We start from the raw sequence: 71,915 nt of genomic DNA on the forward strand, positions 1-71,915 counted from the left end.
CCTTCCCCACCCCCCCACCCCCGTTACTAACACCTTGCATTAGTGTGATATATTTGTGACACATGATGAATCAGTTATTATTATTATTAACTACAGTCCCTAGTGTACACTAAGATTCACTCCTGGTGTACCTTCTGTGGGTTCTGACAAATGTAGAAGGACACGTATCCACCAATACAGTATCCCACAGACTAGTTCCACTGCCCTCAAATTCCTCTGCGCTCTGCCCATTCGTCCCTCCTCCTCTCTAGTCCCCTACTGCTCACCTCCTGTGCCAACCCCTAGGAACCGCTGATCTTTTTACTGTCTCCATCATTTTTACCTTTTCTAAAATGCCACATAGTTGGAATTACACAATATGTAGCCTTTTCAGATTGGCTTCTTTCACTTAGTAATATGCATTTAAGGTTCCTCTCAGTCTTTTCGTGGCTACTTAGCTCATTTCTTTTTATTGCTGAATACTATTCCACTGTTTGGATGTATCACAGTGTATCCATTCACCTGTTGAAGGACATCTTGGCTGCTTCCAGATTTGGGCAATTATGAATACAGCTGCTATAAACATCCCTGTGCCGGTTTTTGTATGAAAGTTAAGTTTGCAAGGAGCGCAATTGCTAGATTGTATGGCAAGAGTATGTTTAGTTTTGTAAGTAATACTTTAAACTTAATTTTACTTTGGATGTTTTGTGTTTTAATGTGAGTGCTTACGTGGTTCTGAGGATTTGCAGCTCTCCCAATAAAAGCAAGAGACCTCCAGAATGCAAAGATCTAACAGTCTAGCCTTACCTCCTCTCCCCTAGCATCTCTATCCTTTCCCACTTGGGGAAAGGGGGTGGGCACAGGACAGATCTGCTCTCAAACCCACCAAGCTAAAATTTAGTGCAAAAGGCCTGGTTCACACCTTCTCCAGGGCAGGAAAGTGATTGTATGGCTTTTTACAGCTAGTTAAAATTCAGTTCCTTCTGAGTGTACACAAAGATGTCATTCACGTCTAGCTAAATAGATTAGAATGTCGACAGAATTTAAAAGTAAAATTGTGGAATAATTCTGGAATATAATCAAATTCATTGTCCACACATTATTAGATTCTTATATTTTAATATATTTCATTTCTTTCTCTCCCTGAATGCTCTTTTTCTTATTGAATTGCTCCTTCCTCTTCTTGATATACATACCTCTGCTTTGGAAAATCACATTCCTTTTTTATTAGCTCAACAGGGCAGGAGGCAGGCCTTCTTTCTCTTTGTAACCCCTAAGTAAATATTTATTGAATGAATACTTTGGAGAAAAGTATCTTGTTTTTTTCCCTCCAGTTTGAAAATGTCTTTTCCACTGAGTCAATCTTCACAGATGAATACCCAAGAGCCCTGTTGGAATGTCATTAACATAGTGATTTAATACGTATTCAAATGTACTGTTCACTTCCCAGGGTCATAGAGTCTTGGAGGAGATAATGAAGGGCTGGAGTTCAACCTCAAGGGCGTGTCAAGGGCGTGTCACTGGAGCTCGTATACCGGTCTCTCAGGCCTTCGTCCTGAGGTCCTAGATCAACCTCTTGCTGCTGCTGTCGGGGTCCTTTACACACTGTCCCTTGAGGCCTCATTGAGGCGGCTGCTCCTGATCCCACTGAGGGTCTCTGCATTCACACTCACCAGTGGTGCCTTCCCAGGACCAATTTACCGAGGAACCCCTGGTGCCTGGGGCCACGAGAGCCGCGCTCCTATGGAAGCTGACAGCCCCTCCTTGGGTTTGCCTTTGTACCAACTCCTCAGAGGAAGCCTGTGGTGGTAGATTTGTTTGGCTGGTTTGTTTGACTAACTTCTGGTTCCTTCTACTGAAGAAATGGACCCTAATTTCCAGAGAGCATTTTGAATGACTGTCATTCTTAAAGTCTTTCCCCCTGTTTACCGGGGTGTGGCCCAGGAAGATCTCTGAGGCTCTCTTCCCACCTCAGGAAAGGGTCAGCCCCCACCACCCTCCATGCTTCATTCAAGGGTCCTATTTCTGGTGTCCCCGGCCTCGACCATCAGCTCCAGTGTCCTCTGCATCTTTCTTCCTGAAGCCCTAGGAGTGAGCTCTCATGAAAAGCAAAGTTTCTGTGGTCCTCCTTCCCATTCCAGAATTCCTGTGGTGGGAATGCTGAATTGGCCCTGCTTTACTTAGGACAGGCTAAACCACTGTAACAACTAGACCCCAAAATGCCTGGACTCAAATACATTAGAAGTGTATCTCTAGATCATGGAATATTTCAGGGTGGATGTTCCAGATCAGCAGGTGGCTCTATGCTGTAGGGTGATTCAGGAACCCAGACTCCTTCCAGCTGTGGCCCCATCATCCCCAAGGGCCTTGAGCCAGTGGAAGGGAAACAAGACCATAAAGGAAGCATGCTGCTGTCTCAGAAGTTCCTCACGCTCCATTGGCTGGAAGTCAGTTGGCCAGTCCTTGGCCACCCTTACCTGCAAGAGGAGCTGGGCAATATTCCCTAGTTCTCACCCAGCAAGATGGGGAGATGGGTTTTGGTGGGAAGCCAGTGGCCCCTGCCAGAGACCCCATCCGCCTTTTTCCCAAGTCCGCCCTCCCTTGCCTTCCTGCTCTCGGCCCATTTGTCACATTTGCAAGGTAACATGTTGAGAATTTATAACTCAGGAACTAATACAATCAAGAGGCAGCCACCTACTGCTTCTAAGGACCAGATAATAGAATCTGCTCACTAAAGTCTAATCATCACGGCCTTAGCAACACGCACCATATCCCAGCACTGGTCTGCATTAGCATTCTTTGAGTTTTTATTTTGTTCGTTTTAAAATTTATAGTCTGTGCTGTTATTCATTATCCCCAGGCCTCACTGATGTATACCAGCTCCAAGGGAAATAAAAGCCAAACATTAGCAAACATCTTCCCTGAGCACAAATACATTGCAGAGCTTTGCGCTCAATATCAGACTTGTGATATTAATCTTCAGATAAGTTCTTAGGATCCCATTCAGATGCATTGGCCTTAATGATATTATTAATGGAAAACAGGACCAGGCTTGGGGTTACAGACCTTGACACAAGGGTCCTGTAGCCTCCACCCCTACCCCAGCTGAGGCTGGTTCCTCCCATCTATCAAGGAACAAAAGAAGTCAAATTGATTTAGAGGAGCATTGGACATTTATTGGGTGCCCTATGGAATAATGTGAACTTTTGGCTTCGAGATGGAGGAGGGGCCCAGGGGGAAGGGAAGTTTAAATGTGGCATCTCTAGAAACTGTGTAGTGATACGTGGGTATTTGTCCAACTTATGGTTAGACCCCCCAATTTTTTAGTGCTTCAGTTTCCCTTTTCTCTTCCTAATTGTTCTAACTGTGAGTGCATCCCAGCCAGGGCCTGCCTTCCACTATTAATCCACTGACTGACCTCAGCTTGTCCTGACACCCTCCCTCACTGTCTCAGGGCTTACTGTCTGGCTAGTACTCTTTGATGGTGACTTTAGTAAGCCCCCCTTTTCTAGGGTCAGCCCTTTCCTCCCCTGCTTGAATCTCTGCCCTCAATTCCAGGTGAGATCATCCTGCTGCTCCCCCTTCCCCAGGCTGGGCCTCAGAGGAGTCTCTGCCTGACTGCTTCCTGCTGCTGAGACCCGAGGGTTTGGACTCTTCTAGGGGCCACCCGCCTCCTCCTTGGCCCCTACATCCATCCACAGTCTGCAGTGGGGTTAGTTCCTCGCGCTCAGGAACCCCATTACTGTCCTCCTCCTCCCCCCACAGCCGGGGGCTCCCATGTGCTGAGGCTGGAGCCCTCACAGGTAAGGAGGGTCATTCCCACCTCAAAACCTTCCTTCCTGCTACTTTCCCAGCCCAGATTTCCCAATCTGTCCCTTTCCATCTGGGCTCTCCTTGTCCCCATGGATGGCCCAGCTCCCCTCCGGAGCCTCCTCTGATGAGCCCGCAGTGGATTTCTTGAGCTCTATGTCCTTCAGGACTCTTGGGTCGGGGTAGCTATCATCAGGCCCAGGGGAGTGGGCCTTAAGCAGAGTCCTCTATTGGGGCAAAAACTGCAGATTTTCTGTAGGATGAAACAATGGGAATTGTGCCGAAGTAATAAACTGCTCTCCCCTGTTAGTTTATAGAAGCTGTTAGCCACAAAGGAGTGGGAGGCACACTTTGTTTTTGCAGTTGGGGAGAATGTCGAAATACCAGGGGTATCCATTCTCTAGTGGCTGTGGTTAAAAACGAGTGATCACTTCCTTTGTTTGGTGGATATGGTGCGGCCTTAGGAGGTTTGGGTGAAATTTTTATCCCATATGCCTCTGAAGGTGAAATTGTCTCCAGGTTTGGTCATTGGAGCACCTGCGTCAGAACCACCAGCGGCACTAATTAAAATGCAGATTCCTGGTCTTCCCCCCCAGACCTAGTGAACCAGAGCCTCTGAAGGTAGGGCCCAGGAATCGGCCTCTTTATCAAGGACTCTCAGCGGCTTGAGCATGGCCAGCTGTTTGGCACAGGACACTGTCACCTTGGCCCTTCCACCCTGAGAGCCTTGTGACATACCCTGAGGAACCTGGGACCTCCTGCCTCAGTAGCAAAGACTTGGCAGACCCACCTCATAGCTCTAAGCCAAGATGAACCCCTGGTTTTGGCACACTGTCCTATACCATTTTGCCTAAGTGGGCAGTCTATAAATATTTCTTGAACTGAACTAGTACCCTTAAGGGCAGGGCTCTGTCTTCTTTATTTCTTTGGGCCACCTACAGGCACATAGTAAGTGCTCACTCTATCTCTGACGGTAGGTTGATCGATGAGGTCACAGATCCAGGCCATATCTGTAAAAATACTGGAAAGGAGACAGCAGCTTTAGTTAAGACCAATCTACCTGCTCCTCAGGATGTTTCTACAGGGAGAAGATGTTTTGTTCATGTTCAAAATCCACAGATTCTCAGATTCTCAGCTGGCTAGAGACCCCTGACATGACTCGGGAAAGGAGGTGTGAATGCAGGTGGCTTTTCTAAGAAAGAGCCCCTACTGGTAAGTGAATGAAGTTGACCTTGAGTGCCTTGACAATGGCTTGGCCAGACAGAACTTCTGTGTACAGGTTTGGTTTTTGTTCTCTGGGATAAAAGCCATGTTGACAGTCTTTGGTGTGCTTCCTGGGTCTCTCAGCTTAAAGGTCATAGAGCCCTTGAGATATGCAGGGAGGGAGCCCACCAGCCATGGTAGGAGAGATTTGAATGTGACTTAAACCTTTTGAGTAAACAATTTTAAGCCAAAGACCAAAGGGAAATTGGAGAAGGCTTACACAAGCCCTTAAACAGTGAGCTAAGAGATAACCCAAAATGAATGGACTCTTGCAGCCAGAGGATGCACATGGGACTGAGTGGGAATTACCACCTCATAAGGAATGTTCATACTTGAAGAAAGCAAATTACCTTTATTAGTGTCTCAATCAATCAGTAAGTATTTACAGAGCAATACTACAGGCTAGCCTCTCAGCTGGACTACAAGAGGATTCAGAACAAGTCCTACCTCAAGGGTTTACAATCTGGATGGAGAGCTAAGACAAGCTCTCTGGAAAGACAGAACCACACAAGAGATCTCAAAAGTAAGGACACTTGCCTAAATGGCTAGGAAAATTCTTGAAGGGATGAATAAATTCTGAGTCTTACCTGGAATCCTAAATTCTTAATTGTTCAGTATCTTAAATGCTTATATAGATCAAATCTATTTGCCTAATTGCAAGCAACAGAAGCAAACTCTGGCCTGGTTCAAGAAGAAAAGAAATTCAGAAAAGTATCACTGGGAAGCTGAGCTGGGACCCAGACTCAGAAAATGGGCAGAAACCACAAGAGGCTGGAGAACAGGAAGAACCACTGGGCAACCTCATAGGAACGAGCTGGTGAGGACACCACTGTCACCATGGCAAAGCCTAGGATTCTAAGGCTTTCAATTCTAAGTTGGAGGCAGGAGTCTAGAGCCACATGCCCACATCCTACCTGCAAGGGAGGCTGAAAAACTGAGTGTCTGGAAGGTTCTGATTTTTAGCAGGAGGTGAACATTCATTCATGAAGTGGGGAATTCCAAGGCAGCCAAAACAAATAGCAAATGTTCGCCGCACCTTCTCTATCTAGTACGGAAACAGAAAGTTGGGATGTAAAAGAATAATCACTCTGATTTAAAAAAAAAAAAAAAAGAAACACTGCAGCACAGGAATTCTGCAGGTTATCAATACAATAAGACTGCCCCGTGGGAGTTGGAGAAGTCTTAGTAGAAAGGGGGACCTGATGACTTTGAAGGATTGGGATACATAGAGAGGAGATGGGGAGGATCCCCAGGCTGGGAAACTACCTAGAAGTCAAAGTGAATTTGCCATGGGGATGGGAGCAGGAAGGAGATACTCTAACCTCCTTACCAACCCAGTCCTCGCCAGGCTCAAGATCCCACATGAGGACACCCCCGTCATCCACATCTGTTGCAGTGCCTTCAACATCACCCAGACGTCCAGTTTATCATCAACTGAGAGTGGCATCACTACTCCTTTGAGTAGGGAAATGAGGAGCGCCCACATCTGACATCTGACTACATTATACCGGAATAACAATGAGCTGAAATCAGTCGCTACTAATCGCTCCGTGTAAAACTGTTTTCAAAGTGCAAGCTTAACAGGTGAACAGAGATTACCAAAAATGAAAATATTACTTGATTTTGCTTGTACACAGTATCTTTCCCAGTACTTCTTGCAGATAAAAGTGACTATGGCCTCTTAGACCAATGGTTCCTAAGATGGATGGTTATCAGGGATCACCCGGTGAGCTTTTAAAAAGTATTTCCAGGGATGCCTGGGTGGCTCAGTGAGCCTTCAGCTCAGGTCGTCCCAGGGTCCTGGGATCGAGCCCCGCATCAGGCTTCCTGCTCAGTGGGAAGCCTGCTTCTCCCTCTCCCGCTCCCCCTGCTTGTGTTCCCTCTCTCACTGTCAAATAAATAAATAAAATCTTTAAAAAAAATAAAAATAAAAAGTATTTCCAGGTCTATCCCAGATCAGTCCAAAATTAGGACTTCTAAGAGGGGAGCTAAGAAATCCATATTTTTTAAGGCTCTCCACAATATTTTCAGGATTATCCAATTTGGAAATAGTGCCCCAGACATTTCAATACACCTCATCGTTCCCTCATACATTCCTTTGATTGTCTATAAACCCAAGACCCCCTCTTCACTTTTTTTCCCCCTACTTAACTCTATTCTCTGCTTTTTTTCTCAACCTATAAAAAATTTCAAAATCCAGAAAAATTGAAAGAACTATACAGTGATCAGTCATATACCCTCTATCTAGATTCTGTATTTGTTAACATTTTGCAATATTTGCTTTATCATGTATCTATGCATCTATCCACCCAGAGATCCCTCCATCTTATTTTTGATACACTTCTGAGTTGTAGACCTCAGCATTCCTCACCTGCAAACATTTTAGATTGCATATCATCAACTAAAGTTCACTATTTGTAGATAGTTCTTTTTTTTAGGTAGAATTTACAAAAACTAAAATGCACAAATCATAAGTGTGCCAATCAATGTGTTTTGACAAATGCATATCCCTGTGTGACCTAAACCCTTTATCAAGATATACAATATTTCTGTTACCTTAAAGAGTTCCAAATACCTCTTCCCACTCAATCTCCATCTCCACTCCCAGAACAAGTGTTATTCTGATTTCTTTAAACCTTAGATTAGTTTTGCCTCTTCTAGAACTTCGTATAAATGAAATTGTACGGCACACACTCTTTCTGTGTAAGGCTTTTGTCACTCAGCTAAGGATTCATCCTTTTTTGCATTTATTAGTAGTTAATTCCTTTTTCTTATTGATTTTATTCCATTTGTATGAATATATCCTAGTTTGTTTACCCATTCTCTCGATGATGGACATTTTGGTCCATCATAAATAAAGCTGCTATGAATATTCTTGTATAAGGCTTTTGTGGATATATGTTTTCATTTCTTTTAGGCAAATACTTAGGAGTAGAATTGCTGAGATGTAGGGGAGGCATATGTTTAATTTTATAAGAACCTGGGCAGACCTTTTTTCTAAAGTGTTTGAACTATTTTACATCTGCTAATAATGTATGAGAGTTCTGGTTGCTTCCTGACATCCTTACAACATTTAGTGTTTTCCGTCATCTTACAGTAAGCCATTTTGGTGGGTATGTAGTGGTGTATCATTGTGGTGTTAATTTACATTTTCTTGGTGATTAATGATGTTGAGCACTTTTTCACAAGCTTATTTGTTGGTGACGTATCCTCTTTTGTGAAATATCTGTTCACATCTTTTGCCTGTGTCTAATGGAGATGTTTCTTTTATTTTTGAGATTCAACTTGCTAATATTTAGTTAAGAGTTTTTGCACCCATGTTCATGAAGAATATTGGTGTGTGTTACTTTTACTGTAATAGCTTTCCTTGGTTTTGGTATCAGGGTTATGATGATCTCATGGAATGTGTTATTTTATAAATAATTAGTGTTAATATATCTTTTTCCACCTTTCTTACAAACTGCCTCTGAATTTACACTTATATTGTGCTTGTAGACAGCATAAAATTGGGTTCCTCCTTTTTCTTTCCAGTCTGATAATTTTTAAATTGTAAGTGGAGCATTTTGGTCAATTCATATTTAATGTAATTAATGTACTGATATGGGTATTTACTGTTGTTAGGTTGTCCAGTCTATTTTTATTCCTGTTTCTCTTTCCTGCTCTCTCTGGAGGTAGTTGTGGTTGGGGGTGGAGGTTTGTTTTGTTTTCTGTTTTGTTTTTCTTAGAATTACATTTTAATTTATCTTCTGGGTTTTTAGTGATCCCTATTTGCATTAGCTTTTTTTTTTTTAAGCAAGTGCTCTACGGATTATAATAAACACCCTTAACTTACTACAATTTACTTAGAGTCAATATTGTACCACTTCACAAAAATGTAAGAATTTTGCAACCATATAGTTTTATTCACTGCCTTCATCTGTATGCTCCAGTTGTCTTATGTATTACATCTACATACGTTATACACTTTACAACATACTGTTACACATTTTGCTCTAAGTACTCCTATGTATTTTAAAGCTATTAAGAGAAAAATAGACTCTTACCTGTATCCACATACTTAGGATTTATAGCATCCTTCATTCCTTGCTGATGAGTTGAGTTTCTGTCTGATACCATTTCCCTTTAGCATGAAAGAACTTTATCATTTCTTGTAGTTTAGGTCTGCGAATGACTAAGTCTCTTAGTTCTTATTTATATGAAAGTGTCTTTATTTCACCTTCATTTCTTTTTTTTTTTTTTTTAAAGATTTTATTTATTTATTTGACAGAGAGAGACGCAGCGAGAGAGGGAACACAAGCAGGGGGAGTGGGAGAGGGAGAAGCAGGCTTCCCACGGAGGAGGGAGCCCGATGCGGGGCTCGATCCCAGGACCCTGGGATCATGACCTGAGCTGAAGGCAGATGCTTAACGACTGAGCCACCCAGGCGCCCCTCACCTTCATTTCTTGTAGTGGATTTTTCTGAATACAGAATTCTGGGTCGACAGGGTTTTTTTTGTTTTCTGGTTGTTTTTTTTTTTTCTTCATTCCAGCCCTTTAGAGAGGATCAACTGATTTCTGATCTCCACTGTTTCTATCCTTCATGAATGAATCAGCTGTCATTTATATTGTTAGCTGCCCTGTATGTAATGTGCCATTTTTCTCTAGCTGATTTTCTCTTTATGTTCAGTTGTCAGCTAAGATGGAGTACATTCCTGCATTTGGTTTTCCTTGTATTTATCCTGCTTGCGGTTTGCTTATATTTTTGCATCTATTATATTGTGTCTTTCATCAAATTTGAATTAGTTTTGTCAATTATTTCTTCAAACATTTTTTTCATGCCTCATTTTCTCCTCTCCTTCTAGAACTCCAGTAACATATGATAGACCTCTTAATTCTGTCCCACAGGTCTCTGATCACCTCATTTTTTTAACCTCATTTCTCTCTGTTCTTCAGATTGTTTAATTCCTATTGATGTATCATTGAGTTCACTGACACTTTCTTCTGTCGTCTCCAATCTTCTGTTGAGCCTATTCAATGAATTTTTATGTAATACTGTATTTTGAAGTCCCAGAATTTCAAGTTGTTTATTTTTTTAATTGTTTCTATGTTTCTGCTAGGATTTCATATCTTTCCATTGGTTGTGAACTTACTTTTCTTTACATTCTTTTTTTTTTTTTTTTAAGATTTTATTTATTTGACAGAGAGAGACACAGCGAGAGAGGGAACACAAGCAGGGGGAGTGGGAGAGGGAGAAGCAGACTTCCCGCCGAGCAGGGAGCCCGACGCGGGGCTCGATCCCGGGACCCTGGGATCATGACCCGAGCCGAAGGCAGCCGCTTAACTGACTGAGCCACCCAGGCGCCCCTTTCTTTACATTCTTGACCATAATTATAATAGCTGCTTTAAAGACCTTGTCTGCCAGTTCCAATATCTGGATCATCTCAGTGTGTCTCCTTTGATTGCCTTTTCTCTTGAGTGATGGGTTACATTCTCTCTCTTCTTGAAACGGCTAATGATTTTGAATTTGGTCACTGTGAATGATACATTGTACAGACTCTAGTTTCTGGTACATTCTTCAGTAAGGTGTTGATTTTTTTTTTTTTAATTTTATTCATTTATTTGAGACAGAGAGAATGAGAGACAGAGAGCATGAGAGGGAGGAGGGTCAGAGGGAGAAGCAGACTCCCCGCCGAGCAGGGAGCCCGATGTGGGACTCGATCCCGGGACTCCAGGATCATGACCTGAGCCGAAGGCAGTTGCTTAACTGACTGAGCCACCCAGGCGCCCGGTGTTGATTTTTATTATCGTTGTTGTTTTAATAGGCAACTAACTTGGTTGAACTCAAACTTCAAACTCTATCTCCCCTCCATTGAACAGAAGCTGCATTTTTTGTTTGGTCCTTTTAGCTTCGCTTAAGTGCTTGGAGTTTGCCCTATACGTGTAGCTCAGAAGTTAGCCAGAGATTTGAGCAGAGTTTATATACAGAATTTGGGGTTCCATCTCTTTGGCTCTATCCTTTCCAGGCTTCCCCCCGTCACTTTATAGCTGCTTTGACAGCCCCACATTCAGTTATCTGATTCCTCAAGCCGGTAAGATTTCCAGTTTGTTTCCAAATTATAGTTAACTTGCAGAGCTGACTGAGATCTACCGCTAGGTAAAAACCCATAAAAATAAAAATTTTAAAGGGAAGCTCACCCATAGTCATGTTCTTCTTCCATGTGTCAACTCCCCTCCAGGTTCTGCTTAATTACGGTCATGCTCTAGTGGCTTTACATGGTTGTTTCGTATGCTTTGTCCAGGGTTTATCACTGTCATCTGTGTGACATCTGTGTAGGCTTGGTCTAATACAAACTATTACACCTTTTTTTGGAACACAGACTCTATCTCTACTACTTTGATCACTTTTTAGTGACAGTTGCTGGGCAGTCATTTGGATTTTCTTTTTCTATCAAGGCTGTAAAATACAATAGTAGTTAAGATCTTGGACTCTGCTTCTTGGGTTCAAATTCCTGCTCTGTCTCCTGTGACTTTGTGCAAAATACTTGTCTTCACAATGCCTCAGCTTACTCACCTTTAAAAATGGGGATAATCCCAAAGTGTCTCCCAGGTTTGCTGTGAAGTTTAATAAAGTTTAGATAAATTCATACATAAAGATCCTGGAGGAATGCCTCTTTCATGGCCAATAATAAATAAGCCAGCTTTGCTGGGTTTTAGTGATATTATTTCACTTCTCATTTCAGTAAACTTTTTGGTGCACAGAGTTGGGGGCAAAGTTAAGTAGCACCATTTTACAGATATGCAGACTGAAGATCTCAAAACTGTAAACAGAAGTCAGAAATTACAGCTCCAGACCTCTTGTTCTTTGCTAATTTACTCAGTTGTCATCTTCCCTCACCACTCACTCCCCTGATTCCTTCAATGAAATGAGCCTGCCTAAAAATGCTTATCCCAGGTTTTATTCGTTAGGCTGAGAGAACTCCCAGACCTCTTCTTAAATAAGGACATTGTGTTAGGAAGCCCTTTTGGCTTTTATTTACATTTGAAGGGCCACAACATTCCCACTGCCTAAGAGGAAAAGCCTGTCCTCTCAAATGCTTTTCTCCTTGGCCACATACCCCAGCCTTGAGTTCATATTCTGAACCAGTGACTTCTCCTAAGTGGTTGAGTTTATTATTAACAATGTCCTTTAAAGTTTAGCTACCCCTTGGCTGCTGCAGCTGGGGTGGTAAGGAGTGAGAGAGCTGCTATTCTCAATTGCTCAAGCCTGTACATCAGGAAGATTCTGGCACCCACTCTACTCAGACGGTCCCTCTCTAGCTCTCCCCACACTAAAAATCAAATTTTTAAAAAGCCACAGCAGTGGGTTCCCTTTATAAAAGGGGCCCTGACGAATCTGTGAGAAAAGGCTGATTGTGAAAGGGGCTTAGTTTCATTAGGGTCACAAAGTTGAGCGCAGGCTGCCTGGGATGTATTTTTTAATCATCTGAATTCAAATGCTTTTAGGCAGAACAGGCATCACCATTCTCTGCTTATGTTTGGACTGGCTCCTGCAGGGATTTAGGTTTGTATCAAGTTCTATCTAGGGGCACCTCGGAGAGTGTAAGAAAATCTCGATTTTCTGCAGACACTGGCACCTGATGAAGGGTCCAGAGACCAGAAATCGTCAGCAGCAGCGGATATAATCCACTAAAGACAGAAACACGGGCCCCAATTCTAGCCCACCAGTTCCAGGCCCAGCTGCCATTCACAAGCTATTTACGTTCCTCATCATGGTTACATAAGATCTAGTTGGAACAATCCACCTGCATCGCCTAATTTTATATCTCAAAAACTCAAGCCTGGCACAGTGTTATTTGTAGGCAATTCCCATAAAGAGCAAACTTGCATACTCCTGTACAAGTCAGGAATGATTCAGTATTTAATTGAATGAAATGAAGTTGATCTGGAGGAGAGCTTGGAAACCCAATGGGAGCTACTACCAGGCCACAGAGCCAGGATTGAGTGTTGCCTCTAGCCTCTCTGCGTCTGGTCTGTAGACGTTTAAGAGAATGAATGTGGTTTGTTTTGAGCCACTATGTGCAAATCTGTTACCGCAGCAAATGGGAAACTGATACAGGGGGGTGGGGTTTGGAGACGGCAAGTGGCCCAAGCAGAGGACACGGCATGGCAAAGGCTGGGTAAGACACATCTTACGACTGTAGCTGCAGGACCGGGTTGATATCAGGGCACGGAGGGAAGGGGGTGGTGAGAGTTCAGACTGCAGACGTGCTTCAGGTCAAGACGTCACATCCGTGAACCAGAATTCTGAAGTCTGTTTCACTGGGCTAAAGTCAAAGTATTGGTTCGCCTGGTTCCTTCCGGAGGTTCGGAGGAGAGAATCCATTTCCTTGCTTTTTTCAGCTCCTAGGGGCTGCCTGTATCCCAGTACGGCGGCCTCCAGCTCATCTTCAAAGCACATCACTCCAGGCTCCTCTCTGTGGTCAGCCTGCTTTCTCCTTGGCCAAAGTCAGATCTCCCTTTGTCTCCCTCTTACAAAGACACTTGCGATTACACTTGGGGCCACCCAGATAATCCAGGATAACCTCTCATCTCAAGACACTTAACTTAATCACACCTGCAAAGTATCCTTGGCCATATGAGGTAATATTCAGATTTTGGTGATTAGGATGTGGACATCTTTGAGGACACATCTGCCCTCTGGGTTCTGCTCAAATTTTGTTTTTCTCCTCTAAGAGGCATCCCTGATCACCCAGGCTGTGTTCAGGGGGCAGACTCCCTCATGAAGCATGTCACACTCCAGATTATAATTGCCTTTTTCGTCTCCCTTCTCTCAACTGTCGGCTGCTTTAGGGCTGGGATCTCAGTCACCTTTTTCCCTTTAGTGTCCTCAAAGTGTTGCACCTGATGTAAGCTCAGTATATGTTTGCAGGGATAAAAGTGCCCCTCTGGCTGACAACTCTAGGATGAACAGGCCTGATGAAGTGGGCACAAAGGTCCCCTGGTCAGGATGATGAAGGGACCTGAAGAAAGCAGGGCTGTAGCTAGGCCTGTTGGTTGGACAGGGCACATATAATGCCCAGGAGGTGCATCCCTTGTGTTCAGATTCTAGAGCTTTCCATAGAGTGTACAACAGCCCAGCAGCAATAGGCCTGGGCTCTTCAGGTCACATGCACTGCTCGCTGCAGCTTTCTTGTTGCTCTGACCCCAGGGACGTGGCCCTTGGGAACAGGTACTCAGAGTTCAACTTCACTACACCTCTGTGGTGGTCTGTGACTGGTTCGTTTAGACATTGATTAACTTTTCAGGGAACCACAATCATTTGGCAAATTCCATCCACCTATCAGGCAAGATATAAACATGAGCAAATATTAACCTAGACACGCAGCTCGCAGCCACGGCCGCATATTGGCAGTGCCAGCTTGCCCCTGCGTCCGGGGAGCTGCTCGGTTGAAGGGAGTGAAGCTGACAGTTCCGTGCTTTCAGTTTACGCCAACAGATATGGGAATGTGACCCCTGGAATGTGGACTCATACATGGGGCAAGGTTTACGTATCAGCAAGAAACACAAACGCACACACACACCCCCAAGGCTATATTATATCGCAGCTGCAAGTGTTTATTTCTGACAAGGCTAACCTAGTTTTAATTATTTATGCCAAAACGTAAAAGCCACTCAAAATGCCCTGCAGAACTCGGGGGCGGGGGGTGCAAAGGGAAAGAAGTCTTGGTAAGCTGAGACCTTGCTGGGGCAGGCACCCTGCCCTTAGCTCCTCCGGGCAGCAAGCTGAGGCTGTCTACTGGTGCGCTCTTTCGATGTGTGACTGAGGTAGTGTGGGTGGGAGAGGCATCTGTGAGTTTCTTTTGGATGGTTAAGGGCGGAGACAGGGCTGGGGAGTCTGGTCAACTCTCAAAAAGCATACACCTCTTTGAGACTGCAAAGGCCGAGCAAGTGTAGGACCGACCACCCCCTCCGTGGAGGCCACCAGGCCACTTTGGCTGTCCCTACCCCCTGAGGTATCTGGGGCTGGTGGCTGGATACTCCGGAACTCATGGTCAAAACACCGGTCCGATTGGAAACACTAAAATCTTCATTCCTCCAGCTGACAGGCCCTATCTGACCTTTCTAGAGAGTTCAGAGGACATTCTCTTTATGTCCATAAGAGGATCCTTTCCACCCTTGCCTGTCCTCTCTCCCTTCCCCCTGCTCTGCATCTTTCAACTACTCCTTTACTCTTTTACCTTGTCCATCTGGAGACGTGCACTTATCAGCATCCTGGGCATGGGAGAAGATGAGCACAAGAGAGGGACCTTAAAATGAATAAGAACTTGCATCTGATTCTGACATGTCACATACCTAGTGCCAATTATAAGACCGAGATTCCTTTTCCTTATCGTCAACTCTGACTTGACAGTTTAGGGTCATGACCAAAAGCGTGGCTTTTGGAGCCAGACAGACCAGAGTTAGTGGTGGTCCTGCCATTTATAAGCTGAATGCCCTTGAGCAAGTTGTCTGTCCAACTGCTCCTTCACTTCCCTGTCTGCAAAATGAAATAACAGGGATACCCACCTCACAGGGTTGTTATGGGAACGAAATGAGACTAGGCATGTAAAAGGCTTAACAATTCCTTGTATATGTAGCGAGTGATTGATAAACATTAGCTATTGCTACTATTGGCCATGATAGGATTGTGGGTAATATAAGAGCAACATATAGAACCTTTGGTTAGAGAATGCTGGAGAATCAACCACTGTGTCATCTCTGTCTTATATTCAGGGTAGTTGGAAGTATTATGGAGGGTGGGAAACTTTTCCAAGAGGTCATGGGAGGTAAGGTCATGTAGGATGGAATTCGAAAAGCCCACTCCCAAATACCTCCAGGATCTCTAAGTGAATGAGGAGAATCACATCTTGATGGTGCATTGTTTTGTTGAGAATCTACTCCCCCCGACCCGGGCCAACCCAAAGAATTTCAACAGAAACTGTCATAAGTAAGTTTAGTGCCAGAGGAGGAATGTTGAGCCACCCACTAGGGAGGGGCTGGGCCTTCCAGCTTCATATTACAGGTCTGAGAAAAACAGAAAATGATTCCGCGACCGCTTTAACTCACTGAGCCAGCAGCCTACTGGGGTCAAAAGCTACTTCCCACGGGTATCAGGCCAGAACCTTGCAAGAAGGAACTACCCAGGGCTGAAGTAACCACAAATGGATCCAATTGGTTTTTGTGGTGGGTAATGTTTGTTTAACATTATGTCGAGATGTCTAGATTGCAAGACACGTATGTTGGCATCAGAAAGTGTTTATAAAATTCTTATTTGAACTCCATACTGGGTTAGGTACTGGGATAAATCAAACTGAAACCAAATTGTTGGCCCCACCCTTGTAAAGAAGGGCTGGAATTGGTCCTGGGTTTCAAAAAAGTGGACAAGAAACCAAAAGAAAGGAATCATATGAGCAAGGAGGACTTGCCTGACAGTCTCAGCTGTTTTCCTGTTCCAGGAAAAAGGCTAAGTTGTGGACATGGGCAAAGTAATCGGGGACTTTATTAAGATCTGGTTTCCTAGGTGAGCCCAAGATAGTGAGAAAGCCCCCTCCCTGGGAACATTTGGCTATTTTCCATTGCTGGGCATTTACTGATATGCTTGGCTCAACAACCTCCCTGTGAGGATGGGAGGTGAATGCCTCCCCCCGCCAAAAAATGGGCTCAGTTGTGCTGGGTTACTTTTTCTTCGCTTGTCTACTAAACTTAAGCATTAATATCCTCTATTCAGCAATAACTTCCTGTTCTGGCAAAGAAGTGGAAATTGTTGTGGGGGTTTTTTTGTTTATATTTTTAAAGATTTATTTATTTTAGAAGGGGGAGAGGTAGAGAGCATGTGCACGCAGGGGAGAAGGACAGAAGGAGAGGGAGAGAGAGTCCCAAGCAGACTCGAGCTAAGCACTGAACCTGATGCGGAGCTTGATCTCATGATCCTGAGATCACGGACTGAGCTGAAACCAAAGAGAAGGTCGCTTAACCGACTGAGCCACCCAAGCACCCCAGAAATGGAAATTGTTTTCATGGGGTTTTTGTTTGTTTGTTTTCTGGGTTGTATTTTATTTATTTATTTATTTACCCAGTGTTGGCTATAAATTCAGGTTTGTATTTTCAGGTTTGACTTTGGGTAGCGGGACAGAACACAATTAGACCTGGCCAAGAGCTCTAGTACGGAAACAGCTTAGGCCAACATCCACTTCATTTCTGGGTTCTCAGTGCTCTGCCCAAGTAGAGAAATGTCCATAAATGTCATACTTGTGAAAAAAGGAGGTATAGATAAGAGACTTTCAAATAGGGGCCTCTATTAGTTAACTTAACCTCAACAAAGCCTAGCTTACATCTAGGCCTTAGAACAACGACAAAAAGCTTCTCCACATATATACAAATACTATAAAATATATACATCTGTGCTTACATATTCATGGAAAATCAAGTAATTAGAACATTCTTAATATTGATTATTTCTAGAGAATGGATTCAGGAAATGGAGAGGGTAGTTCAGATTTTACTTGGTATTTTTTTACTTTTTCTTTTTCCTGATGACTTTAACTGCCATTTCCCACAGCATTACTATCATAATAAAAAAAATTTTTTTTAAGGAAAAAAAAGGTTTTTCCACACACAGTATTTTTGAAGCATCTGAAAAATCACTTATTCACAGCTTACTGTGACAGAGCTCTATGACTGAGAGTCTGTTATCTTTAAAATAGTCTCTAAATTGCTTTCTTCCTTTGATGGATAAGAGGTGAAGGATTGGAAATTAGGCGAGATTCCATCTCACTGCCCACCCCGCTCCACTTCTCACCAGTGTTTAAACTATTCAGGCAAACTTGCTTTGGCAAACAGAAGATAAGTCTGAAATAGCTGATGTAATGGTGACCAAGTTTTTCCTTCTGGCGAATTAAAACAAATGATTTTGCTGTCAAACCTTTACCACTTGGCAATCCAGAACTTTTCCATCAAAGAAACTGCAAAACTGGATCCACTTGGAGTGACACAAGAGAACAGAATATTTGACCAAAAAGATAAGATAGAAGAGTGAGTCTTTGCATTCTATTGAATGAGTGCACAGAATATTTTCTAGAGATACTAGGTTTTAAAAGTTTGCATTTGGGGCATGATGGGGCCTGTCAGGGTATAAGACTAGAGAATAATGTTCTAGAAACAGTGACTGTCACTGGGTTGTGTAAGTTCTCATAGTGCCTCCCATTGAGCCTCGAGTAGGTGCTGTAAGACTCAAAGGGGGAACTAGATATTTGGGGATGACAATCATCTTTGACTGTTTGCTTCCATATACAGACATTGGAGGAGTCCCAGAAACCCTCTGGTGGATCAGATACAGAACACTCAGTGGTTAGTGCTGTAGGCTCTGGTGTCAGCTGGACTGGGTTGGAATCACCATCCACTAGCAAATAATTTAATGTTTCACTTTCTTCATTTGCCAACCGGAGATTATTATATGGCTTACATCCTTCAAAGGCCTTGAAAGAGAAATGTGATGATGCATGCAAACATTTTAGCATGGTATCAGCCAGAGACTAAAAATTCTCTGATCTGTGACTCTCTACAATCCCTTGAAAACCATGTACAGGAGGGTGGCATCCTTGGGAGGCTTATGTTTAGTTTATATAGGTGTTAAAGACCAGGCTGGCCAAAGACCAGGCTGACTGTTAAAGACCAGGCTGACTAAAGTTGTCAATATGCACGTTGCCCCTTCATTGTCTTTAAAGATGAGGTGCTTTTCAGATAGTAGAGATTTGGGGGTTTGGCAGGCTGCCTCAAAAAAGTATTTCAAGTGCCAACAAATTTTAATTAGTGGGGTACCTGGGTGGCTCAGTTGGTTAAGCGACTGCCTTCGGCTCAGGTCATGGTCCTGGAGTCCCGGGATCGAGTCCCGCATCGGGCTCCCTGCTCAGCGGGGGGCCTGCTTCTCCCTCTGACCCTCTCCCCTCTCATGCTCTCTCTCTCTATCTCATTCTCTCTCTCAAATAAATAAATAAAATCTTTAAAAAAAAAAATTTTAATTAGTGAATGGTACCAAAAATATCACAGAGGTAAATCAGTCTTCTCTGCTATGGTTTCACACTGGGTAGCCTACCATAGCTATAGGCATCTAGAGTAGGCAGATAGAAATATTTTGTGTGTGTGAAACTCTCAAGACATACCAAATTTCCAAAGCTGTATTGTCTATTCCTACCAGAGTATGTTTTAGGCCCATTATCTGGTAGAGAGTTTGCAGTATAAAAAAATTTCTATCACTTATTCACAATTTGTTCAACAGTGATTTAGGGAGAACCCCACTATGTGCCAAGAATGGTTCTAGGCGCTAGGATTATTCTGTGAGTGAACATAGCCCTGTCCTTGTGGAGTTTACATTCTGTAAATACTTCTGGTTGGAGACAAGCAGAAGTTAGCTAACTGGGCATTTCTTTGGATTCTATCATGGACTAGTGGTGAATTATCTAAGCAAGAAGGCCTCAAAGGCTCTGTGAACAGAATGATGGCCAGGCATTTGGAACCTGAATGGAAACCCCCAGAGTGGCTTCCTTGCAGGCAGCCATCCTAGAGGAGCCCTTGGCCCCTGTCTCCAGGAGTGAGGACTTGTGCCTCTTTGAAACCAGGCCAAGTGGTCCAATGGGGTTTACATACCACCTCTTCACCCATCCATTTCCTGCAAGGTGGCTGTTAGCTTGGCAATGTGAGAGGAGAGGTCCAAGAGGAACGTAGGGGAGGCCTGGATCTTATAGGCAGGAAAGACATTGGGGAGGGCCGAGGTTTGAGATGAGAGTCTCCTGGTGCAGCTGCTGTGGCTAGCATGTCAGGGCTCCGAGTGTCTCTAGGAAGGGGTGATGGAGTTAGCGGTCGGTTGCTGGGTCCTTCAGGACCCTCCGCTGCCAACCACAGACGCTGATTCTGATAAGTGAGCAGAAAGGAGCTTATGGAAAGGAAATTGGCTAGCTCACAGAATTAGCCTGGAGAACCAACCTCACAGAACAGCATTTGAATCCACGCTACGGACCCCCCGGGGTGGGGGAGGAGCTGCTGCTTGGTAGCCGCGCCACCGCCACCGAGGAGAAAGGCCACCAGCACTGCCACTCCACTGATAGTATTTCTGTCCCATTTCTTCTAAAAGAAACCTCTGCCGCCCCCCTTGACAGGAAAATGGGTTTCACCCAAGAGCCTTTTTCTTTAAAGTTCTCACTTCTCGTCAGATGTAACTGTGATTCAGATGCCTGCACTCTAATTGCACAGGAGTTTGGGAACTGACTTTCTGGATTCTTCCTGATAAAAGCAGGACTCATAAAGCTGGAATTGCCCAAATAGAGCAAAGACGGGTTGAAAAGTTGCCGGGCGGCTAGGAAACATTGCAGTTATCTATTTCACTCAACCCCTGAGCTAAGCCAAGGCCAACCAACACCACAATGTGAAGCACAGGGTCAACTACAACAAAATTCTCTGCCTAACATAATTCAGCTCCCTCTCAAGTAAGCCAAAATGACCCCTCTGCCTGAAATGGGTAAAACTCACACTCAAACAGGAGTAGGCCCTCAGAAGTGAAACAACAAAACAAAAAGACCCCACAAAAATAATTGTAGCCATCTTATCTTTTCCTGGAGAAAACTGGCAAGCAGTGTTTATGGTATAAAATCTTCAGGGGGCATTAGTTCGGTAATTAAGGGATTATCAAGGACGCGATGGGTACCTCTACCTTCCAGCTAGCTCATCCCTTAGTCTCATGCAGGAGAGAGGAGCTAGCCCAGAATCCTCTCTCCAGCCTCCTCTCAAGAGATAGAGACTTTGGATTCAGGGTATCACATCTCTGGGAACAGAGCTGCCTCCTCATAAGGGCTCAGGACACGGTTGTCCAGAGTGTCACGTTGCTGGCCCTAAGCTGTGAGCACTGACTTCACTGTGTTGGGCGGCCCCTACCCAGCCAGAGAGTAGAGCTCCCTGTCAGGGCTCACAGCCTCCCAGTTTCTCTTCGCCTCCATTTCCCCCCTAAGCTACCCTCTGGAAGAGACCACAGTCAAGTGTGAGGGTCATTCATTCTTATCTGTTCCCCTTGGACTCCTGGCAGCCCTTGACGTTCCCTCAGAGAGGGTGTCCTGTGACCGGGTGTGAGGATGCTGCCCGTAGTCTCTTGGGTACTGGCAGGGGATCTGGTACTAGAACTCGGTTCTCTACTCTCCCATGATGGCACCTCTTGTTCAAGGATATTTGCATTTAATAGAGGACAGAGACTTGAGCCAAAGGGTTGAGTCACCTCTTGTGCAATGTCGCTCACCTTTGAGCCCTCGTGCTGGGGATTGCTGAGAAACACAGCGTTCCCCCTGGAAGCCACAGGGAGGTAATGCGGCAGTGAGCAGAGCGGGCAGCCCCGGGGCGTCTCCACCTGCCTGAATGCCTGTTGCCCTCCACTCCCAGGGCTGGGGGAGGAAGGGAGCCCAGTGGAGGTTCTTCAGGAACTTCACTTTCCAGGTCTTCCCATCACGGGAAGGATGCGAAGGATGCAAAGGATGCCTCTCTTTCACTCCACACCTCCAGGGAAATGCCAGCCCTCTGTCCCACTGGCCAAGTTCAGTTTCTGTGACCATCTGAGCTTAGCAAAGCGTGTGCTAGAGGAGGGGAAATCTATGGGATTTCAAGCTTCCTCCTGTCTAAAATGAGGGAGTGGTACTACATGATCTTTAAAGCTTTCCTGGGCCAGGCTCTGCGACCTGGGAAAAGGCTGGTGGAGGCGGGATGACCGTGGAGGAGACATGAACAGGCTGTGAGGAAAGGTTCAGTCAGAGCTCAGAGGCCTGGAGGCTGTGAGTGAATCTGAATTCCAGCCAGAACCTAACATGAGACCAACAGTCCAGGCTCCAAGGCGTTCAGATGGCCGCGATGGTTGATTCATCGCAAGAGGAGGAGACCGTGCTGAGAGTCTGGGCTTAGGGAAGTCTGCCTCCATGCTGGCTGCACTCCTCTTGGTTTGTTCAGCATTTACAGAGCCAAGAACCAAGCACGGGTGCTGCCTCATCTTGGGAATCTGCCGGCCTTTCTCGTGGCTTTTCTACACCTGTTGCCCCAGATGTAGTCCTTGATCCTGTCCCTCAGCTGAACAAACACGGCAAGCGTTGACTTGAATTTTCAAATAAGCTCCTTGATTTGACTGGAAGACTAATGTCAAACTCTGCAAAAATGTCTTATGACTCTACTGACTCTGGGGCCCCTGCAGTCCGGTCACAGAGTAAGGCCGTGCTACACGAAAGACAGTCCAGCCCCCACAAAGCAACTCTATTTAACTTCTGTCCTTTATTTGTGCTTCTTGACCATCGTGAAGGAGAGACATGTCTGGGCCACACTGCTCACAGTCCTCCTCTTCTCTTCCATCTGTTTCCTTCTTACCCCAAACATGCTCTAGCTTCTCTTTCTGCTGAAATGTTGGAGAAAACCCTCTCTAGTACCAGTCGGGGTACTTCCTATCCTTTTCCCCTTTTTGCTCTCTGCACTACAACAGCTCCTAAGAGCTTCTGGCAACACAAAACCCTGGGGAGAGGCCATGGAGGGCGATGCTTACACACGAGGATGGTAGTTCTTGAACAGGATCCACTGTCTACTGAAGCAGATAAACATGCATTCAACACGCATTTGGGCCCACTTCTTTGGATCCACCTACTTCTCATTTTGCAAGATGCTTCTAAGTCCCTAAATTTGTTGTAGCACCTCAGGTAAAGACTAGAAGGAGGGGTGACATCTTGGGGACAGAGGTAGAAGAAATACAAATACCCATGAAAGAAAAGTGTGACTTCTTGGTGGGAATTATCGGCGTGAAGAGGTAACAGGAGGAGAGACCAGAGTATCGATGGTATCGATTGCTGCTTCAGTCTGCACATCTGGGATTCTGAAGAAGGCTCAGTGAATAGTAACAGTAGTGCTAATATTTGCTGTGACGACTGGCCAAGTTCAGTTTCTGTGACCTGACGACTCTGTGAAGTAATATCCCCCTGGTGAAGAGAGAGGATTTGAAGTCAGAGAGGTTAAGCTACTTGCTGAAGGCCTCGCCTGTTAGTAAGTGGTGGCATTTGGAATTGAACCTGAGCAGTCTGATTCAGAGACCATGCTTTTCACTTCTATGCGTGCTTTACTGTTTCCTCACAGAGAGGCTCCACTGGGGAGCGTGGAGAGAGAGAGAGACTCACAGGGACTCCAATGAGGCCACAGGCATGTGGGCAGGACTGGTGTTTTCTGCACAGAGAAAGTTAGGAGCTGGGGGAATCCCCCGTACCCTAAGGCTCATTGCTGTTTAGGAAATGTTACACAGCATGATCTTAGTCAGTATAGGCTAATGGGGCAATAACCAGCTCTGTATCCTAACAGCTGAACACAAAAGTTTATTTCCTGCTCCCATAAACTCTAACCAGACAGTCTCCTGCTCATGCAGCTCTGGGCTTTTCCTCCACGCAGTGACTCTGGGCCCCGGGCTCCTGCCCCTTAGAGCTCCTAGGTGGGAAGAAAGTGAGGGAAGACACGCTGGGTACTTAACCACCTCAGCCAGAAAATGTCACATCACTCAGGCTCATATTTCACTGGTCAGAATGAATCACCTGGGGAGGGTTGAGGGTCTCAGGAATGTAGACCCTGGCTGGTTAGCTGCATTTCAACAGCCACTATTCACTCTGGAAGAAGACCATGACTCTTCAGAGGTCACTAGCCATTTCTGTCCCAAACACACTCGAGAGAAAGTGTGGAGAGTGATATGATCTCCTGGAACATGCTGGTGAATGGCTCCTGAATGTTGGCATTGTATGGGCTGCACTGGAACGGGAATGCTCTAGGGCCTTAGATGGGGTGCTTCTCCTAGGGCCTTAGATGGGGTGCTTCTCCTAAGGAGCGGGTCCAGGAAGTCAAGCCCATTCCCTAGGCACCTGCGGCCTGCTGAATCTTGGCCTGGGTGCTTAGACTGGAGTCTGCCCTCACATGTGGTTCAGTGTCACTGAATCTGACTCCAAAGGCAGCCTTGCCAGGGAACCGGTTTCTGAAAGCAAGACCAACCTTCCTGTGAGTTTAGCTAGAATCAGTCACATCAGGTCACATGACATAGTGAGGTTTTTAATAAGCTCCTACTGACAGGCTGCTCTTTGAATTCCAAGATCTAAATCCTCAGACTAAAGACATTTACAGAAAGAATTTGAATAAATGTGGCTGTCAGAAGGAAAGGGGGCCAGAAAAAAGGGTGGACAGATTCTGAGCAAAAAAAAAAAAAACCCTCACCATCCTGTTCTCAGACTCAGATTTCAAATTCCGAGTTTTTATGTCTTTTTTTTCCCCCCCCAAATTGTCATTAATTATGGATTGTGTGTCCCGTGGAAGTTTGTTAATATTATTAGCTTTGGGGAGGGGTTTCCTGCTTCTTTGCCATATGCAACTGTTTATTTAGTCAGCTGGTTCTCATTTCCAAGTGCAGGTTCAATGGTCCAGCTAGAGGATAATGGGTCGAAATGTCTCCAACGAAACTTGAATAAATAAATAACTCTGCTTTTTGTTCTTCAGGAGTAGACGAATACAGTATTGAATCCACTGGGACTAACCTGGCCCCTCTTTAGGAAAATGCCCCTGGATGGAAAGAACAGTGGATTTGAAAACTTGAGTTGTAGATTTGCTGAAACGCCAGCGTTCTTTCTGTACATCTGACGCTTGGTACTTGGAAAACGGTCTATGACTACTCTTCAAAATACCCCTCAGAGGAAAACTGCAAAATTTCCCTTAGTTTCCAGATGAGGAAACAGGCTCTGGAAAGACAGTCATCTCTCCCGAGGTCACAGAAAGGGCACGAACTTGGAGATCGCAGGCCCCAATTTCTCACCCAATTTCTCACCCACTCCGGTCAATCCCACCTTCACGAGGCCACTTTTCCTACCAAACGGCCAAAAGAACTGAAGGGTGGGCTCACAGAGACCTAGTGAGTTGCTCTGAGACCTTTTAGAACAATTGTAGGAATTTCCACTTGAAATTGGTGCTCAGTGCCTTAGTCAGTGTTGAGCCTATAAGCTGTCACATTCAAAGCAACATTTTTCCTTTACTTGCGACCCTTCTTTCCCCACCAGCCTCGCTACGCCCGCTTTATGCTCCTCTGGCCCCACTGCCCCTCCACTGTGACCCTCCTCCATCTCCCCCTGTTCCAGCACTCCAGGATCCTCGGCTGTCGTCCTGCTGCCTCCTCCCCTCCACACGGCCTTTTCCGGGCGGCCCATTGCCCCCTCTGCACAAGCACAGCCAGTCTGAGCAGATGGGCTCGGGCAGACAGGGGTCTCGGGGCCCAAACCCTTGTGCGTGCCAGTGTGCAGGTGTGGGCCGGGCGGGGCCGGAACAGGCTCGGCTGCGCCAGTGGGTCAGGGGGCAGGCCGTCTAGCAGGGCGGAGGTCACGGCCGTGGGCTCGGGAACAGATAGATGGGACTCGGAACCGGAGGTGGTGTCAGAGGCAGCCAGAGAGCAGACATAGCTGTGTGTCGTGGAGAAGGGCACTCCGGACATGCAGTTGGAAAGCCCGCCTCCAGATCCTGCCCCTGACCATTTCCATCTGTGTGACCTTGGGACAAACTTCTCTGAACCTTGACTTCCTCATCTCTAAAACGGAGGGTACCCCGACATCAGCAAGTACTTACGCAGCTCTTCAGGTATCCCCGATGGCACTCCGAGCACTTTGCGTACATGAATATACTTATTCCTGACACTGGCGCTCTGGAGTGTGTACTTTCATGAGGCTTGCTGTACAGTTACGGAAACAGAGGCACAGAGAGGTGGACCATCTTCCCCAAGGTCTCGTGGCTTGCGGAAGCTGAACTGGGATTTGAACCCACGCAGACTGACTCCATTCTCTCACCGAGTGACTGTGAGGTAATCTTCGTCAAGTTGCTAGCTCAGTGCCTGGCACAGAGTAAACACCCAATAAAGATTTAGAGATAAAGGAGGCTTGATGCGGGGGTGCAGGTGTGGATGGGGGTCAGGACAAGACCAGTAAAGGGAAGAGGCTGAGTAGCACATGTGGAGAGACAAGCCGGACTGAAGGGCAAGAGGTAAGCTTCAGAGACAGACCAAAGTGGGGATTTGGGTTTGAACTAGGCCCAAGGTCTCAGCTTAGCTGTCACTTCTTCCGGGAAGCCTTCCCTGATCTTGCATGACTGAATTAGGAGCTCTTCCTCTCTAGTGGATCCTTCGGCATGGGGACCAGGCTCCTGTGGAAATGCATGTACTGCCCTGTAATCACTCAGACTTGCTTATTCTCCCTACTGTGGGCTCAGCAGTGACTTTGGCCTGCTCACCTGTGCACCCCAAGGGCCTAGCGTCCAACCTGACACATAGCCGGTCTCGAGAGCTCTACTTAGAAAAATGAAGGAATGAACAAACAGGCACAAAGGGTGTCTGAGCAAGCAGACTGACAATACTGTCTCTTGTCCAAGCATTTCGATTCACACAGCAGTGAGGCCCACTGAGAAGCCCACTCAGCCTTCATTCCCACTCCAGACCTGGGTAGGTCAGGGTGACATGACTGTGGGGTCTGTGGGGTATGTGGCCGAGGCAGCAAATAGCTACTAACAGCTAGGCTACCTCAGGGCCTGAGGGAGGACCCGCAAGCTGTCTATCTTTGGACTTCTATCTTCAGACTTCTCTGCCACCCCTGGCCCAGACAACCGTGTCCCAGGAGAGTGACCAGAGCAGCTGGGAATGGTCCTGGGGAGTCACCCTTCCAAGAGGGTTTACCTCATGTCTGGAGAGAGTACCTGAAATGCTCCTCTCAGCGGACTTTTTAAGTAGTTGCTTTTCTTACCGAGGCCCATCCCCCAAAAGGCAGCCACCGGGGTCACCCACCCCAGTCCCAACCCGGACGCTCTGGGACCTCCTTCCTCGTTAACACAAGCCCCTCCTGCTCCGTCCAAGCCTGGGGCTTGTGGAAGCAGCCCTCTCAGGGGAATCTCCATGGGAACCTCAGGGGGAATTCCAAGCGCCACGGATTGCCTGCCATCTGCACTTGGCCTCTGTCACAGTTGCTCAAGACTGCGGGCACACTGATTGGGAGGCAGCACAAAACACTTGGTTTTCTTTCCGCAGCACTGTTGCCTGGGCCAACCCCCTGTGCTCAGAAATGCCTTATTGTATAAGCTGCAAGCAGGCCAAGATGGAATAGGTTTGGGCACAGAGTGTAAACTCAATGTATCATCACCTCCCGGGCCCGAGGTCAATTGTTACAGTTTGACTGCAGCTTCCATCAGGCCGTGCTCTTTCTTTTTTTTTTTTTTTTAAGACTTTATTTATTTGACAGAGAGAGAGAGAGACAGCGAGAGAGGGAACACAAGCAGGCGGAGTGGGAGAGGGAGAAGCAGGCTTCCCGCTGAGCAGGGAGCCCAACGCGGGGCTCGATCCCAGGACCCTGGGATCACGACCTGAGCCAAAGGCAGACGCGTAACGACTGAGCCACCCAGGCGCCCCAGGCCGTGCTCTTTCTACAGAGCAAGGCAAAGGCATAGCTGCTAGAGCGCTGCGCACAATTTCCAGACTTGGCCCTTCCCAGCTGGGAAAAGTCTGGACTTGCGGCTTGTACCTCCAACCTGCACTCTTTGCGCCTCCTTTTCTCGATGCACCATATAGCAGGAAACAGATCAAAACAGTCACTGTGCCAGAGAGATCCAGAGATCTCTCTTGTTGGCAGAGATCAAGGGCCAGAGAGATCCAGAGATCTCTCTTGTTGGCAGAGATCAAGGGCTTCCTGATAATCTGTTCTCTGGAAAACACAGGGCAGGGAACGTTCCAGGCAGCCCTCCGATATCCCACAATAATGAACGTTCTCAGTAAAAGAAACAACGTGGCCAGGGGCTGACTGAGGCCGGCGGGGCGGGCGGGGGTGGGGGGAGGTGGTGGTGAGAGTGTGACACATCTCCACAGTGCTCTTGACCAGGTGGGGATCAGGCCAGGCTTGGATCAAGTGAGGATCCAGCCTGGATCCAGCCAGGCAGGGCAGCTGGCCTCCCAGGCATGACCTGAGGGCAGACGGGGCATCCCACTACTAAGCCTTAGAGCCCCGTCCCAGTTCTACTCCCAAGACCTCAGCGGGTCACTGACCTAAGGAATTGGAGGGGACAGATCTGCTCTGCCTCTCAGGGCGGTCACGAGGTTTCAGCTCAGTGACCGTCACAGCTCCTAAGCTCCTGTTTCTTCGCTCTAAATGCCCCTCTGCTCTGTGACGCTGGGGACTCTGCAAACCACGGTTGTCCTTTGCCCGCTGCTGCTGGCCAGATGCCGCCAGTGCTGAGTAGTAGCCGCAGGACCAGGGTGCGATAAGCAAGGCCCCTTCGGCGCAAACTTGAAGGGGCCACTCACTCTGCCAAGCACCGTGCACCTGCATGACCCTCCAGAAAGGCCTGCAGAGACCCGGACTACGTGCTGTTCCCTACCGCCTGTGATTTACAAGCACATACCTCCAGCTCGCGTACGGAGTGCCAACCTCCTGTACGTTCCCTGGTATTTGTTTTAATGACTTAGTTGTTGTTGTTTTTCTTCTTTGCCTTCCAATGACAAAAGACAAGCTGCTTTTCATCCGTGAGGGAGCATTCAGGGCTTCAGTATGGCTGCGGACATTCCTGAGGGTCGTGGGGCTGGGGAAGTCCTCGCTTCCTGTCTCTGGAGGAGCTGAGCCTTGGTTTGAAAGGAGGGCAAGAGGCTTCTCTTGTTGTCAGTGGTGTCCACGTGCCCACATCTGGCCTACGCTGGTCTGCCAGAGGAAAACAAGCAGAGTGAAGGACAGATGAGCAGTCAGCAAGGACGGGCTTGGAAGAAGGAAGGAAAGGAAGTCCAAATTGCTATGAACAACAAAAAAAGAGTCACCTGGAGTTCAGAGGAGTTGTCTTGCCAAGAGCAATCAGCCGTCCATGTGGGCATTATTATCCCCAGTTTCCATGAAACCATGATTCCATCTGGTTTAAGGAAAACAAAATCTATAGTGTTTAATGATTTGTTCCCATAATAACACTAAATGAGCAAACAACATCTTTCTCGCTCTGTTTGGAGAAAAATATAAACCATTCTCATGGAGTGATGTTTAAATATGAAACTCACTCTGATTCACCTCTGCCTCCGTCACCCCCAGACCTATTGCTCTAACCAGTATTGACATAACAGATGCCAAATCATTAAGCTGTTGACATTATGTTCTGGGGCATCTTGGTTACAACAGTGCCATGATCTTTGTGTCTGTATTCCATCTGAGGCCTAACTCGGGCTAGCCAAATCCCACAGATGGCAACATAGGGCCAGAGACTAGAGCACGCAGTGGATGATTTTCCATGCAAGGAAATGATAGAAACAGACCAAACCTAATAGCTTTCAGAAAGGTTCCTTATCTACACTTGTAATTTAGGAATATATTCTTTTTGTCAGTAGTCCTGTATTAGTTTGCTATGACCTCTGTAGCAAGTACCACAGGTTAAGTGGTTTAAACAACAGAAATTAAATTTTCACAGGGCGCCTGGGTGGCTCAGTTAGTGAAGTGTCTGCCTTTGGCTCAGGTCATGATCCCAGGGTCCTGGGATCGAGTCCCACATCGGGCTCCCTGCTCAGTGGAGAATCTGCTTCTCCCTCTCCCTCTGTGCTCTCTCTCTCGCTCTCTCTCAAATAAATAAATAAAATCTTAAAAAAAAAGAAATTAAATTTTCACAATTCTTAAGGCTAAAAGTCTAAGATCAAGGTGTCAGCAGGGTTGGTTTCTACTGAAAGTTTCTTTTCTTGTCTTGCAAATGGCCACATCCTCCCTACATCTTCATGTGGCCTCTCCTCTGTGTGTTTATAACCTAATCTCTTCTTTTTTTTTTAAATGATTTTATTTATTTATTTGACAGAGAGAGACACAGCGAGAGAGGGAACACAAGCAAGGGGGAGTGGGAGAGGGAGAAGCGGGCTTCCCGCTGAGCAGGGAGCCTGATGCGGGGCTCGATCCCAGGACTCTGGGATCATGACCTGGGCCGAAGGCAGACGCTCAACCGACTGAGCCACCCAGGCACCCCTAACCTAATCTCTTCTTGTAAGGATTCCAGTCATACTGGACTAGGGCCCACCCATGTGGCCTCCTTTTGCCTTCCTTACCTCTTGGAAGACCCTATCTAGAAATACACTAACATTCTCAGGTACTGGGGTCTAGGACTTCAACATATGAATCTGGGGGTGGGCGGACACAATTCAGCCCATGACGAATACTTGGAATGATAACTGCAGTTAGAGCTAACGTTTCCTGTAGTGTTTGGAACTATAATAAACACTCAACTTGAATCTAATCCTTAAAAACAGTTTTATATGGTAGATGTCATCACTGTTCTCATTTTACAAATTAGTGACAAAGGCTTTAAGAGGTTGAGTGACTTGCCCAATGTTACATTACTAGGAAGTACGGAATCAGAAGTATGAAGTAAGACATAATGTGAACTCAGGTCTGCCAACTCCAAAGAAATCCAACTTTCAGAACATCCTGAAACTATTTCCCTTTCCAGAATATTAATGAAAACAATTTACTAACCCTTAGCACATATATACATTGAAGAGAATAAGGTGAAATATCTTTGGAAGAAAAATAGTGTCTTGGGTATGTCAAATTGTGAAGGAAAACATGATATATGCCATTTATGGATAATAACTGGTTTCACAATTGAGAAGTATTTTAAAGGCTAAGCTAAAGGGGGAAAAAAAGAGCAATGAACAATTAAACTTTATTTGTTGATGTTCTTGGCATTGCATTCAAAAACAAATCCATTTTGGAGAAAACCCCAGATCTCAAGAACATATTTTGTCCTATGAAATTTGAACCTTACACAAAGATAAGAACAAGAGCTAAATCAAATAGGTAAGAAACATCTATGTTTATTTTTCTCTACTTGAAATATTAAATCACATCTATCTCTACACCTATCTCAATATTATCTGGTCTAACTCCTTCATTATCCTTGCCAATCTCAAGATTCCTATTTATCGTAATTTACTTTAAAAAGTTTATCAGTGTAAGGAAGACATGTGCTGTAATGAGCACTGGGTATTATATAAGACTGATGAATCACTGACCTCTACCTCTGAAATCAGTAATACATTATATGTTAACTAATTGAATTTAAATTAAAAAAAAGTTTATCAATGATCCAACTGTGTCATTTTTAACATTAATATCTATTTTACCTGTTTTTTCTTCTGTCCTGCTACCTGACCCATCCTAGCTGGATATTAGTTAGCTAATCTTTTTTTTTTTTAAAGATTTCTTTCTTTTTCTTTATTTATTTGAGAGAGAGAGAGCACATGAGTGGGGTGAGGGGCGGAGGGAGAAGCAGACTCCCTGCTGAGCAGGGAGCCCGATACAGGGCTCAGTCCTGGAACTCCGGGATCATGACCTGAGCAGAAGGCAGATGTTTAACCGACCATGCCACCCAGGCACCCCTTAGCTAACTAATCTTAACAGGAAATGAGTACCTACGATCTGAAATGATTCTTTTTTTTTTTTTTTAATTTTTTATTTATTTATTTGAGACAGAGAGAATGAGAGACAGAGAGCACATGAGAGGGGAGAGGGTCAGAGGGAGGAGCAGGCTTCCCGCCGAGCAGGGAGCCCGATGCGGGACTCGATCCCGGGACTCCAGGATCATGACCTGAGCCGAAGGCAGTCGCTTAACCAACTGAGCCACCCAGGCGCCCTGAAATGATTCTTGAACTAAATATTTCGAACTTTCCAGATAAACCCAAATTGAGCTTCGTCCAAAATGTTAGCACCACTCAGCAAATGTGGCTGGTATTTGACTTAACTAGTTAACGTTAGCCATAGTTCTGTAATTAGCAGCAATGAATATGCCATTATCTTTGCCAAAAAAAAGTATACATCCAACATCTCTTGTACATTGTTTTGTCAAAGTTACTATAAAAAGATGGAGAGATTTAGTTTTATGCCCCTAAGAGGCAATAGAGGCAATAACTTAAGATCAATAGTCTACCTTGTATATATTCTGGTTAAAAACTGGAACTGGCACAAATTGATATTAACCTCCTAACTTTGAATTTATCCACAAAAAGTGTCTAAAGAGTGAAATAAAGAAAAAACACTAATTCCAAAACCCAAGCCTTCAACCTGATTTGAACATAAATCCACTTAATGTTGAGTTCCTGAATACATAATGCACAGTAGCTAATAAAAACGTCTGATAGAAGGATTAAGTGACCCAAGTCCATAGCGGCTACATTGAGACTTTAACTGCAACAGACATTAATCAACAAACCCTATGAGGAAAAATAGTCCCTTTGTAATAAAATCAATATTGCTTTTTAAAATCATAAATAATGCAAAGCAGGGCCAATGTCAACAGTAGTTTACCACAAAGATACACAGGTTCACAATTTTACACAACAAAAATACCATCCTATGCCCAGGTTCTATCAGTAGGGGAAAGGGGTATGTTGCCGTTGGCTCTATTTTCAGGACAATCTGGGAGGTAAGCTGCATATATCCCATTTACTCTCCAGCATGGAGAACCAACCCCCTGCCTCCTCAAGCACATTCTAATCTCCAAACCTTCCTCCCTTGCTTTAACTTCTCCCTCTACACATTATAATTCTCAAACACTCATTATATTCCCCTCAGCACTTGAGGTTACCTTATTATCTCCTTCTTGCCATACTGTGAGCTCTAGGAAGGCAGGTGACAAATGTTTTAACTTTCCTAGCTACTTAGTCTAGTCTAGCAGTCATTCCAGAAATGCTTGTTCAATAAATGAATGAATTATAAATTAGTCTCTCTTTAAACCATGTGCAATCCCCGCAATCTGATATAGGATAAATCTTTATGCCCACATAGGATTTCTTTCCCTGGTAATAATATTTCTAATGACAAACTATGTCTTTAAAATGCATTGTTTTTGTTGCTAGTATGATCACAGTACACATGCAGCTACTTTGCTAAATATTAAACTGACTTGTTTATTAACTAAAGTTAAATATTTTCAGTAATCCAAAGTGACCAAATCTCTGTAGTATATAAAGAAATGTACTCAAAGAACAAATATTCTTTTTAACTCTTCCAAGAAGAGAATGGGGGGGGACACTGAATAATTACTCTTGGATCTTGCAATGTGACTCAGATTTTAGGAGCAATATGACACAGTGAGGGCAGGACTGTCATGTGGAAATCCCCCCAAATGGATACTTGTGGCCCAGCCCAATTTGAAATTTTGTGACATGGCATGGACCTGTTGCTAGGCAGCCCTGATGATGGGACCATGACTCTCTGCCTCAACAAAGCTATGCTCCAGCCCAAATAAACAACCCCACTGCCTTAAGCAGGCAAAGGGCTGTCAACACAATATTTTCACTCTGCTCTGAAAACCTACCATTTCCAACCTTGGAAAGTACACAGTGCTCTCTTGCTGAGAGGAATCTGCTGCTTAAAGTCAGAGGAAACATACTTAAAAGCTAAGAGGTCACAGACCATCTAACATTCAGGACCCAACATCCAGAAAACAAGACCACCATTTTGTGGGGCACCTGGGTGGCTCAGTCATTAAGTGTCTGCCTTCGGCTCATGATCCCAGGGTCCTGGGATCGAGCCCCACAACGGGCTCCCTGCTCAGTGGGAAGCCTGCTTCTCCCTCTCCCACTCCCCCTGCTTGTATTCCCTCTCTCGCTATCTCTTTCTCTGTCAAATAAATAACTGAAATCTTAAAAAAAAAAAAAAAAAAAGACCACCATTTTGTGCTTGAGTGTTAGTTTTTCTGTTGTACCCAAGTGAGAAGTACTGAATGCAGGTGTTTGTATATGTTCCTCTCACATTGTAATTCTGTTTGTCAGTGGCCTTGACCTGTTGGGCATTTTCCGTGAAGCAAGGGATCTGTGTGCACTGACTGACCCTAACTGGGATGCTCTGTTCAATTGGCCTGCTTTTAACTTAGAGTCTGCTCTAGGGCTTGAAATCCTGATCTTGTGGCAGAAACTTCTGGGGAAAAGGCAGTAAGGGGGGCAAAATCAGGCCCCTTTCCTGCCCCCCTTTCTCTGCCAAGATCCTAAAAGATAGATTCTAGATGTAGCACTCCTTGAGATGTGAGCTGTTATATTGTTGGCGTTCCCTTAAGCTGTTGTTGAGTAATTCCCCAAGAAACCAGGAAGCTCTCATTTTTTCCTCTTCTATCACACACACATACACCCATACACACACACTCACACATTCTCTACCTTTGAGTCTGCATTTTTTTAATTAATATTTTTCATAAAATAAGTCAGTATTTTATGTTGCTCAGATTGTGTGATGGTTCAGTGGGTATTCAGGTAGGTCAATGAAACCTGGCATAGTGCTGTGTGGTGGTTTTAAAATATGTCCACGAATTCTTTAACATGCCTTGCTTCAAAAGATAAAACCTAATTCCTCTCCTCTTGAGATTTAGTAACTTGCTTCAAAGGAATACAACGTGGCAGAAATGATACTATGTGACTCTGACTTTAGGTCATAAAAACAACAGCTTCTGCCCGGCTCTCTCTTGGCTTGTTTTCTTTTGTGAACGTCAACCACCATGTTTTCAGGACACTTAAGTGGCCCTTTAGAGAGGCCCAGGAAGAGAGGAGCTGAACCTGGGGCCAGTAGCTGGTATCAACCTGCCAGCTACATGAGTGAGCTTTCTTGGAAGTGGATCCTTCAGCCTGGCAAGCCTTCAGATGATTTCCATCCCCTGACATCTTGACTGCAACCTCATAAGAAATCTTGAACCAAAACCACCCAAGCAAACTATTCCCAAATTTCTGACCCATAGAAATGATGAGGAATAGTAAATGTTTGTTGTTTGTTTTTTAAATTTTAATTCCAGTATAGTTAACATACAGTGTTATATTAGTTTCAGGTGTGCAATGTAGTGATTCAACAATTCTCTACATGACTCAGTGCTCATCAAAAGTGTACTTTTTAATCCCCATATTTCACCCATCTCCCCACCCACCTACCCTCTGGTAACCATCAGTTTGTTCTCTAAGTTAAGAGTATGGTTTTTTATTTGTCTCCATTTTTCTTTGTCCATTTGTTTTGTTATTCGGATTCCTTTCTCTTTATTTTTTGCATAGCTGCCACTGGTTTTTGATTTGTGGTTACCATTAGATTTGTATATAACATTTTATGCATATAACAGTCTATATTAAATTGATGGTCACTTAAGTTTGAACCCATTCTTTACTCTTCTCCCCCTTGGTTTTAGGTAAGTGGTGTCATAATTTACATCCTTTTATTTTGTGAATCCCTTGACTGATTATTATAGACATACATATTTTTACTGCTTTTGTGTTTCCTATTTTTCTTACTCCTACTTGTGTACTTTCCTTTCCACTCAGAGTCCCCTTTCACATTTCTTGTAGCCCTGGTTTAGTGGTCATGAATTCCTTTAACTTTTGTTTGTCTGGGAAACTCTTTATCTCTCCTTATATTCCGAATGATAGCCTTGCTGGATAGAGTATTCTTGGGTACAGATTTTTCCCGTTCAGCCACTCCCTTCTAGTCAGCAAAATTTATGCTGAAAAATCAGCTGATAGCTCCCTGGGGGGTTCTCTTGTATGTAACTGTTTTCTTTTCTCTTGCTGCTTTTAAAATTCTCTCTTTATCACTAGTTTTTGCCATTTTAATTACTCTGTGTCTTGGTGTGGACCTACTTGGGTTGATTTTGTTGGGGGCTCTCTGTGCCTCCTGTATCTAGATTTCTGATTTCCTTCCCCAGATTCAGAAATTTTTCAGCTATTATTTCTTCAAATACTTTTACTGCTCCCCCTTTCTCTCCTCCTGGGATCCCTGTAATGTGAATGTTATTACACATGATGGTGTCACTTAATCTATCTTCATTTATTATTTTTTTTTCTCTCTCTTGTTCAGCTTGATTGCTTTCTTTTACTCTGTCCTCTGGGTCACTGATCCATTCTTCTGATTCTTCTAGTCTACTATTTATTCCTTCTACCGTATTTTTAATTTCAGTTACTGAATTATTCATCTCTGACTGGTTCTTTTTTGTTTTCTATCTCTTTGTTAAGGGTCCCACTGATGTCCTCCACTCTTTTCTTAAGTCTGTTGAGTATCTTTATGATCATTACTTTAAATTCTCTATCAGGCATATTACTTATCTCTGTTTCATTTGGGTCTCTTGCTGTGATTTTGTCCTGGTCTTTCATTTGGGACATATTCCTCTGTCTCCTCATTTTGTCTAACTTTCTGTCTGTTTCTGTGTTAGGAAAGTCAGCTATCTCTCCTCTCTTGGAAAGTAGTGATTTTAGGAGGAAGAGGTTCCTACAGTGCCTTGCAGTATAATGTCCCCTGTTCACCAGAACTTGGCACTTCAGGGTTTCTCCTATGCATGTTGTGTGAGCCCTGCTGTTGTGGTTGTGCTGCTTTTATCTTCAGTGTTGTCATCTGCAATAGCTGTCTTTACCTTTTGTGGGCAGGGTTTTGTCCCTGTGTTGTTAGGGTCAATCTGGGTCCTCCTTGGACTTAAGCTGAGACAGAACAGATCTTTGTTAGAGATGCAGTAGCACTGAACTACAGGAGAACATAGGAGCAGGGCACACAGTGCCAGCAAGGTCCTCACTGGTGGGAGGGACCTGCAGGTATTGGGGATTGAGCCATATCAGGTTGGAGGGGATGGATTTGCAGAAGAGCATGGGAGCAGGTCCCACAGTGTTAGCAAGGTTTGGGTGGGTCTGCTGTGAGAGGGGACCTAGAGCTGGAGGAGGCATGTCTATAGGAGCATGTGGGGGTGGGCACACAGTAGGCACAGTGCTGGTTCCCACAGGTGTCTGTGTGTTTATGCTGGAGGGCAGGGGAGGAAAATGGCACCCACCAGCTCCCTTTTTCCTGGGGAAATCTCCCAATGACCCCCTGCCCTTCCAGCACATGCTATTAGATGAGTAAACAACTCTCCCTCCTGTATACTCCGAGCAGTTTTCAAACTGCTGCTTCTGTGCCGTGTCTCCATGGAGCTATTCATTGTGCTGTCTCTTTAAAGGCAAGGACTCAGGTTCCTCTTGCCCTCCTAGCTGTCCCATGAGACTGCTGATTTTTAAAGTTCCAGGTTGTAAGCCCCACTGATTGTAAGAACTCATGAAATTTAGCCCCTCTGGTTTCAAAGCCAAATGCTATGGGGATTTGTCTTCCCTTTGCAGGTTCCCTGGTGTTAGAGTCTGTTTCTCTCCTCTCATTTTGCTCGTGGTGTCCCTCCCTTCTGTGGACAGCCTCGCAGTTCCATTTAGTTCCCAACCCATCTCTGCCCTTCCCACCTTCTTCCATATGGCCTTTTCTCTACATTTAGCTGTGGAGAGTTTGTTCTACAAGTCTTTGGGTTGTTTTCTGGGTTATTTACACCGATGTGGGTGTCTTCTAGTTGCATGTGCGGGATTAGGTGAGCTTAGGATCCTCCTACTCTGCCATCTTCACTGGAAGTCCAATGTTTGTTGTTGTTTTAAGCCACTAAGTTTTGAGTTAGTTACACAGAAATATATACACATTGACACTCCTTCCTCCTGTGCCCCTTACAAACAACACCGATTGATTATGGAACTCTTGTCCCCTGAGCCAGGACATGGCTTTGTAACCCTTCACACATTGCATTAGGCTGCCAGCACTATAAAAGATTAAATCTATTTGCCAGCACTTGTCATGGGGACAAACTAGAACTGTTGAACATTCAATCCAACATTTTAGAAAATTCCCTTTTACTATTAATTGTAAATGAAGACTAACTTCAGCAAGCCTTTTATCACAATGTAGATGCTATTTACACAGTATTTACAATAATGCATGGATAAAAATTATGGCCTATGGAGAATGATGTTTGTCTGTGTGATCCTGGTCTGTTTCCCATGGTCTTTTCAACTTACTCTACAAAAAGCAGGAGTCATACAGTAGCTCAAGAATTTGGTCAAGGTGGATTTTGTGTGTGTGACCCAGTTGCCCAGGCCACAGTAATATAGAGGTAAAAATAATGTCACTATCAGAAGTATAGCTTGGAAGTGACGCCAGCAAAATGGTGGAGTAGGTAGCTGTAAGCTCTTATTTCCCCGAAGAAACACATCACACACACACACACACACACACACACGAACAAGCTGAAATTTTCAGAACCAATTTGTCAGAACTCTAGAAAACAGCCAAAGGTTTACAGCAATCAACTAAATGCCAAATCAAAAAAAGGCAACTTGACAATGGTAGGAAAATTGTGTGGCATTTTTGCTTGCTCTGGCCCCACTCCCTCCCCACTGTGAAGGTGGTCTTGAAGAGATGGCAGCCTGTGTTCCCTGTGTTCACACATTATTGTTTATATCTGTTCTAACACACATTTTGTTCACACATTATTGTGTATGTCCATTCTAACCTGTCTGGAGGTTACCAAAAGATGCTTGTCTTAGTTTTGCCTAACTCAGACCTCAGGCCAGAAAAGCAGTGGACATTGTTTGAGAATGTTGCTGGATGAACTAACAACCCACAGAAGCCTGAGGCAAAAGATTATGGTCCAGATACAGATCACCAATGATCACCTAAGACCCAGGAGGAAAAGCTGGGGCAAGTTCTTTGGGAAATTAGGACATTCAAAAGCACCTGTATATGCAGGGGAATTTAGAAAGCCATGCACAAGCTCAAGCAAGCTGCATGCTCAGAAAATACCTGAGAAGACCCTCAGCTTTTACTTTGTGCCAATCCCTAGGCTCAATGCAAGCCTAAGTGTTGGAGTGCTCCAGGAGAAAGTCAATCTGTGAAGATTAGGATAAGTGTTTGCTTTTTGTGTTTTTCTTTTTCTTTTCTTTTCTTTTTTTTTTTTTTTGGCGGTTTTGTTTTGTTTAGTTTTTGTCTTAGCTTCTGGCATTCAACAAAATCTCTATCAAACATTAGCTGAACGTAAGCTAATGGAACAGAGACCTGTGTGACCACACATACAACCAGGAATAAGCTTTGAAAAAATAATTTAGGGGCATAATTTAGTGGCTCAGTCTGTTAAGCATCTGCCTTTGGCTCAGGTCATGATTCCACAGTCCTGGGATCAACCCCTGCACTGGGCTCCCTGCTCAGCCGGGAGTCTGCTTCTCCCTCTCCCTCTGCCCTTGCTCATGTTCTCTCTCTTGCTCACTCTCTCTCAAATAAATAAATAAAATATTAAAAAAATAATTTGGAAAGTCATTAAACAAGTGGACAATTACAGACTTTAACAATCAGTAAACAAAACAAAACACAATAACAAAAAACAGAAAATCTTGGGGAGAGGAAGATGCTGATTTTCAGTGTCATGACATAATATTCAAACATCCAGTTTTCAACAACAACAAAAAATCACAAGTCATATAAAAAAATAGGAAAATTTGGCTAATTCAAAGGATCAAAACCCAGGAATCAGACTTATTAGATAAAGACTTTAAAACAATTATCTTAATACGCTGAAAGAACTAAAGGAAAATACGGACATGGAAATAAAGAAAATCAGGAAAACAATGTATGAAAAAAAATGAGACTGTTGTAAAAAGGAACCAAACAGATATTATGGCCTGAAAAATGCAATAACTAAAATAAAAAATTCACTAAAGAATTTCAACAGTATATCTGAGGATGCCGAAGAAAGAATCAGCAAACTTGAAGATAGGACAGTTGAAAGTATCCAGTCTGAGGAGCAGAAAGAAAAAAAAAATGAAAAGTCAATAGAACCTAAGAGACCTGTGGGACACCATTAAATGGACCAATGTATGCTTTATGGCAGTCCCAGAAGGAGAAGAGAGAGAGAGAGGAGTAGAAAGAATATTTGTAGATTCCCAAATTTGATTAAAGACATGAATCTACATACCTAAGAGAAAAAGAGAATCCCAAAAGCAACAGAAGTGACTTATCATACACAAGGGACCCTCAATAAGATAAATAGTTTCTCTTCAGAAATCATGGAGAACAGAAGGCAGTGGGGTGATATATTTAAAGTGCTGAAAGAAAAAAAGCCTGTCAACTGAGAATTCTATATCCAGCAAAACTCTTTCAAAAAATGAAGTAGAAATTAAGACACTCTCAGATAAAAAGTAGAGTTATCAACATAATAAAGGGCATTTGTGAAGAGCCCATAGCTAATAACATAGTCAATAATGAGAACTGAAAGCTTTTTCCCTAAGATCAGGAACAAGACAAGGAGGCCTGTTTTCACTGCTGGTATTTAACATTGTACTGGAAGTTCTAGCCAGAGATACTATGCAAAAAAAGAAATGAAAGGCATCCAAATTGGAAAGGAAGAGGTACAAACTATCTCTGTTTTCAGATGACATGATGCTATATATAGAAAATTCCAAGGGATCCACAAGAAAGAAAGCTACTAGAGCTAATAGACAAATTTGGCAAAGTTTCAGGGTACAAAATCAACACATAAAAAAGTTGGGCCCTTGCCTTACACCGTATGCAAAATTAACTAAAAATGGATTGGAGACCTACACTCTTAAGATAACACTCTTGGAAGGAAACAGGGAAAATCATTATGATTTAATGTCACTGAACTAGACACTAAAAAGTGGTTGAAATAGCAAATTTTATATATATATACACATATATATGTGTATATGTATATATATAATAGATATAGATATCTATAATATATATAGATATATATCTATAATATATATAGATCTCTCTCTATATATATAACCAAGATTTTAAAAAATAAATTTTAAAAAGTATAGCTGAGCTAGAGGAAGTGGATCTTTTCCTCTCTCTGAGCATATTCTCCTAAAGCATTGCCTCATCAGCATTTCATAAAAGGTAATGTTGATATAACAATTACTAGGCCAGAAGGAAAACCCAATAGAGGAAACAAAACAAGTCCACTTGCTTACCCACCATCCAATAGGACAGGTCTCGCCCCCTCAGGAGACCCAACCCTTACATGGCCTAGCCCCCAAGGCCATGGCTCAGGTGACACTCTGAGGTCCTCAGATTTTTCCCTAAATAGATCTGACATCTCTAGAAAAAATGTCTCAGGTGTGCCTAGGTCATCCCCTCAGGAACCAATGGCTGCTGTTTTCCTCTTCTTGTCTCCCTACAGTCAAGTTGGCCTTGCAGGCTACTGCACCAAGACGTTGGCTCAGTTCCTAGTGCCCAGTTCTGCACTCCAGCAGACACCCAGGGGTGGGCGGGGGCTGGGGGGAGAAGTGTCCTTTGTTCCCCTGTGCGTGGTAGGTTAAAAGGTGACAAATCTGACTGCCTGATATGCTCTCAAAGACTAGCAGAGATTTTAGGAAGTTTTTTTTAGTTTAGTCACTCCCTCCCCTGGAGCTCAGGCAGGAGGCCATGGGGACTAGGGTAGAGGGCCCTGGTGCAAGGAAGGGAGTCAGGCTATGTGACAGACCCAGGGCTGTGCTTGAAAATACCTGTCTCCTCCAGCTTTGACCTACTGCCCTTTATCTAACTTGGGAACTTCAATTCCCTAACTTTTGCACAAATTCTCTCCCAGGAGTAGCCTCAGATGCTTGCGCATACGTAGCCATAGTGGACTGCCCTGCCAGTCTCCCAGACTTGCTTGGACAGGCCTACATCCTGGGGAGCACCTTGTGTATAATCAATTGTTAAGGTTCATGTTGGCTTCCTGTGTGCCAGGCATAGGAGTAAAAGTTGTAGACGTGCTAGTCTCCTTACTTTTTTTTTTTTTTTAAGATTTTATTTATTTATTTGAGAGAGTGAAAGAGGGAGAGAAAGCACAAGCTGGGGGAGAGGGAGAAGCAGAGCATGGAGCTGAGCATGGAGCCCGATGCGGGGCTCAATCCCAGGACGCTGAGATCATGACCTGACCTGAAGCAGGCACTTAATGGACTGAGCCACCCAGGTGCCCCTCCTTACTTTTTCTTTAATTAAAAAAAAAAAAAATCTGATGATGTTTATGATATCTGCATGTTTTGGAAAATGTGCAATGTACATTTAATGTACATACGTACAAAAATTATGTGTAAGATAATTAAAACTTTACCTCTGTCTTACTGCTTTTTATTTCATTTAATCCTCACAACAGTGCAGGGGGGAAGATCTCATTATTTCTGTTGTCAAGGCAAGGAAACCGAGGCTCAAAGAGAGGTTATGGAGCCTGCCCAAGGTCACGTCTAGGAAATGGATTTGCACTAGGAGAGCCAGAGCTCCTTCTCAGAAACCACGCTGCCTCCTGAAGCTGAGATTCCAGCTGCGTGAGTTACTGCAGAGCTTCTGGGAAGCTCAGAGGTTTCTTTTATAATATTCTATACTCAGATCTTGTGGAATTGATGATCCCGAAAAGAAGGAAGGAACCCCAACTGTTACTAGCCACAGAAACGGCTGCTAACAACTGTGGACCTTGGGCAAGATGACTTCCTTTTTTTTTTTTTATATTGCAAAATGATTACCGCCATAGTGTTAGCTGACACTCCGTAATTTCATGTAACTACCATTTCTTTTTTTGTGGTAAGAACATTTAAGATCTACTCTCTTAGCAACTTTCAAGTATATAATACAGTGTTATTAATGAGGACTTCCTAATCTTAACTATAAGGACTGGACTAGTCTAAGGACCATTAGAGATAACATGTAATATGCTTAAAGAAATGCTGGGTACTAATACGTTCTTGGAAATATCGGTTGCAGAACTAAATGGATGCCCCTCACAGGTCAAACATTCCCGGATTGCTACCTTTTGGTGTCTGAAGAGTGATGATAGCTGGATCACTAATATGAGGGTCGAAGTGGGAAGCATCCCATCCACATAGTCCGGCACCTGAAAATTAGAGGGGAACACAGCACCAGGGCCATAATTAGGGTAGGAGTGTTAGCCCCAACAGGAGGAGTCATTTTGCTTCTCCTAAATTCTGCAATGGTTCTTGGTTTTGCCATTTTGATGCCTATCGCTCCAAAGCCACTTTTAAGTTTTTTCCAACTCTCCTGCACTCAAGGGGCTTGGGAGTTCTCTCTGAATCACAGGCATAAAGACCTACCAGGAAGTCCCTGAGTTGTCTTTGTGATCAATTCCTTTCCCAACTGATTTTAAATCTTCCCAGGTGCCGCTTAGCGATTGCATGAGCAGCCTGCAGAACGGGGTGCCTGGCTTTGGCCATACCTGGGGCTTCACTGGGTGGGGTCTGGAGGTGCATCTTATGTCTTTAGGGCATAGGAATTTAGCTGAGGTCCAGGCAGCCTTCATGGGGAGGTGGCTAATCAGGGGATGTGGCACCATGGTGAGGACCCAGGTGGAAGGGAATATGCAAAGGCAGGCAGGTGGCTTGGATATGTTTCAAGGAGTTTAGCTTATTTGGGTGTATCTGTTCAAGGATGCCATAAACTCTCTACAGCATACCTTTCCTCCAACAATCCTCAAAGTTCACCAGCAAGCATTAGAACACATGCCTTCCACTTAAAAGTCACCCCCCAAAGTTGACTCGCCTTCCCAGGTTCACAATGTCGCCGTGAGAACAACTCCAGCCCTCACAGCCCCGTGTTGAGTAGACACCCTGCCCACCACTTCCGCAACAACGTGGCCAGTATCTGACTAATCCCCACCTTACGAATGATTCATAGATCAGAACAAGCTCATTTCGTCCCACCACCTCCGCCACTGGAGTCCTCCCCAACATTTCTCTGCCGCAGCCAGGGCCACCAGCAGCACCCTGTTCCCTTCTCGGGGCTCAGGGCCTGCAGCACCCATGCCTCCCTGGCCCCCCTTGGCAAGCGTTGCTGATGCCAGAAGGCGGTTGGGGCAAGTTTTCAGAGCAAGGCTTTGGGAATCAGGCAGGCCGCTGACCAAGTTTGAGTTCCTTCACTTGTTGGCTGCCTGGCCTTAGGTACCTTTATTTATTTCTCTAAATAATTGTTTTCCTTGTTTTCCTCATCTCTAGAACGGAAAGATAACTGCACAAATCCCTTAGGGAGATTGTGAGTGTCGAATAACATGAGGCATAGAAAGCAGGTAGCACATAGAAAGAGTTTTCTAAGAGCTAGCTATTAGTATTATTAGCACCATTAAAAATGCTCGAAGACAGCTCCACTCAGAGGCCTTAGTACCCCAGCTCCCTGTGAACGCCCCGGACTTGTGCCCAATGATCTGCTCCCGCTGTCTCACATCCCACCCCACTTGCTCACTCTCTCCTGCGAGGTCCCAGAACATTCCATCCTTCTTCCCGACATGGCACTGGTGCGTCTGTCTGTCTAGAATACTCTTCCTATTCTTATTCTTGTCTTCTCTCTTGCCTGGCTGACTTCTCATCTGTTAGGTCTCAGCTTAGATGCCACTTCCCAGGGAAGCCTTGCTAAGCACTCCCAGTCTCCCCCACCAGACCTGGTTAGGTTCCCCCTTAATGCTGTTAAATGCTGTATCTCTTTGGAACACTATCCATAATTATAATCATGTCATTATGAATTTAGCCATTATTATGTGCCTATCCCCCCTCCACCATAAACTATAATTTCCATAGGGTAGGAATTGTGTCCATCATGGCGTCCTATCACCTAGGAAATGGCTTGGCAGGTAGTGTGAATGAATGAGAGTAAGAAAAAAAGCAAGGTGGGGGACGTGGGGGAGGGATTGGGGAAGAAAGGAAGATTCTTGGCTACAATATGAACCATTCAAATTATACCATTCTAGATCCTGGCCACACTGACTCAGCTCACAAAACTAGGCTTCTTCTGGATCTCAGCCATCCTTGTGGAGCCTAACACCAAACCAAATTTTTCTAGACCTTTCCTTGGAGGATTAGATGCTGCTTCTAAACTCAGCAGGCAGTGCCTGAGGTCCTGCAGGGAATAAGCTAAACTCCTTGAAACATATCCAAGCCACCTGCCTGCCTTTGCATATTCCCTTCCACCTGGGTCCTCACCATGGTGCCACATCCCCTGATTCGCCACCTCCCCATGAAGGCTGCCTGGACCTCAGCTAAATTCCTATGCCCTAAAGACATAAGATGCACCTCCAGACCCCACCCAGTGAAGCCCCAGGTATGGCTGAATCCCCAGCAGGCCTCATGCTTCTGGTTCTAGACTCTGGGGGAGACAGTGCTCAGGGTCAACATTAGAACTTCTGGGGGAGTCGAGCAGCCGAATGAACTCTCAGTGTGACATCCTGGGGTCATTTCTCACCAACTTTCCATGGAATATCACAGAAATGTGACATTTCTATAAATTAAAAAAAAAAAATCATTTGGGGCGCCTGGGTGGCTCAGTTGGTTAAGCGACTGCCTTCGGCTCAGGTCATGATCCTGGAGTCCCGGGATCGAGTCCCGCATCGGGCTCCCTGCTCGGCAGGGAGTCTGCTTCTCCCTCTGACCCTCCTCTTTCTCATGCTCTCTGTCTCTCATTCTCTCTGTCTCAAATAAATAAATAAAATCTTTAAAAAAAAATCATTTGAAAAATACTAATTTTTCATAAAATGTCTTACTTGCTTAGGGGTTATCTATCATAATGACGTTAAAGTAATCCATGTGCCAGCCCTACCCCTGCTCAACACACACATATTTTAGTCTTACTACACCTATGCTAATTCCCAGGTATACCTTGGTTTCTGTGGAAAAATGCATGCCCAGATTCAATCAACCAACCTAAATAACAATCCTTGCAAACTCAGTCCTTGGTGAGTAGAGGATTCCCTGCCTGTGCACCAGACTGGAGGCCTCCTTAAAATTAAGAATGGGAGAAATTCCAGGAAGGATAGAGTTCGGGTTCAATTTTAAAGTAATAAGACCAGTTTAGGGATGTGCTTGGGGAAATGGATCACTCGCCAGATGGAGCTCCTTTTGTCTTCCACAATACTGCACATCCACTCCCAAGTTTTTGTTCACGCTAATTCTCCTGAATGGGTTACCCGCTCCCTTCCCCTCCCCCTGGTTAGACTCAGCCCATCTTCTAGGTCCGTTCTTGAAGTTGCCTGAAAACTTCTCCAGGATGTACCCACCTGCCCTTCTGAACTCTTGGGGGCACTTAGCCCATGTTGCTATCTCCACATGCTCTACAATAGTCTCATATATGTTTCTCCAAATCACATTATAAACTCCTCAAGGGCAGTGGCCATGCCTGGTGCCTCCCTAGGGGCGGGGGGGAGTTCATATTGATACTCACAAATCCTTGATCCTTTTATGGAATTGACACTGAAATCCTGGCCATCTCCTACCCCTCTCTATCATATATGCTCTAGCCCTCTACCTCACAGAAAATGGGGAGAATGTAATGGGACTAGCCCAGAACAGCCTGGGATTATAGATGTCAACAGAAGGTATGGTTGTTTATATCCACCAAGGTTTCTGCTTGTGTGGGGAAACCCCATGCTTTTTAGGAAGGAGGACATCCTATTAGAGCAGCAAGCTCAGCCAGGGGTTGTGTGGGGTGACAGGTTGAGAGGACAATCAGAGAGGCTAAGAGAAGGCCAAGGTACTCTGCATAAGAGAAGCTGAGGGAGATACCCAGCTGAAGGACTGATATATCAGAAGAGGCTGGAAAGAGGAGGTTGTTGGAAGGACAACCTGTGTGGCTACAAGGACAAAAACAGGGAGAGGACCAGGAAGAAGAAGACAAAGAAGGAGACATAGAACAGCCATCATGAGGAGTGAAACTTTGGGGTAAAGAAGGACATGTTAAAGACAATTTTGAAGAGTTGTGCCATGTGACATATAGCCTCCTCCTTCCCTCCCTCAGAAACCTGCAGTAATATCAACACTGCTCCCTGATGTTTTCAGAATCAGGTGTGTGGAGTGTTCAGTTCATTTTTTCAGTAAGGCAACGGGTACAGCAGTTCTCACAGTGGATGAGGGTTGAATGAACAGAAGTCCAAGGAAACCCAGCCTGGGGACAAATGGGTAATGTTCTCTTCCTTCCTTCCTTCCTTCCTTCCTTCCTTCCTTCCTCCCTCCCTCTTTCTTTCTTTCTTTCTTTTTTTCTTTCTTTCTTTCCCTCTTCTTTCCTTCTTTCTTCCTTCTTTTTTTTTTGAGGGTGTCAGAGTCATTCTTTATTGGTACAAAGACTAAATAAGAAAAATACAATTTGAGAAAATGAAAAACAAAATAGGCATCCTGAGTCTCACTAGATTAATACTGTTTTTCCTTATTTTTTTTCAAACCCTGGTTGAACTTTTGAGAAATGTGTTCTTAACCTAAACCCCAAATAGACCTCTGAGACAAAGGAAAATCCCCATCTTTGGCAACTTATGTTGTACCCATGGGCAGCTGATTGCTGCTTACTTGTGGCTCAATTAACAGAAGAAAAAAAAATCCAGCAGTTCTGAAGTGTTTTCCTGCCTCTTCTCGGGAAGACCAGAGGTTGAGAAGGAGCTTCCCACCTCTGCGGGACAGCATTTGGCCCCAGCAGCCGCACCCCATGGGCTACATAGCATGCTCACACTCACCATCTAATTTGAGAAACTAGAGCAAGCCAAGAGCAACAGATTGTGATTTGTGGGTGTCCAACACGCCAGAAAGCGGTCAGCGTGTAGGCGACAGATGGGAGAGGGTGGTATTCCTTCGCCGGTGGCGGGGAAGGCTGAGGGCCACCTCCATTTTGAAACCTGTGGCTTTTCCCTGTGCAGGAGACCTGGCCACGCTGGGTGGCCCTCAGGAAAGTCTGAGTGTACAGGCCTTGGAGCCAGAAGGTCAGGCGTGGTTACAACAAAAATAAACTGTGGTGATGAGAACCCTGGCTCAGTGCACACATTTGTGGCCTTGGACTGAAGACACCGGCCACAGTATGATTTGCATTCACCAAAAATAGTCATTTCAGCATCTGAGAGTGAGATTGGGAAGGAAGAGCCAAGCTCAATTTCTCACTCTCTAGCTGCTATTTTTCTCCAGGGGACCAAACACATCACCACAGTCCTTGTTCTTCCTTCTTGCTTCAATCACACCTGCTCAGGCTTGGGTACCCTCACTCAACAAAAGTTTATTTAGGACCATTTATGCACCAGACATTGTGCTAGACACTGGGGATTCCACAGTGAACAAATTACATGTGGCCCCTGCCCTCAAGGGCCTGAGAGTCTTGTTGGGCATGTATGAGTTTCCTGGGGCTGTCCTAACAAAGCACCACAAATGAGGGGGCTTAAAACAACAGAACTTTATTGTCTCACAGTTCGGGAGGCCAGAAGTCCAAAATCAAGGCTTTGACAGGGCTGTGCTCCTTCCAAAGGTTCTAGTGAAGAATCCTTCCTTGTCTCTTTCAGCTTCTGGTGGCTGTGGGCAATCCCTGGCAATCACCAGTGTTCCTTGGTGTGTAGATGCTTCACTTCAGTCTCTGCCTCTGTCTTCATGAGGCTTTCTCCCCTGTGTGTCTGTGTGTCTGTGTCCAAACTTCCTTCTTCCATTAAAGACAACAGTCATATTGGATTTAGAGCCCACCCTAAACCAGCATGATTTCATCTTAACTAATTTCTTCTTTAAAGACACTATTTCCCAAAAAAGGTTACATTCTGAGGTTCCAGGTGGACGTGAATTTGTGGGGGGAGGGCACCTGGTGAACTGGGTGTCAAATGACAAACCAGTAAACACAAATAAAAAGATATGGGGCAGGATTATACGGCAGGTGCTAACCTGGTTGTTTTCTGTATGTTTCCATTCCACCTCCTTCTCCCAGGCACACCTAGTCAGCCTACACCAAAGCAGAAACAAGAGCAAAAGGAAAAAGCACATGGGGTGCCCCAGGAAGATTCTTGGATGCATGCAACTTACAGAGTCTGCTTTTCCTCTCCCAGTGAAGAGCCCAGATATGGCAGGGCCTGGAGAAAGGAGAATAAGAAGACAGCATGGTAACAAGAACAAGAAGGGGGGTGGGCAGGAGATTGAGGGCTGGAGGGTCTTCAGACTGGGAGAGGAAGGGGCACCTTCTGTGGGGAGGACCAGGGAAGGGAGAGGCTGAGCCGTTCTTGAGTGTGACCCCCCCCCCACGTGCACACATGCACACGCACACACACACACACCTCTCCACCTCATCAAGAGTCCCAGGCACTTCTAAGTGCCTCTAAACCAAAGGGAGTAGACATGGACACCTCTCTGGGGTGGGGCAGTAGGAGGAATGGAATAGAACCAACTGGAATATCTGTCTTAGCTGTCTTAGCTGAGGCGGTAGACATACCACCACTCACTGTCTCTGTAATTGCAGATGGTGATAGGAAGGGCACGGGGGCCCTGGCACAGAATAACAAAGGGGGCTGCTTTCAGCTGAGGCCTGAAGAAGTGACTGCTAGGATGGGACATGAAGCTCACAGGCAGGGGGCCAGGGCTGGGGACTTTTCTGGCAGAGGGCCTAGCTGGTCTGCAGGTCCCCAGGGAGAAAAGAGCTAGGTGCTCTTGGTCTTCTGGATGGAGCCCCTGAGCATCAGGGAAGCAAGCAAGAGAGAGAGACACTAAATGGGGTGAAGAGGGAGGCAGGGGCTGGAGCAGCAGGCCTGGCAAGTCCCAGTAAGGAATTTGGAGGTCAAATCAACAGGACTGGGTGATGGAATGATGGCGGGTGGGGGAGAGGGTGTCAGGCGTCTGGATAAGAAAAAAAAGCTTCACGAATGACTCAGAGGTGGAAGGAGGAGGAGCAAGTTTGGGCAGGAGGGGTTGGAACATTAACTTGGGGGCATGTGGAGTTTGAGAACACTTCTAGGTGGTCACGTGGAAATCCCAAGAAGGCAGATGAATGGCTGGGTCTGAGCTCAGAGAGAAATCAGGCTGAAGACATAAAACATAAACGTGGAAGTTACCGCAGGAGAGTCAATGAGGGTAAATCCATCCAGGTCAGCTATGTGGCAGAGAGGAGAGAATCGTAGGCTTTATTTTGAATAAAATGTAAACATTTCCCCCTAATTACAAAAGCAAAACATATTCACTATAAAATGCTGGAAATTCAGACCAGCAGTAAGAGGGTAAAAAGAGGAACGTTTGCCCCAGTATACTGTAAACATGGGTATATGTCAATATATATCCTACAACAGGGTGGTGTGCAGCTGGGGGCGGGGTGCATTGCAAGAACGTGGAAGTCGTTCCTGATGGTCTACCATTATAAACAACACTGCCATGAACAAGTGTGTAGTCTTTGTGTATATCCTTTCATTACTTCTATAGGATAAATGACCTTGAAAATCAAAAGAGGTTTATGTTTCCTGTGAGTTTTGATCATTGTCACTTCATTGCCCTCCGAAAGAGCTGGGTCTATTTATGAAGTTATAGGTGTGGTTGGATCACGAGGAACACAGACGGGCCAGGTTCCCTCCCATCTCCCACCACTACCCACAGGGATGAGCAAGTCCAAGGGGTGGAGGTTGTAGTCCCAGGGAAACGCTCCAAAGCACATGTCTGCATGAGCTTTCAGGCACTGAATGTTCCTGAAAGGAGTGATTCTCCTGCGTGCCAAGAGTGACGTCAGGAAGCTCAGGGCTACCAGATGGACGGAACTTACATGATTGCAGGTGGGCCAGTGTTGCTTGTGCTGATGGGTGACGTCAGAGAGAGATCTGGGTTTAATAGGCAGCCCTTACACCTTCCTTCAGGCTCGCAGTCTCACACAGGGGCAGCCTGACGGCGCTCGATGGGGCTGCTGAGACCATGACGGGAGCGCGCGGGCGCCCGCTTTGATGCTCAGCATATGTGCCCTGGCACGTTTCCTCTTCTCGTCCCGTGGTCTGTCTTTGGGCGATGGCCACCTGGAGAACACATCTCTGCGGCTCTCCCTCCTTCCCGGCTTGGCTCAGCGTGTCTCTCACCCGCTGGGGATCTCACTCCCCAGTAAAGGACTTGCCTTTGAGTCTGTTTGTCAGGCTCTGCGTTGTGGGCAAACTCAGGCTAAGACAGCGGCTTCCAGTTGTGTGACCTTTGAGAGAGTCCTTTAATCTCACTAATTGAAACGTTCTCATCTCCGAAATGGGAGGAAATAGGAGTGCTTCCTGGGGTAGGCAGATTAATACCCCCACCCCCCAAAGATGCTTGCATCCTGGTCCCCGGAGCCTGGAAATATGTTAGATTATGGCAAGGGGAAGTTAAAGTTGCAGATGGAATTAAGGTTGTTAATCACCAGACCTGAAAATAGGAAGATGATCCTGGATAATCCAGGTGGACCCAGTGTAATCAAAGCGTCCTCCTTAAAAGTGGGAGAGGGAGGCAGAAGAGAGAGGTGGCCACTGAGGAGAGCCGCACAGAGGTGCTGCATGGAGGGCTTTGAGGCTAGAGGAAGGGGCCCTGAGCCAAGGAACGCAGGCAGCCTCCGGAAGCTAGGCAGGGCACAGAAACGGATTCTCCCCTCGAGCCTTTGGAAAGAATGCAGCCCTGCCGCCACTTTGATTCTAGCCCCGGGAGACCTGTATGAGCCTTCTAACCTTCAAAACTGTAAGGTAATAAGTTTCCCTTAGTTAAGGCACTAAGTTTGCAATGATTTGTTACAGCAGCAAATAGAAAACGAAGACACTTAACTGCATGTGACAATTTTAGGAGCTGATGTGTGTAGTACTCGGCTCAAGGCCTGGCGTGGAGGAAACGCTGTTACTGCTGTTATTGTTTGGTAGCAACTAACCCTTTTCTACACTGAGGTGACACCTGAGTGCCACCCCTTGCGATTCGGGATTAAAACCTAGTCCTTTAAGGGGTACACAAGTGATGCTGATGTACATCCAGGACCTGGGACCATGCCTTTGAGCCCCAAACGATAGCCTTGTGGCCACCAGCACCACTCAGCCCCTGACCATTGGCACCCTGGTCCTTGCCCCATCCCAGGCTGCAACCCCCCACTCTGCCCCCCGTGAAAAAGAGCCAGAGCCAGAAATAGCAGTCACATCCCTCAGTCTGAAAATGCGCTCCTGCCAGTTCGGTATTTTTGTCACTGTGCATGCCTCCTATTCTGCATTTAAAGCATGAAGACACTTTTTCAGGCCACATCAATATACTAGGCCATCTTCTAAGATGGGGTCCTGGACCAGCAGCATCAGCATCACCTGGAACTTGTTAGAAATGCAAAGTCTCCATCCCATCCCATCCCAGACCTATTGAATTAGAAACTCTGGGGTCGGGCTCAGCGATCTGTTTTAACAAGGCCTCCAGGTGATCCTGACGCATGGAAGGTTTGAGAACGGTGGCGCTGCGCTGGGCATTGTACCAGATGCCAAATGCAGGCTACCACCTGCCAGGTGGCCTGTGTGTCTTATTGGGGTGTACCTTTCACATCCTGTCTATTCCTACCACCCCCTGGGGGTCAGTCACACAGGATATAAGCCTTATTGGTTAAATCAATAAATATTGGGTGCCTACAGTATGCGAGGCACTGAGCTAAAAAGTGGGGTGCAGTGGGGAACAAGCCAGCTTGGGGCCTTTCATGGAGCTAAAAGAGAAGACATTTAACAAATCATTCCCCAATCATACCTCACAAGGTACGATTTGCAGAGTTTTGTTTTTTTAAATCCAGGCTTCTCAAGCTTTAACGTGCAAACCAGTCACCTGGGATCTTGCTGAAATGCAGATGCTGCTTTGGTGGGTCTGGGGCCCGGCCTAAGAGCCTGCATTTCTAACAGGTTCTCGGGTGGTTCTGAGATGGCTGGCCTGGCGGCCACCAACACTTTAAACTTCTTAGGGCAAGTTCCTATCCTTTATCCCGTTGCAGTCCCCGGTTTCACTGACAAGCAAAGGTGGCAGGAATTAGAGCTTCATTTGCGGTCAGGAGAGCCAGGTCCTGAGACTTCGCCATGTCAAGGGCTGGCGCCCTAGAACCCAGGAGTTTCTCGGGCAGGCCGGTTATCAGGAAGGCCTGGCAGTGGGGACAAAGGACAAAGGCAGCTCCCTGATTAACTGCGGCACTCGGGGTTTATCACAGGACTGCAGAGCTCTCCCCGCCCCGGGCCTGATGGGAGGGAGACAGCTGCAACTAGAAAACAGATGTGAATTTGCAATGCGTCTGAGGGAAAATGCGCTCTTGGGCCAGCATTGAATGATAAGGAAGCCGCACTCCCCAGGCGCTGAGGGGAAAGAACAACACCAGAGCTTCACAGCGCCCCTCACTCCCCCACTTTTAAAAACAAAAGCCTCCCAATCTCCTTCCTATAGCAAAGGGAAAAGGGGGCGCAAGCTTTTCTTGGCCTGTTTCCAGCCAGGGCAGCTGGAGTCTATTGGACACATTCAGTCACTCTTTCCTGAGATGGGCTGGCTGGTTAAAGGCTGCCTTGCATTCAAGACTGCTCTTTCCCCTGGGGGGCCTCTCCATTTGAGGCTGAGGAATGCCCCCACCACGGGCCACTGCTTTCTCTCTTGTCCCCTGTTTCTTGCCTACAGTGAGCGTTCCCCAGGTTTGGGAAGGTGGTAGGATTCCAAGGGATTTAAGGGATTCTTTCTTTTGGAGTTTCGACCCCACATCCTATCAAGCCTAATTAGCATCCACATCTCATGTATTCAACATTTGGCCAATTTGAACAAGTGACTATTTTGGCTGTCAAAAGTATGATCTGAGTCTTAGTAGTCTGCTTTTGAAATGAGTCGCCTACAAGGAATACATCTAATTCACAACTGGTCGTGATTTCTCAACAATTGTTATTGCAAACTAGAAAATTTTTTGCAAAGTAAGGAAAGCAAGACTTACTGTTTTTGAACACTATGAATTTTTTATGAATCCCATATTTATGAAGTTTAGCATGATATTTTTGTGGGCATTTAATCAAACTTTCATTAATTTCAATTTTGCCACTTTCTTTTCCTACTTTGGAGTTCCCTAAAAAAAATTTTTTTTTTTTGAGTCTTAAGCATTTCTGTAGGCTCTTGAAGGTACTTAGCAGTTGAAACAGTCCTGGATGAGGAAGGGGGGCTGCTGGTGGGAATTTGGGCAAAGGGTGGATGCCGCCTGAGGGAACCACTTACCAGCGCTGTGAGTCTTCACATTTTGCTTAGTTCCTGCATTTCCCTACCTCCAAGGATCCGGCTTCATCCAAGAATCTCGTTGCCATGGTGCTGGGGAAATCTCAAACTGTGTGGAGAAAACTAGAGAGAATCATCAGGTTCAGGGGCCTTGTTCAAATTGACTAAATTTTAATTATAGAAAGTGTGGAGAGTAGTGGGCAAGGGGAGTGCCGTCCAGTCTGGAATGAAAAGGGCCACCAAGAGTGAGGGGATGGGACAGGGTGGTAGTGGGATGGGGGCCTGGGAGCTGGGGCAGCTAGGTGAAGGCCCTGTATGTGGGGTTAGTCCTGTAGACTTAGGCATTGGATGGTCTTTCAGTCCTGGCTCATCTTCCCCTTTGTCGTGTGACCCTGGGCAAATCACTTCCTTTCTCTGTGCCTTAGATTCATCTGTATAATAAGATCATTATAATGTCTGCCTCCTAGAGTTGTTGCTGGAATTGAATGAGCTACTGTCCGTAGAGTGCTTAGCATAGTGCTCAGGATACACTAGATGCTCGAATGTTGTATGCATATATGTATGTATGTTGAATTCTATCAAAATAGTAGCTATTTTATTTGTATAATATTCTTTATATTATATTCTCTCCGTGTCTCTGCCCCCTTATGGTACAGGACTCTGGTCCTAAGGGAGGAAAAAAGGCTTTTTTTTTTTTTTTCCCCCTGATTGCTCCAGTGCAGGTTAGCTCCCTCAGGCACCCACAGCTCTTACCTGCTTAGGGGTAAATTCAGCAGCAAGCGCGGGCTGAGGGAAGATTTTCGGAGAAAAAAGTTAAAAGAAGAAAATGATAATCTGCATTTGTAAGCTTCCCTCCCCTCCCCCCCAAACCCCAAGAAACATTAAGGGTAATGAGGTGGCGATTACAACAAATGTATTGGGCTAGTGATTCTCAAGCCCTCAAACCCACATGTACATTGGAATAGCCCCAGAGTCTGCCACGGGATTCTGAGAGAGAGGAGGAAGGAGGGTTTCGAGGGCGGTTTTAGGAGGCAGGCTAGGAGGTGACTGGCATGGCCCTCACCCACCATTTCATCGGCCAGACTCCGGCACACACCATCTCTGAGCGTGAGGGGGGCTGAAAATTGGCTCAACCACGTCGCCACAAGGGCATCAGCCAGCTGCTGGGACTTTAATGCACAGCGAAGTTCAAGAACTGCTCTCCTGGGGCGGAAGGCAACACTGAAGTCTCAGGACTGAAGAGACAGAAGGGAACAAAGCCTATCTGACGGTGAAAAGAGGCTTACGATTTGCAGCATTATCCCCTACCACCACCTCAGTGTTCCGGATAAGGTATCACAGGCTCCCACTTGCCCTTCGAAGTCCTCCCACCCCTGTGCGGCCTCCCCTTCCCCACTCGGCAACCTGGTTTCTAGTGTGCCTGCGTGTCTCTGTTCTGCTGTAGGCCAGGCTTTCCACGTAGTCAGCCCCAAATCCCAAGCGTCTGACAGGGTGCTTGGCACAGGGTAATAGGTGTTGGTTGAAAGTAGTTGCACAGGACCTAGATGCGGGGCGGGGCGGGGAATGAGCCCAGGAAGGACAATCCCAGTGGTTAAGAGCACAAGTTCTGCCTCACAGTGGGTGACCTTGGACGGGTTCCTTGACCTCTCAGTGCCTCAGTTTCCTTGTTTATAAAAGAGGGTTCATGAGTGCAAACACTTCACATGCTCGTTGCGAGGCTTAGAAGAGCGCCTGACTCAGTGAGTCCGGGGTAAATACTGTCGCTATTTTTGTTAGTAAGACAATAAGAAACCCCACACCTGGAAGGATGTGAGGGCAGAAATGTGCAATCACAAGCAGGGACTGTTTGCACACAGCACGGGGGGTAAAGGAGGAGTCGGATGGAGAAAAGTTTCCCCACATACCCTGGCTAGGAAACTTCAAAGCAAGTAAACATCAGAGGGTGACATTTAACTTCTCACAGAGCAAATGGAACATCACATTCTCGCCCTGTGCAGGCTGGGGCAGGAAATGGGTCAGTCATTGCCGAGCACAGGGGACTTAAGAGTCCCACGGTGCCAAGGCGAGGCTGGTGTTTTGAAGAGGGAATGAGGGGGTGTGTGAGAGACAGAGATACACGTGGGGTATCTGAGATCCACCAGATAGTACTTGACACGGTCCTCGGGCCACAGGTGGCTGCTTTATTGCATTAACATTTCCATAATTCAGAAGATCTCTTGCAGCAACTGCATGATTAGATGTCAAAGATTTGGAGGGACTTGAGATCTATTTGGAAAAACCCTGCATGAGAAGACTAAGAGGGAGGTAATGCCACAAATTTCAGTTCAGTCTTTCAAGGCTTAGGCGTAGCTCTCCTGAAAATGGAACACCGACCACTTCTGAGGACACCAAGACTAGATGTTTAATCTGGGCATTACCTGGGCCCGGCTGGCTCTTTCTCCATTTGTTAGCCCCTCTCAGAGGGTGATCAAGAGACGGAAAACATGAGATGCCTGTTACTCAAATCTGATTAAAAGGAAGGAAATCGTTTGAGCCTGCCCTCCAGAAGAGCCCAGGTGAAATGGGCTAAGGCTCAGAGGAACGCCAGGATCCCATCCATTGTTAAGACCCTAAGATTTGAATCCTGCCCTCCGCATGCTGTGGTCCCTCCCTCAGGAAAGGGAGCACCATGTACTTGCTTGGCTTCCTTTGAGACCAGTCTGACCTTTATGTGCGCTATGTGATCCCAGTTAGAAGAACAGTCCATGGTTAACTTTCCACGTATTTGCCACCTCCTGGCAATGCACGTCTATCATCTTGTGGTCAGAGAATCCATCCTTACATGAAGGCTTTGACTACCATTACAGTGCAGACTCCTGGAATGTCTTCTGGCATTTACCTGTATGATTGAGGGTTACCTTAGGAATGGAGGGATCTGGGGAATGGGATGGAGACTATGGGGGGTGGTGAGGTGGGTACAGGGAAGTGAACACTGTAGAGAGGAGTGAGGGGAAGCCAGAGTGGCCAAAGTCCAGCCTCCTGTCTCTGTTTAAACTCCTTGTACAGCATCCTGCCCAGAGCATGACCCCCACACTGTTCACCATGGCTTCAATCCCCTGTGAATTCCACCCTCATTCTTTGCCACTTCCTATTCACTGCTCTGAACCCGCACTGGTCTTCAGTTTCTTGAATGTACCAAGCCCTTGGCTGCCTTTCCACATGTCCTAGCCTCTGCCTGGGAAACCCTTCCTGCTGCCCATCAGAGAACAGATTGCTCTGAGGTTTGCTCCCTTTTCTTGAGAAGAGGGGGCATTTCTGCCACCAGAATGGATCTTACTATCTTGATTACTATTGTCCCCTTGGCACCTGGCTCATCTATATAGTCCCCATTCAAGTAGTTGTTGAATGAATACATTTGTTTCATGGTTCGGTTGGGCAAGCCCCACGGCTCAGTTCCCGGTAGGATCAGGCTTGGTGAGTGGGCTGAGTTTCTATAATAGGCTCCCTACCAGGTTCCAATTTTGGTGAAACTATCTTTGTGGGCACAAATGAGTGTGCTTGCCACTCCCGATTCATGTCTCCAGTTACCCAGCCGTGGATCATGGCGCTGGGCCCACAGAAAACTGCCTCATCCCCCATTCACTTTTCATTGCCTGCAGCCAACAACGGAAATGACAAGTGTTCAATGGGAACAACCGAGTGCCACCAAGTTAGGAACCTTCGGGAAGGGAACTCATGAAGATAGGATTTCAGGGTTACAGATGATTCAATATTCTGACTGATGTCTCTGTTATACTGAAGTTCCAAATTAAATTCTGAGCATCAGGAGTGAAGTGAGAGTAAAACGGCAACTAAAGTTCTCACATAGAAAACAGTTTTCCTCTTCTGGGATCCAGAAACACTTTCCACCCTGCGTATCCTGAAGGTAGAAAGCAGGGCTGCCATCCCACGGTAGAAAATGTGAGTAACCTTCACACAAGATGTGTTAGACCCAGAGGAGTCAGCCTCATTAAAAGAATCTATAAAGAGTATACTTCTCACCTGTTTTTGCCCACTCTGGGTACCAGAAAATTTATAATTAAAAAAATTTTTTATAAATAAACAATTAAAATTTATAACCACTGTTAAATCCTCTTGTATATTATTTTTGTATACATGTATATATATCAGAATATATACATATATATGTATATATACAATAAATACACCTACATTATATGTAAGAATAAGAATAGACCAGAAGATTTAACAGTGGTTATTTCTGAGAGGTCAGGAGTATAGGTAGTTTTAGGGTTTTTTCTTAGATTTTTTTGAAGTTTCTAAAATGAACATGCTTGGGGCACCTGGGTGGCTCAGTTGGTTAAGTGACAGCCTTCAGCTCAAGTCATGATCCTGGGGTCCCAGGATCGAGTCCTACATTGGGGTCCCTGCTCAGCGGGGAGTCTGCTTCTCCTTCTGACCCTCCCCCCTCTCGTGCTCTCTCTCATTCTCTCTCTGTCAAATATTTTAAAAAAATAAATGAACATGTTTTACTTCTAGAATAAGAAAACAATAATTTTGATAAAACAGTATGTTCTCATTAAAGAAAAAATTGCAAAATATAGAATTACAAAGGAGGAAAAATTACTCAATTATATTCACATTTGGCGTTTTTAAAATTCAGTCTTTTGAAAAGTAAAATATTTTCTATAATTTAGCATAGTTATAATTCTATATATAAAATACTTTTGCCTCCATTTTTAAAGTTTTTTCATTGGAAACACTTTCCAAGTTGTTACTAATCATGGCAACATTATTTTAACTTATGAAATGATATTCTGAATACTGAGTTATTATAGTTTGACTTGTTTCTCATTAGGGAACATGTATGTTTCCAGTGTTTCACAGTTACAAGCTGCCCCTAGCATGCCATGCCATGCCATAGAATTTCAATTTCATTCTGAAGGCAATGGCAAGTCGCTGACAGATCTTAAGCAGCCAAGCGTCATAATCAAGTTTTCATTTCAGAAAGATCTGGCCAAAAAAAAAAAAAATCTGGCTGGCTCACCTTCGGGGTGAGGCTGAAGGTAGACAGAACTGGGCTGAAGTGGAAACCTCCCTAGTCTCTCACTTCACAGCCTTCACTTTACATGGGATTATACAATTGTCGAGCACTGTGGCAATCTAGGAGTCCAACTTCCCTATTTTACAGATGGCTTCTTGAAGGTTGCCTAAAGATGCAATGAGGCACGGCCACTGGAACACAAGGCATCTGATTGTAGTCTCCTGCCCTTCACTAGAGTCGACCATAGCAAATGAGATGACCAAAATGTCCTTTGGATACTCAGAACTGTGGTAAGTCAAAGAGGAGTTTATAACTAAGTAGCAAAGGCAAGGATCTATGATGGTGGTGGTGATTCTTCACAAAGGCCAAATACTCCCACCACTGTGATCTCCTTTGATCTTCAAAATAAATAATAATGCCCATGATCTACTTCCTAGCAGGGCATCATGTGAGATATTTTATATACATTATTTCATTTAATTGACCTACAGCCCTATGAGATTGGTATTCTTCCCATTTTACAGATGGGAAAACTGTGGCTCAGAGAAATGAAAGGACTTGCCTAAGTGAATGAGGAAGTTGGAATTATAACTCTGTTCTTTTGTGTGTGTTTTACTAGGATTTCTTCCAGGACTAACTAGCCATTCAGACAATACTTTCCTCTGGCAGGTAATTTAAACAATTGAAGGGCAGGGCTGAAAAGAAGGGAGGCAGACTGGCTGGCCAGGCTGGGCACATGGCTATTGAGAAGTGGCTGGCCACTCCTAGCAAAGATGACCCCCGTGAAGGACATACAGGGTAGAGGTAGAGCTCCACACAGCAACATTCTCCACAAATAACTGTGGCCATAGCCATAGATCACCAAACAGGTACAGGACTGTTTAGTCAGAGGCACACCTGTGGACCTAATTATTAAGAATGCCATCTCCAAAGGGCGCCTGGGTGGTGCAGGTGAAGCGTCTGCCTTCGGGTCAGGTCATGATCCCAGGGTCCTGGGAGGGAGCCCCACGTCAGGTTCCCTGCTCAGTGGGGAGTCTGCTTCTCCCTCTCCCTCTACCCCTCCCCTTGCTCATGCATGCACCCTCACTCTTTCTCTCTCATAAATGAAATCTTAAAAAAAAAAAATGCCATCTTCAAACTCAAAGGGTACAAGATATGACAGGAACATGAGCCATTAAGAGAGAGAACTATTTTTAAACCTTGAAATCCTCTAAAAATCGATCACTTCTTACAGGCTCCTATCAACCTAAATCTAAACACTTGTTGCCATAGGCAACAGAGTCTGTGGACGATCAAAACTGCCCAATGCCGATGCACTCTGGAAATGTGATAACAAGCATTTGTTACTGGGTTATTCCAATGCGAGCTCATTTGGAACAGCTGTACCTATTCTAAAGCATAATAGCAGCCCATAATTAATTTACCAGTCATGATTGGTTTACTGGGAAAAATGCAGGGCACCAAGAGAATAAATGTCAGATTCATTTTTATTTCCTGCCATAAACAAACCATAAGTATAACAGTATGACACTGCCGTGCTGGAGATCTCCTCCTCTAGCTTAGTGAGATGGAAGGAAAGTGTGATGGGTTACCCAAAGCACTGAAAGTGAGGAAACGTAGCTCCTTCTTGAAACAAAAAAAACCTCACCCTTACTCAGTGAAGGAGAAAACCAAGGACCACCTAGAGTGCTGGTCTATATTTGGATTCAATCACTATTACGAACTGAGGTTTCTCAGTGTCATTGGTTTTGCTCACAATGTGACAATGGGTTTTCTCTTCCCCATCCCACTCCCAGATATCAGCTCACCCTTCTCCTTCTTCAGGTGATTCAAAAGTCACCTCCTCCCAGAGGTCTTCACTCGTTGTCTAAAATCACACAAAATCTGTCTAAAATCCCCTTAACACTACTTACTTGTCCTTCCTGCTTTTTAGCTGCTTAGCATTTATTACTATTTCATATCCTCTAGGTTTTACTTATTTTGGTTATGTTGATTGTTTTGTTGATATTTAGATGATTATGATGGTTTTCTCCCTCACTAAAATATAAGCTCCATGAGAGCAGCGATCTTCATCTTTTTTTGTTTTCTTCTGTTTCCCTGAACTCTGAGCACAGTGCCTAGCACGTAGTTAGCTCTCAATACATTTGTTGAACAGATGAGTGAAGACAAAAATCAGTTTCTTCAAGAAGGTCACTGAGAAACTCCAAAGATGTGTGACTAGGTGGTGATGGACAAAAATATCACTTATTTTGTTACTAAAAGATCAGTCATTAGCCTTTATTATCGACCAGACACTGGCCACGAGCTGTCCATGTCTATGGTAGAAGACCCAAAATGTTATTTTTTTTCCAAAGATTCCATTCAATTTTTGATAGAGAGAGACACAGCGAGAGAGGGAACACAAGCAGGGGGAGTGGGAGAGGAAGAAGCAGGCTTCCCGCTGAGCAGGGAGCTGGACGCGGGGCTCGATCCCAGGACCCTGGGACCATGACCCGAGCCAAAGCCAGACGCTTAATGACTGAGCCACCCAGGCGCCCCCAAAATGTTATTTTAAAAGATGGCTGCAAGTTGTACTCCTTGCTCTAGGGGAGTGAGGACAGAGTTCGTCCTCAGGATGAAACCGCCCTGCTGTTGAGAAAACAATCAGGGGCATGCTGGATGTGCAAAAATGAGGGGCTCTTCGTAGATGAAGTTAAATCATGACTATGACTTCCTTGGAGAGTCTTTTTGGTCATTTCTGTGAAGGGATTCTCCGTTTCCTCACAAATGTTTGAGCTAGGTGAGGAAGGAATTCTGGACTTGAGAGATCGGAGAAGGAACTTGGTTGAGGAAAGAGAGACCCCAGAATCATGAAGGCCAGCTGGTGCCCAAGAAGGGAGACCCCTGATGCAGGGCTCCTTTTAATGGGGCTTGACTCATAGGCTTGCAGTGATGTCTGAGACCTAATTTTAAGTTGCCCAGCAACAAGCCCATCCTTCCGCAAATCTTGCACAAGACTAGTGTACATACTGGTAAATAGCCTCTTGTCCTGTACCTTCTCCCCCAGTTCCCACCACCATTGCCTTAAGCCCCCTGGCCCCAAACCCATGACCCCTTGACCTCCCCAGTGGTCTAGACACAGCAGGGACCCATTAGGACTGATTGGCCATTCCATGGGCCACGGCAGTTATTAATATTTTGACTCTCACCCCTGCCTCCACACACACCAGCTGGGCTCTGGAGGTGAGTGGGGAATAAAGGAGGGGGCTGTGTCCACAGCTGGGTTGAAGCCAAGCAGAGAGAGCAGTATTGTGAGAAGAAGTGAGGAGACACCTGAAGGCAGAAAACCAGAAGGTGCCATGAGGTGGGAGGTGGGGGCGAGGGACAGGCAACATCCAGGGCACACAAGTACGTGCCAGATCTCTTCAGAAATATCCAGAGGGATCCGCTTTCCTGCACTCAGAGCAAGGGTTCAACCTATAAAATTTGAGTATTAAAAAAATGAGCTTACAGAAGTCTGGGAAACTTGGGGATACTGAGATCACATATCAGACCGAAAGAATGGCCCTTCCCGTGCTAATTCTGATAGTTTCAATTTTATAACAAAGAATACTTTGTGTCAGCAAAGAACAGGCTGAACGAAAACAGCATAATTTCCCCCCGTATTTACTCAGATGTTTAACCGTGCAGGGGGCATGCGTGCAACGAGTGGCTCCAGAGCACCAGTTTCAAATCTGACCCAGTCCACGGACGTGAGCATCCCAGGGAGGAGCTCGGGTACCCGCTGCGGGACTCTGCTCGGCTCCAGCAGTCTCGTCTCCTCTTAATGTCAAGAAAATTAATGGGAAACTATGAGGCAGAAGTACAAGCTCTCACTTTGCCGGAGGCCCAAGCAAACACTGTTGGGGGAGAGGGGATTGTCCTCCGACCCTCGTCATCCCACACTTTGACCGACTTTTGTCCTGAAGTCCTCTCTCCTCCCTTTGTCCTTCCTTGCTGGATCTTTCCTTGTCTTCTCACACTTGCATCTTTACCTTCTTTTTTTTTTTTTTTTTTTTAAAGATTTTATTTATTTATTTGACAGAGAGAGACACAGCGAGAGAGGGAACACAAGCAGGGAGAGTGGGAGAGGGAGAAACAGGCTTCCTGCTGAGCAGGGAGCCCGATGCGGGGCTCGATCCCAGGACCCTGGGATCATGACCTGAGCCGAAGGCAGACGCTTAACAACTGAGCCACCCAGGCGCCCGCATCTTTACCTTCTTGATAACGCTCGTACCCCACTCGCTGACAACATGGTTGGCCCAAGACAGACTCTGCCCAGGGCTTGCAGGAGGCAAACCAATGGCTCCCAGCTCGCTGCAGAAAAGCCAGCTAAGGCCCAGGAAGCCAGAGAATAAAAAATGGTGATTCACCCCGATAGCTAGGACTCAGGAGGGGAGCTATCAAAGAGCCTGTGAGGAAAGAGCAAGGGGTCCCTTCGTCCCCCTTGCCCTACAGAAGGGTAAACTCTTTCAAGAAAACCTCTCATTTGAGACCCAGCTGCTACATGAGCCATGTCCTGCAATACTTTTTCAGGATATTCAGAGCAAAATATCTTCTCTGCTGCCTCTTGAACCCTCTTGCCTGCAACTCTCCTCTGGCTTCACTCTGGACACACTGACCTTGTGGATCCCAGGATCTGCCAAACCCATTCCTGCCTCCGAGCTCTGCACCTCCTGCTCTCTTTTTCTGGAACACTCTAGATGTCTATATGACACCTTCCCTCTCTTTCCTCGGGCCCCTGCTCAAATGTCACCCTCCACGTGGAGAGACCCTCCACGATGACTGTATCAAAAACAACATACACCTCTAGTCACTGTCTCCAACCTTATCCCACCTCATTTTTCTTTCTAGCACTTGCCCCACCAGACATAGCTAACAGTTGTTTGATTTCTGCCTCTCTTCATTCGTTTAGAAGCTCTAGATAGGAGCCACATGTCTGTTTTGTTGGTGGCCGACATCTCCGTACCCAGAAAAGAACCTGGCACAAAGCAGGTTCTCAATAAATACTGTTGAATGAATGATTCCCCCAACTTTTCCACCACCAAATATTGTGGGTTTGTTTTTGTTTTTTTGTTTTGTTTTTTACTAATTTTACTCCCAGAAGTCTTAGAAATTCTTATCCTATCACCAAAAGCCTGTCTGAACTTCTGGGAAGCAGAAACTTGTTTTAATGCTAGCTACGTGGGTCCTCAGTAGACTTTGTTAGCTTCATCCCAGGTTAAAAGTTAAATTTTAAATTAGCTTTTCCAGCTCCCCACACCCAGGGGCCGGGCTGGGAATTGCAGCTTCACAACTTCGGTAATAACCGCTTCTTCCCCCTAAAGGAACATCTGTCCACACACAGTGTGTGGGCACACCTGTCAATGTATCATTCAGCCTGCACAGGACAGGATGAAAAAATATCCTCTCTGACCATTTTTTCAGGTTCCTCCTCGGTCCTGGCAGCACAGCAATAAAGAGCAGAGCTGTGGAGCCCACATTGTGGAAATTAGTGAATGCTTTGTTAACTTGAATTAAAAGTGACCTAGAAACCTAGGATCTTCAAAGACAGGAATCCGTGTTAAAATGTTTCATTCTCAAAGTTCTGGAAGTAGATAGCGGTGGTGGTTACACAACATGGTGAATGTACTTAGTGCTAGTACTTGGACACTTACAAATGGTTAAAGTGGTAACTTTTATCTATATACTTTACCATACACAAAATTTTTTTTCATTCTCTCCTTCCAGGGTATATTCTTTAAACATGATTTGTGGTTCACAAGCCTGCACTCCTTTCACTGAAATTTCTTCGATCAGGTAGAAAAGGAATTTACCAGAAGAGTATCGGGTAGCTGACAATTACCAGGAGGACTGGAGAAACACGCTTGGGGCTGTTTTGAGGGGAAGCAGTCACGTGGCCATCAGGCCCTGGTGCTGCAATTTACAGCATTGCAACTTAGACCAGGGACTTCCTTAACTACAACTTCCACTGCCTTTGGATGTACCAGGAGCACTTCTGCACCAAAAACAACCTTTCGGTTACTGCCCCCGCCAAAAAAATCCCCTCTACCAACTTCACCAAAAAATAGATTCTAGATGGTGCTGGCATCCTTACATTACCCACTTTCTAAGAGAAGTTTCATGCGCGCATGGTGTCTGATTGGTGGAGCCCAGGCCACATGTCAATTGTTTGCTCAAATCAGAATCCAAACAGTCTATTGAGTTTATTCAGTGGTTACGTCTCAAGTATTCTTTAAGTCACTTTTAATCTAGAAGAGTCCTTCCTGCATTTTTCTTTACAAGTAACTGACTTGCGAAAGAAACCAAATCAGATTCTCGAGTGTCTTACATCCTAGCTTTCATTGATTCCTTTTTCATGATGCCATTTAACATGGCCTTCTCCCCACTATATTTTCTATAGATGAGGAATTAGAATTAATGGCTGGATTTGACTCAAGTTCAACTTTTTTCAAGTACACTTCACTGGTGATACTGTTTGTATGCTGGATTTGGAGGTTCATGACGTCTGATTGCATTTAAAGCGTTGCCAAGATGGATCAGTGATCTAGGCTGGAAATAGCCTGAGTCTCTGTTATAAAGTTCCTCATTAGCCTCTATCCTATCCTCTACTGATGACCACCACGGAATGGTAATTTTTTTAACTGTGCCATTTCTTCCATAATTCAATTCCTCTATGACTCTGATATAGAAGAACTTTCCTTCATCCACGAGGGCTGTTTGGTTACTCTGAAGTTTGGATTGTACTGAAATAGCAGGACAAGTTCTGGGGGTATTCTGGAACATTCCATGAAATCAGTGCATTAATTGAGTTACATTTAGAATGCACTAAAGAAGCTGAATTTTGAAAGGACATCTGTATTGAATCTGTGTAAAATAAATAAATAATGCTTTGGTATTCACTTAATCCCTAAAGTATCAGCTTTTTCAACCTGGATACACAGAATTGGTTTTCCATAAAGGAAGCATAGAGTTTTCAACCAGGAAAGCCCTGGGTAAATACTGACCAATTTACTGATGGAATAGCCAATAGAAAATCCAGTGTAGTGGTTCCCCATCCTCTTTCTCCTGGTAGATACATGGCCAATGACACCCAATACCTCCAAAGATGTGACAATACGGTAGCATTAATTATGTGCCAGGCACTGTGCTGAGTGCTCTACACCCACAAACGCATTTAATCCTCACCGTAACCCCCGAAGACTGATATTCTTATTACTCCCCCCATTCCACAGATGAGAAAACTGAGGTAAAGAATCAATGATCAATGAAGAACTCACGTGACATAGATTACACTGATCATGACAGGCTGGTGGAGGCTCTGATTTACGGTTTAGGGAAGACAGTTACTTCTGACAGGCTGATGCCATTCAGTTCCAGATGGGTTTAGGGGTACCTCCCGAGTGAATCGGGTTGCCTAATAATAATAATAGCTAGTATTTATATAAGGCTGGGTGCTGATATACACTCTTTAAACATATTAACTCCCTCATCTACTTAAAGGGCTTTTTTTCCCAGCATGGGTCTCAGGCCAAACCTATACCCCTGAGAATACCCCCAGACCCCTATGGGGTCCAGGCAGGGAAGCTATTTTGATCCAGCTTCTTGAAGGACCTGTCAGCCCAGCCTCGCCTCATAGAGGTCAATCAGTCCCAGCGCGAACGGTCTCAAGGACCTCTTGGTGAGCTGAGGTGACCTCCGAGAGAGAGAGAGATTGTCATTACCCTCCCTGAGGCCATTTCCCTCTCCCCTCCCCACCCAGCAGGGCGCTCTCCGATTAATGCTATGATGCTTCTGAGCAGCCGTCTGCATAGACTGCTTCATCCTCTGTGACATGAACCAAAGAACACAAAATCTGGAGACAACGCTGATGGGCGAGCCTCGTTCTGACTTGACAGCTTTCATGTCTGTGTCAATCTGTCTTTCCCCACTGAGGAATCGTCATGGCTTCAGCCTCCTTTCTAATAATATAGTAAACATCCATCAGTGACTCAAGCAGATATTGGTTGCTACGCAAACTGCACCTTATTCGGACTCTCTGGTGATCCCAGAGTCATCACTCACACCAAGCACGGGCTCCGCTCCACCTGACAAGGCCTCCCATGCCGTGGCTTCTCGCCAGGGCTGCTCTCAGCCAGGACTGATTAGCACCCTCTACCCCCATCCCGTCCTCTGCCGTCTGGCCCACTCAGGCAGGCGGAATTGAGAGGGAGAGTTCAAGAGCCGTGAAAAATGAGCAAGCTTTGGGAAACAAGAGAGCCTGCAGACTGGGAGCTCTTCACGCCAATTTTAGGGCCGCTCCTGTGATGAGAGCAATAAAAGAAAGAGCAATTTATGCAATTTAGAAGCAAATGGCCCTTTCATCTGCAGCGGCTGTTGAATGCAAAGCGCACTCCACTGGAGAGGAGAAGCCCAAGCCGGCTCGCAGCGTAGCCTGGACGTCGCAGAGAAAAGGCCTGCCTTGCTGAGCCGTGGCTCCTGAATCAGCACGAGCTGGAGCTGGAGCAGAAAATCGCCTAGTGAATGCAAGATTTCCCTTTACGCTTTGTGTCTCGTGAATGTTCTCTTCCAGGGGGCCGGCCGGCTCTGGGCACAGTCACAGGAGGCAGGAAGGACTTAGTTACTGCCTGCCGGCGTGATGGATAAAGTTAGGGACAAGAAGAAACGCTCATAGCAGCACCCTATCCCTGGGATCGTTGCTGGGGATAAGAGCGAAGATCTGCTGTCACCAAAAAAAAAAAAACAAACCCTTTATCAATGTAATGGCCACATGAGGCCACTTTCCTCCCCTTCATGTGGCTAAGTTTTGACCTCGCTGGGTCTCTGCTGCCCCAGGGTGGTTCAGAGACCACATGGGCATTAGAACCACTTGCCAGCTTGTTAGAAACGGGGGCACCTGGGTAGCTCAGTTGGTTAAGCGACTGCCTTCGGCTCAGGTCAGGATCCTGGAGTCCCCGGATAGAGTCCACATTGGGCTCCCTGCTCGGCGGGGAGTCTGCTTCTCCCTCTGACCCTTCCCCCTCTCATGTGCTCTCTCTCTCTCTCATTCTCTCTCTTTCAAATAAATAAATCTTTAAAAAAAAAAAGAAAGAAAGAAAGAAACGCAGACGGTTGGGTCCCACTCGGAGCTACTGAATCAAAACCTGTGTTTTAACAAGCTCCCCTGGGCCAGCTGAGCAATACCATCGAGGCCCCCCTGTCGTGGGGAGACAGCTGGGGGCGGAGGGGAAGAGCCGAGCTGGGAAGAGGCACTTGCCTTTGCAGGAGAGAGGGGTCTGTAGCACAACAGCTCTTCCTACCTGCGGGGACCCTGCTGAAATCATGACACCTCAGCAGTGAGTCAGCAGTGGGCTCTTCCTTCTCGCTTCTAGCAGGTGCCTCCTCTCTCCGCATCCTTTTGGAGTGTGATGACCTGAGCCCCGTAGGTACGAAAAACTGTGTGTTCTCTTTCATCTGTTGGAAACCATGTTCCTAAAGCCTTCACGGAGGCTCTGACTGTACCAGAGCGAGGGGGGGCTCAGCTCTCTCTCTGGAGGGGCGCTGCCCGCACTCACCACCACCCCCTTTCTGGGCGCAGGCTTCATAGCCTCAGCCGTCTGAGACCCGCAGGGAGGGCGACCTTCACCACCCAGGCCACTTCCATGGATGGGCCCACTTTAAGTTTTTCCACGTTGCTCCCCTCTGCCCCGAATGCCAGGAGCGAAGAAAAGTTCTATTACCAAATGTTATTTTAGAGGAAAACCTCCCAAGATGTTTTTTTTTTTTCATCTTGCAAATATTTGGGGAATGTCTGTGCTGTCAGGACTGTGAAGAATGTCTGCTTCAGGATCCATCAACGGCATTTAAGAAAATCAATCTCTGATGTGGTGAATGTGCGAAGTGGAATCTCTGAAGGAGAAGTAGGGCTTTTGTCTTTGTGCTGAAAACCATGGGGGCGCGTGTTCTTAGCCTCTCAGAGCAGTCCGTTGGCAATGCCGCTGGCGGACCCCCCACCCCCGCCCCCTCTGTGCTCCAAAGGGGCGCTCGGGCGCCCAGGTGGCTCAGTCGGTTGGGCGACTGCCTTCGGCTCGGGTCAGGATCCTGGAGTCCCGGGATCGAGTCCCGCATCGGGCTCCCTGCTCGGCGGGGAGCCTGCTTCTGCCTCTGACCCTCCCCACTCTCATGTGCTCTCTCTCTCTCATTCTCTCTGTCTCAAATAAATAAATAAAATCTTTAAAAAAAAAAGAAAAAAGAAACTCTTCCTCTGGGGCGCCCGGGTGGCTCAGTCGGTTGGGCGACTGCCTTCGGCTCCGGTCAGGATCCTGGGGTCCCAGGATTGAGTCCCCCGTCGGGCTCCCTGCTCAGTAGGGGGTCTGCTTCTCCCTCTGACCCTCTCATTCTCTCTCTCTCTCTCATTCTCTCTCTCAAATAAATAAATAAAATATTAAAAAAAGAACAAAAGAGGGGCGCCTGGGTGGCTCAGTTGGTTGGGCGACTGCCTTCGGCTCAGGTCATGATCCTGGAGTCCGGGGATCAAGTCCCGCGTCGGGCTCCCTGCTCAGCGGGGGGTCTGCTTCTCCCCTCTGACCCTCCCCCCTCTCATGTGCTCGCTTGCTCTCATTCTCTCTCTCGCAAATAAATAAATAAAATCTTTAAAAAAAAAAAAAGAAAAACAAGCAAGTAGGGGCGCCTGGGTGGCTCAGTTGGTTAAGCGACTGCCTTCAGCTCAGGTCATGATCCCGGAGTCCTGGGATCGAGTCCCGCATCAGGCTCCCTGCTCGGCAGGAGTCTGCTTCTCCCTCTCCCACTCCCCGTTTGTGTTCCCTCTCTCGCTGTGTCTTTCTCTGTCAAATAAATAAATAAAATCTTTAAAAAAAAAAACAACAAAAAAAACAAAGGGGCGCTCAACGTGGGAAGGCTTATTGATTTGAGCAGAGATGTGTTGAAGTTGGATTTTTTTAAGAAAGCATGGCTGGTGAGAAAGTTACATGAATATCATCTTTAAGGCATCTTTAAGCCATAGTACAGAATGTGTGGTCATTTTCAAGTACTAGGGATTTGACAGTAAAGGGACGCTAGGGTCCTAGCGTATGAGGTTGGCCGAGGCCCTCGTGCCCTGTCCCCGAGGCCAGCGCCATCCTGCCACACTGTAGGCCCTCCGGAAATGTCTGTGGCTGAAGGAGTAAAGAAATGAGAGAACTGAGGGGCAGCCACCCGGTAGTGAGTGCTTCTCAGAGCGCCTCACCTGTTTTTCTCTGCAGGGCAATATCAGGCACCCAAAAAGACTCTGAATGCTACATATCAATTGAGGATGAAAATGGAACAATGAAGATTTGGGGGAGAGTGAGCCATCACAACCCTCAGTCGTCCTGGTCCACTCAAGTGACTATCTTATCCTGTTGACTGGGGCCTGCCGTAGGCCATCTTCCCTAGAGTAACAGAACTTGAGACAGGGATTCTTGAGCAAGTGATTTAGGGAGGGTGCTCCCAGGACAAGGGGAGTGAGGGAAGCAGGATGGGGCAGGGGGATGACTAGAAGGGCGTGGCCTCCCTGAGAAGCTCGGGGAGCACAGATGATACCCTAAGTTAACCCCACATTGAGGCAAGGCAGCGTCACTAGTCAGTGAGTCATGGACAGGGTAGTAGAAGGGGGTGGGTAAGGAGGAGGGGAGTTTGGGGAGTGGGCAGATGAGGCATATTGGCCCTAAAGGGGATCTGGATGGGGCACAAACATCTACTACATTCCTCAAGTCCAAGGTGCAGTGGGCCTACCTGTCAGGCCTTTGTAATATACAAGTTGATTTTTGCAGGTACATATAATTTAGAAGAAATTGTAATATCCCTTCATCTGGAAACTGCCCCCTTCTTGCTCTGTTTTTTTCTCCACCGCATTTATGACCAACTAACATGCTATAAAATTCACCTATCTTTAGATTTACTGGTAGCTTATTATCTCTGCTCTCACACACTAGAATGTCGACTCCATGAGGAAAGGCATTTTTCTCTCTTTTGAAGGATCTATCCCAAGAATAGTGCCTGACACTTAGAAAGTGCTGGGTAAGTGTGTGTCAATGAAAGAGTATTCTGAAGAACATATCCTGCCTGGTGTTGCTCATTTTGCAATGATTCTTTGGGTCCGAAGCAATCAAATTCCAACCTGTGTGAATAAGCAGGGAAGTCTAACATTCTGGAGGGATCGATCATAGAGCCCCGTGAGTCTCAGATTTCAGGGTGTTTAAAAACCATGTGAGGGCGCCTGGGTGGCTCAGATGGTTAAGCGTCTGCCTTCGGCTCAGGTCATGATCTCAGGGTCCTGGGATCGAGCCCCGCGTCGGGCTTCCTGCTCCTTGGGAGCCTGCTTCTCCCTCTGCCTCTCTCTCTCTGTCTCTCATGAATAAATAAATAAAATATTTAAAAAAAACAAAACAAAACAAAAAAAACACCATGTGAGAATCTTGTTGACAGTGGGATTCTCGGTCCCCCTACCCAGAGATTCTGATTCAGTAGTTCTCGGAGGGACCTAAGAATATGCACTTTAAAAAAGCGTGACCATTGATTTTTGACGTAGGTGACCTGAGGCACGTACTTTGAGAAACACTGATGCGGTCTGAAACACTCGTTCAGACAGCTATTAATAGCTTCCCCAGAGTTGCTCAGCCACAGGGTTGGGGCTTAGACCTGGCTCTCCTCACTCTCTGTGCAGCATGTTTTCAGCTCAGTCTCTCTTAGTATGTATTTATAAGCTTTGCACGTACAGCGATTACCATGGGGACATACAAAGCTCGATGAAATCCTGCCACTCTAGCCGGGCTTTGAGGCATCGGTGGAGAGCTGTCTTCAAAAACATTTGGCTTCAGGATGTACTGTGGCTTGTATTGCCCCTATGCTCCTCCAGATCCTTTTAAAATTGTGAAGGTGCTTTTGTGATGTCCTGATGCCATCTCATTTGACAGGAGGGAACACGATGAGAGCCAGGAGCCAGGGCTCTTGCTTGGCCTGATTTGG

The 71,915-nt window shown here is 45.7% G+C and overlaps 2 long non-coding RNA genes across 3 annotated transcripts; one reads left to right on the top strand and one right to left on the bottom strand.

Annotated features, from left to right (window-relative positions):
- Window positions 1-13,876: 13,876 nt before the first annotated feature.
- On the bottom strand, window positions 13,877-29,264 carry LOC123858841 (uncharacterized). 2 transcript variants are annotated; one of them, XR_006794253.3, is made up of 4 exons: window positions 28,928-29,261; window positions 28,522-28,814; window positions 25,714-25,975; window positions 13,877-23,054 (listed from the first exon to the last, which is right to left on the bottom strand). It is a non-coding gene; the product is annotated as an uncharacterized LOC123858841 (long non-coding RNA). The 2 variants fall into 2 exon arrangements; XR_010410571.1 differs by lacking the exon at window positions 13,877-23,054 and adding an exon at window positions 23,304-24,663 and having other exon boundaries at window positions 28,928-29,264.
- Window positions 29,265-45,482: 16,218 nt separating this feature from the next.
- LOC123858842 (uncharacterized) lies at window positions 45,483-69,315 on the top strand. The gene is made up of 3 exons (XR_006794254.3): window positions 45,483-48,825; window positions 59,061-59,203; window positions 64,662-69,315. It is a non-coding gene; the product is annotated as an uncharacterized LOC123858842 (long non-coding RNA).
- The last annotated feature ends 2,600 nt before the right edge of the window (window positions 69,316-71,915 follow it).

Source organism: Mirounga angustirostris, unplaced genomic scaffold (assembly GCF_029215605.1).
Source record: "Mirounga angustirostris isolate CCGP_5_RB_7025 unplaced genomic scaffold, mMirAng1.0.hap1 SCAF_4, whole genome shotgun sequence".
Classification (NCBI taxonomy): domain Eukaryota; kingdom Metazoa; phylum Chordata; class Mammalia; order Carnivora; family Phocidae; genus Mirounga; species Mirounga angustirostris.